Source organism: Bos mutus, chromosome 15 (assembly GCF_027580195.1).
Source record: "Bos mutus isolate GX-2022 chromosome 15, NWIPB_WYAK_1.1, whole genome shotgun sequence".
Taxonomy (NCBI): Eukaryota; Metazoa; Chordata; class Mammalia; order Artiodactyla; family Bovidae; genus Bos; species Bos mutus.
This window is the reverse complement of record NC_091631.1, coordinates 32,665,477-32,735,332: the sequence shown is the minus strand read 5'-3', so window position 1 is coordinate 32,735,332 and position 69,856 is coordinate 32,665,477. Positions and strand designations below refer to the sequence as shown.

Below are 69,856 nucleotides of genomic sequence, written 5' to 3'. Positions count from 1 at the left end.
GTGGCCATCATCAAAAGATCTCCAAACAGTAAGAGGGTATGAAGAAAAGGAAACCCACTTGCACTGCTGGTGGGGATATAAACTGATAAAGTCACTATGGAAGACAGTATAGAGATTTCTTAAAAACTAGGACTAAAATTACCATGCATGCCTGTGTGCATGCTGTTACTTCAGTCGTGTCTGACTCTTTGTGACCCAATGGACTCTAGCCCACCAGGCTAGAATCCCACCATGGGATTCTCCAGGCAAGAACACTGGAGTGGGTTGCCATGCCCTCTCCAGGGATCTTCTTGACCCAGGGATCATTTCTGTGTCTCTTATTTCTCCTTCATTGGCAGGTGGGTTCTTTACCATTAGTGATATCTGGGAAACCCATAAAATTAACCCATAAAACCCATAAAATTAACATATGACCCAACAAACCCACTATTGGGCATATATCTTGAGGAAACCACAATTGAAAAAGACACATGAGAACACTTTCTAACACCATACACAAAAATAAACTCAAAATGGATTAAAGATCTAAACATAAGACCAGAAACTATAAAACTCTTAGAGGAGACCATAGGCAAAACACTCTCTGACATACATCACAGCAGGATCCTCTATGACCCACATCCCAGAATATTGGAAATAAAAGCAAAAATAAACAAATGGGATCTAATTAAAATTAAAAGCTTCTGCATAACAAAAGAAACTATAAGCAAGGTGAAAAGACAACCCTCAGAATGGGAGAAAATAATAGCAAATGAAGCAACTGACAAACAACTAATCTCAAAATATACAAGCAACTCCTGCAGCTCAATTCCAGAAAAATAAATGACCCAACCAAAAAATGGGCCAAAGAACTAAATAGACATTTCTCCAAAGAAGACATACAGATGGCTAACAAACACATGAAAAGATGCCCAACATCACTCATTATCAGAGAAATGCAAATCAAAACCACAATGAGGTACCATTTCACGCCAGTCAGAATGGCTGTGATCCAAAAGTCTACAAGCAATAAATGCTGAAGAGAAATGATGTGGAGAAAAGGGAACCTTCTTACACTGTTGGTGGGAATGCAAACTAGTACAGCCACTATGGAGAACAGTGTGGAGATTCCTTAAAAAACTGGAAATAGAACTGCCTTATGATCCAGCAATCCCACTGCTGGGCATACACACCGAGGAAACCAGAATTGAAAGAGACACGTGTACCCCAATGTTCATCGCAGCACTGTTTATAATAGCCAGGGCATGGAAGCAACCTAGATGTCCATCAGCAGATGAATGGATAAGAAAGCCGTGGTACATATACACAATGAAGTATTACTGAGCCGTTAAAAAAATACATTTGAATCAGTTCTAATGAGGTGGATGAAACTGGAGCCTATTATACAGAGCGAAGTAATCCAGAAAGAAAAACACCAATACAGTATACTAACGCATATATATGGAATTTAGAAAGATGGTAACAACAACCCTGTATGCGAGACAGCAAAAGACACAGATGTACAGAACAGTCTTTTGGACTCTGTGGGAGAGGGAGAGGGTGGGATGATTTGGGAGAATGGCATTGAAACATGTATATATCATATAAGAAACAAATCGCCAGTCCAGGTTCGATGCAGGATACAAGAAGCTTGGGGCTGCTGCACTGGGATGACCCAGAGGGATGGTATGGGGGGGATGTGGGAGGGGGTTCAGGATGAGGAACATGTGTACACCCGTGGTGGATGCATGTTGATGTATGCAAAAACCAATACAATGTTGTAAATTAAAAAAATTTTTTTAAATAATTAATCTAAAAAATTAATAATACTGGATTCCTCAGTGTGTATGCCCAGTAGTGGGATTGCTGGGTCATAAACAGTTCTATTTCCAGTTTTTTAGGAATCTCCACACTGTTCTCCATAGTGGCTGTACTAGTTTGCATTCCCACTAACAATGTAAGGTTCCTTTTCTCCACACCCTTTCCAGCATTTATTGCTTGTAGACTTTTGGATCGCAGCCATTCTGACTGGCGTGAAATGGTACCTCATTGTGGTTTTGATTTGCATTTCTCTGATAATGAGTGATGTTGAGCCTCTTTTCATGTGTTTGTTAGCCATCTGTATGTCTTCTTTGGAGAAATGTCTGTTTAGTTCTTTGGCCCCTTTTTTGATTGGGTCACTTATTTTTCTGGAATTGATCTACAGGAGTTGCTTGTATATTTTGAGATTAGTTGTTTGTCAGTTACTTCATTTGTTATTTTTTTATCCCATTCTGAAGGCTGTCTTTTCACCTTTTGTTACAATTAAATAGAACATTGCATGCGTATCTCATCAGAATGAACTCAGAGACCTGGAACTTTGAGCGTTTGGAGTCTCTAAGATCCTGAAACTTCTTTCACCAAAAGGAAAAATATTCAAAATTATTATTATTAATAATTCCTCTGACAGTGTTTGAAAATTAGCAACCTACATTCACCATATTGTAGGTGATAGTGGTGAGTAGTCATTGTATTAATATTTTCTTATTCTCACTACCATATTAGCACATATTGGATATTTCTAATGAAACAGGAACTCTTATACCATATTATGTGCTAATTTAGTTAATCTAAACTAAAATTTCTTAGTTTTAGCATACCATTTCACATTTTCCCCATATTCTTCTAACCAGGAAGTAAAACATTAGAGAAAATCAGGAGCTTGGTCACTATCTTCAGCTGGAAATGATGGAAAGTGGACAAGATGAAAGCCCTGATATCACAATTTGGACTCTTGAATTTTGTTTTTATAAAGTGTTGGATTCTTATAAACAACATATGGAATGAGTGTAGATATTTTTATCTATCAGATTAATTAGGGAACAGATTAGAATATATGATATTGTTTGAAAATAACTGTTTTCAAGGACTTCAGATTCTGATAAATAAATATGAGTGTTTTTTAATTTTAATTGAAATGTTTGAGGTAATTTTGTATACATAGGTTTAGTGAGGAATCTTTTGTCAAAAATTGCTAATGACCTGTCCAAAACCAAGTAATAAAGAGAGAGCGATGTTATTTCTCAACATTCAGAAAACTAAGATCACGGCATTTGGTCCCATCACTTCATGGGAAATATATGGGAAAACAGTGGAAACAGTGTCAGACTTTATTTTCTGGGGCTCCAAAATCACTGCAGATGGTGACTGCAGCCATGAAATTAAAAGATGCTTACTCCTTGGAAGGAAAGTTATGACCAACCTAGATTGCATATTCAAAAGCAGAGACATTACTTTGCCAACAAAAGTCCATCTAGTCAAGGCTATGGTTTTACCAGTAGTCATGTATGATGTGAGAGTTGGACTGCGAAGAAAGCTGAGTGCCAAGATTGATGCTTTTGAACTGTGATGTTGGAGGACTCTTGAGAGTCCCTTGTACTGCAAGGAGATCCAACCAGTCCATCCTAAAGGAGATCACTCCTGGGTGTTCATTGGAAGGACTGACTCTGAAGCTGAAACTCCAATACATTGGCCACCTGATGAGAAGAGCTGACTCATTTGAAAAGACCCTAATGCTGGAAAAGATTGAGGGCAGGAGGAGAAGCGGACGACAGAGGATGAGATAGTTGGATGGCATCACCGACTCAACGGACATGGGTTTGGGTGAACTGAAGGAGCTGGTAATGGGGCAGGGAGGCCTGGTGTGCTGTGGTTCATGGGGTCGCAGAGTCGCATACACAACTGAGCGACTGAACTGAACTGAGACAGGGAAGCCTTGAGCTTCCCAGGTGGCATTAGTGGTAAAGGACCCAGCTGCCAATACATGAGGCACAAGAGACACAGTTCCATCCCTGGGTCAGGAAAATCCCCTGGAAAAGGAGATGGCAACCCACTCCAGTATTCTAGCCTGGAGAATCTCATGAACAGAGGAGCCTGGTGGGCTACGGTCCATAGGGTCAAAAAGTTGGACAGAACTGAAATGACTTAGTACCCACTGCAAGCAAACTGTAGCTGACTAGGTTCCTCTGTGCATGGGATTTCAGGCAAGAATGCTAGACTGGGTTGCTGTTTCCTTCTCTAGGGATCTTCCCCACCCATGTCTCCTGCATTGGCAGGAGGATTCTTTCCCACTGAAACACCAAGGAAATCCAAGAGAGTAGTTAAGTGTTTAAAATACTGTATGAGTCAGAGTTATAAAGTTGTTACTTATTTTTTTACCTACATCCTGTTTTATCTTTATGTATTCACAATGAAAGAGGACAGTTTAGATACTGCAAGAAACAACTTTTTGGAAGTAGCTAGGCAACATAATATGAACTACTTAATAAGAGCCTCTTCAAAGACCTTTCTTGTGCTATAACAAATTCTTGGACTCATAAAGGAGCAGGTAGAAATGAAATCAAGCAAAACTTTGCAGGCAATCAGGGATTTTTCAAATAGCGAAAAGACCAATAGTTATAAGACCAATGATCTTACAACTGAATCATGGTTAAAGTTCTGTTAAATCAGTTTCTTTTTTGTTTTTCTTTCTTTCTTTTTAAAATTTTTTTCTGTTGTTGTTAGATATTTCTTATTCAAAATCTCCAATAGTTTTAGCTTTGTGGTTCTTCAGTTTTCTATTCTATTTTGTACCCTCCCACCTCCACTCCAGCTTCAAGCATTACCTGCTTTAGCAATATCAACTTTGTCTGAGAGAGGACAAGGAACCATCCTTTGAATCTTTGTCTGCCTGCCAATGTAGGAGATATCAGGGACATGGGTTGATCCCTGTGGTCAGGAGGAACCCCTGGAATAGTAAATGAAAACCCACTCTAGTATTCTTGCCTGGAAAATTCCAAGGACAGATGAGCCTGACAGGCTACAGTCTGTGGGGTCACAAGGAATCAGACATGACTGAGTACTGAACACACAAACACACAAATGAGGAGGACTTTGTAGGTAAGGAATATGTTTGCCTATGGATCTATATCTCTTTCTATTTTAACATCATGATATTATAAAACACATTGATAACTTGAATCCCACAGAATTTAACAAAAAATTATTATTTGTGCATAATATTTTTATATTTGCATTTTTTATTAAGACATAATGCATATATTTGATATCAATAAATTTTTTAGAGTTAATGAACAGGTTACTAAATAAATTATTCACATTTTATGACTTTAAGAATTATTATTCTGTATTTTAATTGCTGCCTTTTCAAAAGTATAAAAGGAACCATCAGGAAAAATAGAACTATAATATCTCTTTCAAATCAACAGAAAAATTTAAATTCTCAAAGCAATTCCCTAATATAAAGTATATATAATAAAAACACTTTCAAAAATGCAAGGAAAATATGCAGCAGCAATCAAAACAAATTGTTTAGGTTTGAAAATAAATTTCAATCAGTAAAACAATACTGCTAGTTGGAGTTATTTCACCCTGATTATTTGCAAATGCTTACACAATAAAATACATATCAGTAAGTAACTATATATATAAATGACAAAAAGAGTGTAAACTAAAAATACACAAAGTTTTTTGGAAATAAAAATTATATAAACTAAACACATACTCCCCCAAAGGGAGGAAATAGACACACAAACAAAATAGACACTCAAACAAGTAAATGTTGGGTAAGATCACCTTGGTAAAGCAATAGATGATATGTTTACACACAGCAGTTAATCCTCAGTATATCACATTGTTCAATTTCCATGTTCATATGATTGTCCACAAGCAAAATAATAAAATATATTGAAATTATCTAGTTTATTAGTATGTGGAATAAATTTCAAAATTGTGGAATTCACTTAAAGCAGCCAAAATTTATTAACTAATCCTCAAATTCCTGTTTAATAACACTGGTGTGGACTCTAACAATGGCATTGTGGAAGCTAACAATGGCAAGGCTAACAGAAGCCTTGCAATTTGTGTTTTTGACAAATAATATGAGTTTACAATATACTAAGAATGTGTTTCTTACAAACCAAAACTGTCATCAGGTTTCTTTCTTTTCAGACTTGTAAATTTTTCTGATGTTTACATGCCATTACACTTTTTACATTTCTTTTAAATTTTCAGTAAGAGACAAAACTGTAGCAATTCATATATGTGCGTAGGTATATTTGCACACATATATAATGATTACTGTTGAATAAGAAAGAATTTGAAGTGTATTATTGACTAGTGTAGACAGATTTTCAAAGTTGTTGAAAAACTAGGATCTTACTTGTTTCTTCCTCTCAATACCTTTGAACTGTCAACTCTTATCTCTTTGTCCATGAAATACAGGTAGAGAAAGCCAGCCTTGGAATTCTCCAGACAAGAATACTGGAGTGAGTAGCCATTCCCTTCTCCAGGGGATCTTCTGAACCCAGGGATTGAACCCTGGTCTCCTGTATTGTAGGTGGATTCTTTACTGTCTGAGCCACCAGGAAGCCCAGAAAAAGCACTGATTTAAAAAAAAAAATCACTGAGAATAGCAAATATATCTCTGCGGTCATTTGTGCTCTATTTCTAAGGATACAGTTCCTAAAGATGAGATAAATATCCTATTTATGTCCTTCTTGTTTCCTTTTAAAAGTTCTAGTGTCGATTATTAAAGCTGGTTTTCTTGTTACATGAGAAATCTACGTTCATTTGGAATACATTTACAATACTCTAAGTTAACAAGCCAAGCTTAAACCAAATATTGTAGTACTGATCATAATTACATAGTCATAAGTTGCTCAGTCGTGTCCAACTCTTTGCGACCCCATGGACTGTAGCCTACCAGGCTTCTCCGTCCATGGGATTTTCCAGGCCAGAATACTGGACTGGGTTGCCATTTCCTTCTCAGGAGATCTTCACAACCCAGGGATTGAACCGGGGTCTCCCACATTATAGGCAGACGCTTTACCATCTGAGCCACCAGGGAAGTCCATTAATTACATAAGACTTTCCAAAACAAATTTAAAATGATTGCAATACATTATAACTTAAGTTTTCTGCAAGGAAAATGGGCTCATGTTGTTCTGTGGGAGACAAGTGTGTTGAAGTTATGACATTAACACAAGAACATGGTCACTTATTTATAAGTACAATTATTGTACCACCTGTTGCCTCTTCCTGTTTCTAAAATCCTTAGAAATGTTTGTTTCCTCACTAATCAGTTCTCAATTTTACATTCCATGTTCTTTTTCTAATATGGTTGTTTATTCCTCCTCCCAGTAGATTTTCCTACATAAATTTAATAAAATTCAGTCACAAATAAGTATCTCTAAAAATAAACTATGTAAATTAGATTCTTAATCTGAGATCAGTCGGAGGGTAGGTAAATTACAAGAGTCCTGTGACTATGATCAAGAGCTATTCTCTTGCTGTTTTCCCATTCTTCATTAAACGGCTGTGCTTCTTTCTTGATATTACCACAACAGAGCCAAAAAAGATTACCATTTGCTTAGAAAAATAACTAGATATTCATAATAAACATGGAAAAATGTACTGTATTGTAATCTGAGAAGAGAAGTAAATATTTTCCCATGAAAATCCAGTCTTTCTGAACATTTCAGCCTTCAAATTGGTAGATGGAATCGTACCTGAAGTTGTGTGGATATAATAATCAGTTATTATAAATCCCAAAACTCCTCACACTTTTTACTGCCTCCTGCTGCTGCTGCTAAGTCGCTTAATCGTGTCCAACTCTGTGCAACCCCATAGACAGCAGCTCACCAGGCTCTGGTGTCCCTGGAATTCTCCAGGCAAGAACGCTGGAGTGGGTTGCCAGTTCCTTCTCCAATAGGGAATTTTAAAAGTTTCTGCCTCTACTCCCACCATTGTAAGTCCTTTAGTACCTTAGTTTCTGGAAAGCCAAACAGTGAGTTGAATGCAATCTGCTCCAGGTGTTCAGGATATTGGTTTAAAAAAAATCAAGAATGTACAATATATATACATTCAAGTCCTCAACTACTAAATCTTTTGACATTTGCACTATAGGACTGAATATTTTTAAGATGTGTTATGTATCCTAGGGAATATTGTAAAACACTTGAGATACAGGTACTGATTTGGGAATTAAGCTAACCCCTATTGAAAAGGAGCAGTGGAAGTTTCTATTCTCACTGCCTAGAAGATAACACATGGAGAATAAATTAATCTGTATGTATCTACTCCAGTACTCTTGCCTGGAAAATACCATGGACGGGCAGCCTGGTAGGCTGCAGTCCATGGGGTCCCTAAGAGTCGGACATGACTGAGTGATTTCACTTTCACTTTTGCTTTCATGCATTGGAGAAGGAAATGGCAACCCACTCCAGTGTTCTTGCCTTGAGAATCCCAGGAACGGGGGAGCCTGATTTCTATGGGGTAGCACAGAGTTGGACACGACTGAGGTGACTTAGCAGCAGCAGCAGCAGCAGCAGCAGCAGGGATTTTAATGTTTATTCAAGAATTCTCTTCCTTCCCTTGTAAGGATGTTCAGAGGTTTTAATCTCACACACATTCCTATTTCTTTTTACATTCACTTTTTTTCTTGCATGTGAGGATGATCATGAATATTATGGAAATGTATAACTCCATCAATAGTTCAGGCTTATTATGTTAGTAATATTTTGATGCCTAAGTTTTGAGATAATAATGATGTTGTTGATAACATAAAAAATAATAAAACACAAAGGATTCTAGTTACGTATGCATTAATTAGACATTGAAAGCAACACTTGTATTTTTTACTATTTGGAAAAATCATTTTAGAAGTAGATAAATCAGATACTTTAAATTTTATAATGTAGAATTAACTGTTGGCACATTTTTAAATATATATTTTCTATGTGTATGTTAGTCAGTCGCATCTGACTGTGACCCCATAGATTGTAGCCTGCCAGTGTCCTCTGCCCATGGAATTCTCCAGGCAAGAACACTGGAGTGGGTTGCCATGGCTTCCTCCAGAGGATCTTCCTGACATAGTGATTGAATTCGGATCTCCTACATTGCAGGCAGATTCTTTACCATCTGAACTCCCAGGGAAGCCCATATATTTGCTATATATGTATATATTGGAAAAGAAAAATGGCAACCCATTCCAGTATTCTTTCCCAGTGAATCCATGGACAGAGGAGCCTGGCAGGCTACTATCCATGAGGTTGCAAGAATCAGACACACCTTAACAACTAAAGAGAAAGAGAGAGATGTATATACATGGGCTTCTATATTGACAAAAGTTCTGGTAATAACTACTAAAAAATAAATTGTACCATTTTAAATTGATGTTAAATGATAAGTAAATTATTTTAACCATTTTCCATATATAGAGAGACATATATGCATACATAGAGAGAGACATATATACATACATAGGGAGAGACACAGAGAGAACAGTCATTTTTCTTTTTTTGCATTTTATCATTTTTTTATTGAAGTGAAATTCACATGCCACATAAAATAGCACTCAAAAATGCACAACTGAGTACCTTTTGGTACATTCAAAGTGCTGCACAACCGTCAGCACAATACTATTTCAAAACATTTCCATTACCACAAAAGAAATATCTGTAGCATTAATCAGTAACTGCTTATTAATTTGTCACTTCTCTTCTTACCAAGGACTATTTTTTTGTTGTTGTTGTTCAATGGATTCCCTTTTCTGGAGATTTGATGTAATTGAAAGCATGCAACTTGTAGCCTTTAGTGTCTGTCTTTTTATTTAGCATGCTTTTTTTCAAATTTTATTTACACAAGAACATGTATCAGAACTTCATCCTTTTATGGATGAATAATAATTCCTGAAATGGATATGCTTAATATTGTTTATCTATTAAACAACTGATATTCAACAGCATTTGACTTCTTTCAACTTTTTGATTAACAATGATACTATGAATGTTTCTACATAAAATTTTTGCTGCAGCTGTGTTAAGTTGTCTGATTATATGCTTAGGAGTTAAATTTCTGAGTCATATGGTGACTACTTTTAAATTGAGTAATTACTAAACATTTTTCCACAGTGCCTGTGTGATTTTTACATAGTCTCCATCAATGTATAATAATGCCATGTTTCAAAATATTGCCAATATCTGCTAAATTTAAAACAAAATAGTAATCATTTAGGTATACATTAATTATCCTAAACTTATTGTGATTATTGTTGTTTTGATTTTAATTTAATGATGTTGAAATCTTTTCATATATTTGCTGGCACCTCATATCTTCTTTAGAGAAGTGTCTCCTCAAGTTCTTTGATCATTTAAAAATGGTAAAACACCTCAGAAAGAGACACAAATATCTGGAGCAGTTGTTGTTGCTCAGTTGCTAAATCATGTCTGGCTCTTTGAGACCCTTGAACTGCAGATGCCAGGCTTCCCGGTACTTCACTGTATCCCAGAGTTTGCCTAGACCCCTGTCTATTGAGTCAGGGATGCCATTTAATCATTCTTCCTCTGTCATCCCCTTCTCCTCCAGTGCTCATTCTTTCCCAGCATCAGGGTCTTTTAGAATTAGTCAGCTGTAGGCAACAAAGATCATGGCATCCGGTCCCATAACTTCATGGGAAATAGATGGGGAAACAGTGGAAACAGTGTCAGACTTTATTTTTTGGGCTCCAAAATCACTGCAGATGGTGATTGCAGCCATGAAATTAAAAGACGCTCACTCCTTGGAAGGAAGTTATGACCAATCTAGATAGAATATTCAAAAGCAGAGACATTACTTTTCCAATAAAGGTCCGTCTAGTCAAGGCTATGGTTTTTCCTGTGGTCATGTATGGATGTGAGAGTTGGACTCTGAAGAAAGCAGAGCTGAAGAATTGATGCTTTTGAACTGTGGTGTTGGAGAAGACTCCTGAGAGTCCCTTGGACCGCAAAGAGATCCAACCAGTCCATTCTAAAGGAGATGAGCCCTAGGATTTCTTTGGAAGGAATGATTCTAAAGCTGAAACTCCAGTACTTTGGCCACCTCATGCGAAGAGTTGATTCATTGGAAAAGACTCTGATGCTGGGAGGGATTGGGTGCAGGAGGAGAAGGGGATGACAGAGGATGAGATGGCTGGATGGCATCACTTACTCAATGGACGTGAGTCTGGGTGAACTCCGGGAGTTGGTGATGGACAGGGAGGCCTGGCATGCTGCGATTCATGGGGCGCAAAGAGTTGGACACGATTGGGTGACTGAACTGAACTGAGGCAGCAGGTGGCCAAAGGATGGGAACTTCAGCTTTAGCACCAGCCTTCTTTACGGTCCAACTCTCTTGTCCATAAGTGACTACCAGAGAAACCATGACTTTGACTCTAAGCGCCTTTGTCATCAAAGTGATGTCTTTGTTTTTAATATGCTGTCTAGTTTTGTCATGGAGCAGTTATATGCTATCAGTAATTAAATAAAATACATATGGATTAAATACTTTAATTAAAAAAAAAAGAAAATGGCAGATATCTCTTTTAACCATCTCTATTAAACATTGTTTGGAAGTTCTATTTAGAGAAACTGGAGACAAAATGGAATATATATATTCCTGAATATATATCTGTTGTTTTTGTGGATTCCTTGAGACAATCAACATCATTGCGTTACTCATTTGATGAAGACATTTATTGAAAAGCAAGATTATTTCATTCTCATTTTGAAGGTTTCATTAATTTCCACTTATTCCATAAAGTAACTGAAAAATGTTAGTGTTTCTTAGTTCTTCTTTGAAGAATATAATGAATATATACATAGGGAAATTACAAAGTTGAGCATCCTCCCCAAGTTAACTACCTTTTAAGTCCAGCTTAAGGAGCTTACACAAGCCCTGTCTGAGCTCCTTGTTCTTGAGTGCATAGACCATAGGATTGAGGGCAGGAGGAATGACGTTGTGGAGTACATTGAGTAGAACTGGGATGAGGGGAAACATCATTGTTGCACTATGGGTGATAGAAATGACAATAATTACTGTGTAGGAAAACAGGATTAGGATGAGGTGGGAAGTGCAGGTACTCAGGGCCTTGGATATAGCTTCCATTGAGTTCAGTTTCAGTACAGAGTGAAGTATCAAAGCATAGGATACAAGAATAAAACCCAAATCACCCCCCATGAATATCCAGGCCAAAAGTAGCTGGTAAACACTGTTGATCGTTCTGTCATCACAGGATAGACTAGTGACACCAAGATTAGAGCACAGACAGTGCTCAATTTGGTTTTTTGAGCAATAGTGTCTCTGAGCCGCCAACACAGGAATTGGGATGGTAGTCAGGCTGTTTCTGAGTGCCATGAGCACAGTAGCTTTGACCACAAAAGATTTGGTGATGATTGATGAATAATACAGTGGTTGACAAATTGCCACATATCTATCTATAGCCATGCAGACAAAAATGCCTGATTCCATTCCTACAAAGCTATGTATGGCATACATCTGTACAAAGCACTCAGGGAGACCAATGGTCTTTGCATTGAACCACAAGATGGTCAAAATCTTGGGCATGATGGTGGTAGCAAGGCTCATGTCAACCACAGCCAGGATGCCCAGGAAATAATACATAGGCTGGTGCAGTGTTGCCTCTTGATTGATGATGATCAAGATAAGTATGTTTGCACTGAGAGCTAAGAGGTAGAGCAGAACCAGGGGCAGGGATAGCCAGTGCTGCCAGCTGTGAATGCCTGGGAATCCCAAAAGAATGAACTCAGAGACCTGAAACTTTGAGCTGTTGAAATTTCCGAGATCCTGGAACATAATTCACTAAGAAGAAAAACATTCAAGGTTACTATTCTTACTAATCTCTCTGACAGTGTTTGAAGAAGTTGCATTCATGGTTTTATAGGTGTTGTAGGGGAATCCTCTTTTTAAACTCTAATTCCAGCACTAACGTTCCTTGAAAGGGAAAGGTTTTTGAGAGTGTTAGTCACTCAGTCATGTCCAACTCTTTGCGACCTCATGGACTGCAGCCCACCAGGCTCCTCTGTCCATAGAATTCTCCAGGCAAGAATACTGGAGTGGGTAGCCATTCGCTTCTCCAGGGAATTTTCATGACTGGAGGATTAAACCCAGGGTTCTTGCTTTGCAGGCAGATTAGAAGTATCCAACATTCTTTGGGTATTTCTAATTAAACAGGAGCTATTTTAACACATTGAGTGTTAAATTATTTATCAAAACACAAACTTCATACCATAAGTCAGTTTGTATTTTTTTCATCTTCTCGTAACTGAGGAACAGAACTTTAGAGAAAATCATGACTCTGGACATTATCTTCAGCCTACAAGTCATGAATACTGGAGAAGATGTAGCCTTCTGATATCACAGCCTGCACTCTTGAATTTGTTTTGCTGAATTATTAGAAACTTAATATATGCAAGGAGTATAGAAATTTCTGTGCTTGGAGATATTTAAGTAATAGACCAGAATATATGATACTGAAAATAACTCTTATTTCAAGGATTTGAGATTTTGTTAAATAATACTGTGTCCCATTTAATTTTAATTGAAATGTATGAAATAATTTAGTGCACATTTTAAGTGAGGAAGCTTTTATCAAAATTTGCTAATGACTTGCCCAAAACTGTAATAATAAAAGAGAAATGTGATTTAGGAATATCATTGTTATTCAAAACCAATTAATTCTGGTTTTCAGTAACTTTCTCCTACTTGATGTAGTTTTGATTCTTGGAGCACTCCAGATAGCCAAAGTATAAAGAATAAAGCAGGCATTAAAATATTAGTTTGAGTTTAAAAATAAAATAAAATTAAAAAAATATTAGTTTGAGGTAAAGATTTTGAAAATCAAATTACTTGAATCACGTTAGTGCTTATCTGTCAAAATTTATTAATCACATACATTTTAATGCAAAAGGGGAAACATATTTCATGATCTGTTTCTCCTAAATGTCTATTATATATTTATTTATATGCTTTCAATAAATTAAATATTAGGGATGTATTATCAGGACATAAAATTTTGAAAAATGTGGTTCAAAACAATAGTATGTACAGAACAATAGTATGAATATAGTCCTGGAAAATATATTCATTCTAATCCAAGTGATACCATTCCATTATACTTATAATAAGATAATGAAGAAGGTAGATTTAAAAAGATATATATTTAGACAAAAATAAGAATTCTTTTATATATATTATTTTTTATTGACCTCTAATTTTAATAGTCTATTTTTATAGCTTGTATTGTTTTTAATCTTAATATTGGAACTATTTTTCAAATGTCATATGTTCTTTTTTTAATATCATTAATGTATTTTATTTTATTATTTTATTTTTTTACTTTAAAATATTGTATTGGTTTTGCCATACATCAACATGAATCCACCATGGGTATACATGTGTTCACCATCTTGAACACCTCTCCACCTCCCTCCTGTACCATACCTCTGGATCATCCCAGTGCACCAGCCCTAAGCATCCTATATCCTGCATTGAACCTGGACTGGCGATTCATTTCTTATATGATATTATCATGTTTCAATGCCATTCTCCCAAATCATACCACCCTCTCCCTCTCCCACAGAATCCAAAAGACTGTTCTGTACATCTGTATCTCTTTTGCTGTCTCGCATACAGGGTTATCGTTACCATCTTTCTAAATTCCATATATATGCATTAGTATACTGTATTGGTGCTTTTCTTTCTGGCTTACTTCACTCTGTATAATAGGCTCCAGTTTCATCCACCTCATTAGAACTGATTCAAATGTATTCTTTTTAATGGCTGAGTAATACTCCATTGTGTATATGTACCACTGCTTTCTTATCCATTCATCTGCTGATGGACATCTAGGTTGTTTCCATATCCTGGCTATTATAAACAGTGCTGCAATGAACGTTGGGGTACATATGTCTCTTTCAATTCTGGTTTCCTCGGTGTGTATGCCCAGCAGTGGGATTGTTGGGTCATAAGGCAGTTCTATTTCCAGTTTTTAAGGAATCTCCACACTGTTCTCCATAGTGGCTGTACTAGTTTGCATTCCCACCAACAGTGTAAGAGGGTTCCCTTTTCTCCACACCCTCTCAGCATTTATTGCTTGTAGATGTTTGGATCACAGCTATTCTGACTGGTGTGAAATGGTACCTTATTGTGGTTTTGATTTGCATTTCTCTGATAATGAGTGATGTTGAGCATCTTTTCTTGTGTTTGTTAGCCACCTGTATGTCTTCTTTGGAGAAATATCTATTTAGTTCTTTGGCTCCTTGTTTGATTGGGTCATTTATTTTTCTGGAATTGAGCTTCAGGAGTTGCTTGTATATTTTTGAGATTAGTTGTTTGTCAGTTATTTCATTTGCTATTATTTTCTCCCATTCCGAAGGCTGTCTTTTCACCTTACTTATAGTTTCCATTGCTGTGCAGAAGCTTTTAAGTTTAATTAGGTCCCATTTGTTTATTTTTGCTTTTATTTCCAATATTCTGGGAGGTGGGTCATAGAGGATCCTGCTGTGATTTATGTCGGAGACTGTTTTGCCTATGTTCTCCTCTAGGAGTTTTATAGTTTCTGGTCTTACATTTAGATCTTTAATCCATTTTGAGTTTATTTTTGTGTATGGTGTTAGAAAGTGTTCTAGTTTCATTCTTTTTACAAGTGGTTGACCAGTTTTCCCAGCACCACTTGTTAAAGAGATTTCTTTAATCCATTGTACATTCTTGCCTCCTTTGTCAAAGATAAGGTGTCCATAGGTGTGTGGATTTATCTCTGGACTTTCTATTTTGTTCCACTGATCTATATTTCTTTCTTTGTGCCAGTACCATACTGTCTTGATGACTGTGGCTTTGTAGTATAGCCTGAAGTCAGGCAGGTTGATTCCTCCAGTTCCATTCTTCTTTATCAAGATTGCTTTGCCTATTCGAGTTTTTTTGTATTTCCATTCAAATTGTGAAATTATTTGTTCTAGCTCTATGAAAAATACCGTTGGTAGCTTGATAGGGATTCTATTGAATTTATAGATTGCTTTGGGTAGTATATTCATTTTCACTATATTGATTCTTCCAATCCATGAACATGGTATATTTCTCCATCTATTAGTGTCCTCTTTGATTCCTTTCACCAGTGTTTTATAGTTTTCTATATATAGATCTTTAGTTTCTTTAGGCAGATATATTCCTAAGTATTTTATTCTTTTTGTTGTAATGGTGAATGGAATTGTTCCCTTAATTTCTCTATTTTCTCATTATTAGTATTCTTTGATGATTAATTCACAAGAAGTCCTTAGTAAGCTGATTTGAAACTCCAGGTGATGAGTAGTCTCATTAATTGGTTGGATTTATTTTGTGTGCTCCTGTAAGGTCTCCTTTGTAGCACTGTTGACATTCTTATTTCCCAGTGGCTTTTTTCCCTGAGGGATTTGCATTTTCCCAGAAAATAATCGACCAATATGCATCCTAGAGAAATATGTGATTGGCTTCTAGTGTTCTTGATATTGACTAGTAGAGGGACACAATCTCACAGTTAAATATAAAAATTAGATTCACCTTGTCAATTTTAATGATGCCTCGTCCTTGGACTTTATCACATCTGATATATTTGCATCCATAGTATATGTTAAATTTTTTCCCTATGTTAAATTAATTAAACCTATACTATGTTAAATAACATAACATAAATTAATTTAACATAGTATATGTTAAATTAAACTTTGTCCATCATTTTACTATATATACTTATAGTACAATCCAACGATACACTAAGAGTATAGTTAGCATTATTTAAAATAGTGGATGAATCAGGGATATAAAGTTGTTACTTGTTAATTTTTCTACGTACAACCCTGTTTTATCTTTATATATTCACAACAAAAAGAGGACAGTTTAGATATTGCAAAAAAGCAACTTTTTTGGAAATAGTAAAGTAACATGGTATGAACTGCTTAATAAGAGTGCCCTTCAAAGACCTTTCTTGTGCTATAATAAATTCTTGAGTCATATACGAGTAGGTAGAAATGAAACTAAGCAAAATTTTGGAGGATATCTGGAGAATTTAAAGAGGAAAATGAAAATGGTCTTAGAGCAGACTAGAACAGTTTCTTTCATCTGTTACTGTGCTCTGCTTTCTTCTCAAGTTCACTGCTATTTTTTGCTTTGTTAATTGCAATTTTCTATCTTATTTTGTACCCTCCTACAACCACTGCAACTTCAAGCACCACTTTATTTTGGAATATCAACTTTATCTCGGAAGGGCAGGGAGTCATCCATTAAACTACTTAACATGATGTAAATAAAAAGAGGCAGACATCATAGGTTAGGAATATATTTGTCAATGGATCAATATCTCTTTCTATTTTAGCATCATAGTAATATAAAAAGAACTCACAACTTGGATCCACCAGAATTTAAGCAAAATCTTAATATTTGAACTTATTGTATTTATATTTTTATTTGCATAGTGTGGGGACTTCCCTGGTGGCTCAGACAGTAAAGAATCTGCCTGCAGTGCAAGAGACCCAGGTTTGATTCCTGGGTGGGGAAGATCTCCTGGAGAAGGGTATGGCAACCCACTCCAGTATTCTTGCCTGGAGAATCCCATGGACAGAGGATCCTGTCAGGCTACAGTCTATGGGGTCACAAAGAGTCAGACATGACTGAGTGACTAACTCACTTGCATTGTATAGCAACACATTACACTTTAAATATCAATAAATTTTGAGTGAATGAATAGATTCCTGAACTAATGATTCAAATTTCTTAAAACTTTAAGAACTATTTCACTCCACTCTAAATATTTATTTATTTGAACTTAAAATTATACTTTTATTAATCAATGTTTTAGAATTCAATTAAAAAAACTAGTTACCAAATGATTAATCAGTAATTAATTTAAATTATCTCAGGGTTTTAAGGATTTTTAATTATATTTAAACTTACATAGTAGAAAACATAATTACTTTTTTTTCTATTTTTTACTTTTTAACATTTATTTATTTATTTTTTTTTGGAGGCTAATTACTTTACAATATTGTATTGGTTTTGCCATACATTGACATGAATCCACCATGGGTGTACATGTGTTCCCCATACTGAACCCCTCTCCACCTCCCTCCCCATCCCATCCTTCTGGGTCATCCCAGCACACGAGCCCCAGAGCACCCTGTATCATGCATAGAATCTGGACTGGGGATCCATTTCACATATGATAATACACATGTTTCAAGGACATTCTAAGTATTTAAACATGTATTTAAATATTATTTTTTCAAAGTATAAAAGGAAGAAACAGAAGTATAAATTCTACTTCATAAGACAAGAGAACACTTAAATCTAAAAACATTCTTCATTACAAAATAGATAACAAAAGAATTTCAAAAAGAAGGTAACAAATAAGGCACCAGTCAAAACAGATATTTGGATTTAGAAATAAAGTTCCGTTGGTAAAACAGTACTACAAATTGGTGGCACTTTACATTGCATGCATACAAGCCAAGTTGCTTCAGTCATGTCAACTCTGCGACCCTGTGAACTGTGCTTCCTCTGTCCATGGGATTCTCCATGTAGGAATACTGGAGTGTGTTGCCGAGCCCTTTTCTCCAGATCTTTCTGACTCAGGGATCAGAACTGCATCTCAGGTCTCCTGCAGTGGCAGGCAGGTTCTTTACCACTAGTGCCACCTGGGAAGCCCTTGGTTATATGAAAATATTTATGCAATAAAATGTATATGTATATATGAATCATAAGGAGAGTGCAAAGAAAATAATAAACTGAAAATGCACAAAATTTTTGGAAACAAAATTTATACTAATTAAACAAAAATTACACAAATACACTAAAAACATACCCACAAGTTAAGGAAGAAATATTACAAAACACAAAATAGAAATGCAAACTAGTATTGAGTTGGCCAAAGAATTCATTTGGTTTTCAGTAAAAATAAAAGACACATTTTTCATTTTCATCCAGAGCTGTATTGAATAATATATTCACTACCTGAACCAACTTTTTGGCCAACTCAATAAATAGTGGACCAAGATCACCTTCATGAAACAATAGATGAGATACTTTACATGTAGCAGTTTAACCTCATTGTATCAAGTTGCTAAATTTCTCTGTTTCATATTGCTGTCCACAAACAAAATAAAAGAATAAATTGAAATTATCTTGTTCACTTTATTAGTACATGGTAGAAAATTTAAAGGTGGCAAGTGAGTTAAGGTGTTAGTCTCTCAGTCGTGTCTGACTCTTTGTGACCCCACGGACTGTAGCCGGACAGACTCCTCTGTCCATGGGATTCTCAGGCAAGAATACTGGAGTAGGTTGCCATGCCCTTCTCAGGGGGATCTTCCCCACCCAGAAATCAAACCTGGGTCTCCTGCACTGCAAGCAGATTCTTTACTGTCTGAGCCACCAGGAAGTCCCCATACAATGCAAATATTAAAGGTGGGGAACTCACTTAATGCAATCATAACATTAATTGAACCTCATTCCTATTTGGAGAAGGAAATGGCAGCCCACTCCAGGGTTCTTGCCTGGAGAATCCTGTGGACCGAGGAGCCTGGTGGGGTGCTGTCCGTAGGGTTGCACAGAGTCGGACACGACTGAAGCGACTTAGCATGCATGCATGCCTTGGAGAAGGAAATGCCAACCCACTCCAGTATTCTTGCCTAGAGAATCCAGTGGACAAAGGAGCCTGGTGGGCTGCTGTCCGTAGGGTCGCACAGAGTCAGACACGACTGAAGCGACTTAGCAGCAGCAGCAGCATTCCTATCTAGCAACACTGATTTTGACTGAAACTAATAATCTCGAAGCAACAAAGGCCTTGCAATTAGCATTTTTGACAAAGAATCATATGAGTGTATAAGAATGGGTTTCCTTACATAACAAAATTGTTATCAGATTTATTTCTTGTCAGGTTTGTAAATTTGCTCCTAATGTTTGTATACAATTATATTTTCCACATTTCTTTGAAAATTGTCATTAACGAACAAAACTGTAACAATTCATATATATATATATATATATACACATGCAGTTACACATATATTTTCACACATTATAACTGATTATTATCGAATAGAATAGACTGAAATGTATTATTGATACCTATTTGACTAGTGTATACAGATTTTAATAGTTGTTGAAAAAATAGTATTGTTACTCATTTCTTCCTCTCAATATATTTGAATAGTCAACTCTTTTCCTTTAATTGGAGGAAAATTGCTTTACAATATTGTTAATAGTCAACTCTTAACTATGTATGTCCAAGCAAAAGAAGTAAGTAGCGAAATCATAGATACCCACAAAGCAAGAATAGTAAACATAACTGAGTTCATTCTGCTCTACTCCTAGGGATATAGCTCCTAATATGAGCTAAATATCTATCTTTTCATCCATATTTCCTTTTGATAGTTCTAGTGTTGATTATTGACACTGGATTATTGTTACAAGAGAAGTATAGGTCCCATTTGCAAAAACACTCAGTTAAAGATCCCAACTTACACCAAATATTGTAGTACTGACCATAATTATGTTAGGTTTTTTCCCAAAACAAATATAAAATGATTTCAATACATTATAGCTTAATTTTTCTACAAGGAAAATGGGCTCATACTATTCTGTTAGAGTGTATTGAAATTTTTACATCAACACAAGAACATGGCTACTTATTTATAAGTACAATTATTGTCACCTGTTGACTATTCCCATTTCTAAATTCCACAGAAAATGTTTGCTTCCTCACTAATCAGTCCTCAGTTTTACATCCCATGTTCTTTTTCGATCATGAAGTTTATTCCTCTAAGTAGGTTTCCCTGTCTAAAACGGATTAAATGCAGTCACAAATATGTATCTCTAGAAATAAAGTAAGTGAGCGAGATTCTTTTCTGGGGAGCAATGGGAGGTAGGTGAATGGCAAGCGTTGTGATCATGCTCAAGAGCTATTCTCCTGCTGTAGTCCCATTGCTCTGGTCATGAGGGTGATTCCGGCTGATATTTACAACTACAGATGTGGATTCCTATTTACTTTGAAAAATAATCATGGAAAATTACACTATATTGCAATCTGTGAATTGGAGAAATAAACATTTTCCATTTAAATCCAATCTTTACTTCTGCCTTCTAATAGGTAGATGGAATAAAACCTTCAGTCAGTGAAGTTAATAATCAATTAATGTACATCCAAAAATTGTCTCCATGTGTTTTCTTCCTACATATTAAACAAAACCCTGTTTCTATTCCTGCTTTTGCATGTGCTTTGATACCTTAGTTTCTGAAGCAAAACAGTGAGCTGAATGCAATCTGGTCCAGGTGTTCAGGATATAAGTAAAAAAACGTCATGATTCTACACTATATGTACTTTCACAGTCCTCAGCTACTAAATCTCTTGATATTTGTACCTTTGAACTAAATATATCTTAAAATGTATTATGTATCCCAATGGAATACATGCACTTGTGATACAGGTGCTGGCATTGGATTTAAGCTAACACCTATTGGAGAAGGAAAAGAAGTGAAAGCTTTCCATTCTTACTGTTTATAAAGTGACACACAAATTAGAGAATAAATTTATCTGTATGTATTTATATCTACGTGCTGGCATACGAGCCTTATATATGGGGAGTGAGAATGAACACAATTTAGCTTTAATGAATATTAGATACTTTAATATTTATTGAAGTGGTTTTTTTTTTGTAAGGATGTGTAGGACAGAAGTTAAAAGCACTAATGATGTTTCAGAAGGTTTTATTGACACTCATTCACAGTCAAATTATATAACATACAGGCAACTTCTGATATATTTCTTTTTAATTTTTTTAACATCAAAAACATTTTGTTTTGGGGTATAGGTGATTAACAATGTTGTGGTAGTTTCAGGTGGACAGTGAAGGAACTCAGTTATACATGTATACCTATATTCATTCTCTCCTCATTTCTTAATATGCATTTACTATATAGGTTGAGACAATGTTTGGATAAAATGATATTGAAACATAAAGTCTTCTATTTTAATTTACAAATATGATAATTAATTTAAATAATGATTATTCAGTAATTTTATGATTAAATAAAAGTGCATCATATGTATTTACACAATTTAATTAACAATTTAATTGTGTGTATATATAGAGAGACAGAAACAAGAGAAAAATTTCAACACAGATTTTGTTACACTTTATCATTTTTTATTGAAGTGGAATACACAAGCCATAAATGGCTATCATTTAAACCTCTGAAATGTAATATTAAGTGACTTTTAGTACCTTTTTTTTTGTTTTTGCATTTTATTTATTTATTTTTTTAATTTAATTTTATTTTTAAAATTTACAATATTGTATTAGTTTTGCCAAATATCGAAATGAACCCACCACAGGTATAACCACATTCCCCATCCTGAACCCTCTTCCCACCTCCCTCCCCTACCCTCCCTCTGGGTCGTCCCAGTGCACCAGCCCCAAGCATCCAGTATCGTGCATCAAACCTGGACTGGTGACTCGTTTCATACATGATATTATACATGTTTCAATGCTATTCTCCCAAATCTCCCCACCCTCTCCCTCTCCCACAGAGTCCATAAGACTGATCTGTACATCAGTGTCTCTTTTTGCTATCTCTTACACAGGGGTTATTGTTACCATCTTTCTAAATTCCATATATATGCGTTAGTATACTGTATTGGTGTTTTTCTTTCTGGCTTACTTCACTCTGTATAATAGGTTCCAATTTCATCCATCTCATTAGAACTGATTCAAATGTATTCTTTTTAATGGCTGAGTAATACTCCATTGTGTATATGTACCATAGCTTTCTTATCCATTCATCTGCTGATGGGCATCTAGGTTGCTTCCATATCCTGGCTATTATAAACAGTGCTTCGATGAACATTGGGGTACACGTGTCTCTTTCCCTTCTGGTTTCCTCAGTGTGTATGCCCAGCAGTGGGATTGCTGGCTCATAAGGCAGTTCTATTTCCAGTTTTTTAAGGAATCTCCACACTGTTCTCCATAGTGGCTGTACTAGTTTGCATTCCCACCAACAGTGTAAGAGGGTTCCCTTTTCTCCACACCCTTTCCAGCATTTATTGCTTGTAGACTTTGGATCACAGCCATTCTGACTGGTGTGAAATGGTACCTCATAGTGGTTTTGATTTGCATTTCTCTGATAATGAGTGATGTTGAGCATCTTTTCATGTGTTTGTTAGCCATCTGTATGTCTTCTTTGGAGAAATGTCTATTTAGTTCTTTGGCCCATTTTTTGATTGGATCATTTATTTTTCTGGAGTTGAGCTGTAGGAGTTGCTTGTATATTTTTGAGATTAGTTGTTTGTCAGTTGCTTCATTTGCTATTATTTTCTCCCATTCTGAAGGCTGTCTTTTCACCTTGCTAATAGTTTCCTTTGTTGTGCAGAAGCTTTTAAGTTTAATTAGGTCCCATTTGTTTATTTTTGCTTTTATTTCCAATATTCTGGGAGGTGGGTCATAGAGGATCCTGCTGTGATGTATGTCGGAGAGTGTTTTGCCTATGTTCTCCTCTAGGAGTTTTATAGTTTCTGGTCTTACGTTGAGATCTTTAATCCATTTTGAGTTTATTTTTGTGTAAGGTGTTAGAAAGTGTTCTAGTTTCATTCTTTTTACAAGTGGTTGACCAGTTTTCCCAGCACCACTTGTTAAAGAGATTGTCTTTAATCCATTGTATATTCTTGCCTCCTTTGTCAAAGATAAGGTGTCCATATGTGCGTGGATTTATCTCTGGGCTTTCTATTTTGTTCCGTTGATTAATATTTCTGTCTTTGTGCCAGTACCATACTGTCTTGATAACTGTGGCTTTGTAGTAGAGCCTGAAGTCAGGTAGGCTGATTCCTCCAGTTCCATTCTTCCTTCTCAAGATCGCTTTGGCTATTCGAGGTTTTTTGTATTTCCATACAAATTGTGAAATTATTTGTTCTAGCTCTGTAAAGAATACCGTTGGTAGCTTGATAGGGATTGCATTGAATCTATAAATTGCTTTGGGTAGTATACTCATTTTCACTATATTGATTCTTCCAATCCATGAACATGGTATATTTTGCCATCTGTTAGTGTCCTCTTTGATTTCTTTCACCAGTGTTTTATAGTTTTCTATATATAGGTCTTTAGTTTCTTTAGGTAGATATATTCCTAAGTATTTTATTCTTTCCGTTGCAATGGTGAATGGAATTGTTTCCTTAATTTCTCTTTCAGTTTTCTCATTATTAGTGTATAGGAATGCAAGGGATTTCTGTGTGTTGATTTTATATCCTGCAACTTTACTATAATCATTGATTAGTTCTAGTAATTTTCTGGTGGAGTCTTTAGGGTTCTCTATGTAGAGGATCCTGTCATCTGCAAACAGTGAGAGTTTTACTTCTTCTTTTCCAATTTGGATTCCTTTTATTTCTTTTTCTGCTCTGATTGCTGTGGCCAAAACTTCCAAAAGTATGTTGAATAGTAATGGTGAAAGTGGGCACCCTTTTCTTGTTCCTGACTTTAGAGGAAATGCTTTCAATTTTTCACCATTGAGGATAATGTTTGCTTTGTCATATATAGCTTTTATTATGTTGAGGTATGTTCCTTCTATTCCTGCTTTCTGGAGAGTTCTTATCATAAATGCATGTTGAATTTTGTCAAAGGCTTTCTCTGCATCTATTGAGATAATCATATGGTTTTTGTTTTCAATTTGTTAATGTGGTGTATAACATTGATTGATTTGTGGATATTTAAGAATCCTTGCATCCCTGGGATAAAGCCCACTTGGTCATGGTGTATGATCTTTTAATGTATTGTTGGATTCTGATTGCTAGAATTTTGTTAAGGATTTTTGCATCTATGTTCATCAGTGATATTGGCCTGTAGTTTTCTTTTTTGTGTGTGTGGCATCTTTGTCAGGTTTTGGTATGAGGGTGATGGTGGCCTCATAGAATGAGTTTGGAAGTTTACCTTCCTCTGCAATTTTCTGGAAGAGTTTGAGCAGGATAGGTGTTAGCTCTTCTCTAAATTTTTGGTAGAATTCAGCTGTGAAGCCGTCTGGACCGGGGCTTTTGTTTGCTGGAAGATTTTTGATTACAGTTTCAATTTCCGTGCTTGTGATGGGTCTGTTAAGATTTTCTATTTCTTCCTGGTCGAGTTTTGGAAAGTTGTACTTTTCTAAGAATTTGTCCATTTCTTCCACTTCGTCCATTTTATTGGCATATAATTGTTGATAGTAGTCTCGTATGATCCTTTGTATTTTTGTGTTGTCTGTTGTGATCTCCCATTTTCATTTCTAATTTTGTTGATTTGATTTTTCTCCCTTTGTGTCTTGATGAGTCTGGCTAATGGTTTGTCAATTTTATTTATCCTTTCAAAGAACCAGCTTTTGGATTTGTTGATTTTTGCTATGGTCTCTTTTGTTTCTTTTGCATTTATTTCTGCCCTAATTTTTAAGATTTCTTTCCTTCTACTAACCCTGGGGCTCTTCATTTCTTCCTTTTCTAGTTGCTTTAGGTGTAGAGTTAGGTTATTTATTGGACTTTTTCTTGTTTCTTTAGGTATGCCTGTATTGCTATGAACTTTCCCCTTAGGACTGCTTAGGACCCCTTAGGACTGTCCCACAGGTTTTGAGTTGTTGTGTTTTCATTTTCATTAGTTTCTATGCAAATTTTGATTTCTTTGATTTCTTTTTGATTTCTTCTGTGATTCGTTGGTTATTCAGCAGCGTGTTGTTCAGCCTCCATATGTTGGAATTTTTAATAGTTTTTCTCCTGTAATTGAGATCTAATCTTACTGCATTGTGGTCAGAAAAGATGCTTGGAATGATTTCTATTTTTTGAATTTACCAAGGCTAGCTTTATGGCCCAGGATGTGATCTATCCTGGAGAAGGTTCCATGTGCGCTTGAGAAAAAGGTGAAATTCATTGTTTTGGGATGAAATGTCCTGCAGATATCAATTAGGTCTAACTGGTCTATTGTATCGTTTAACGTTTGTGTTTCCTTGTTAATTTTCTGTTTAGTTGATCTATCCATAGGTGTGAGTGGGGTATTAAAGTCTCCCACTATTATTGTGTTATTGTTAATTTCTCCTTTCATATTTGTTAGCATTTGTCTTACATATTGTGGCACTCCCGTGTTGGGTGCATATATATTTATAATTGTTATATCTTCTTCTTGGACTGATCCTTTGATCATTAGGTAGTGACCATCTTTGTCTCTTTTCACAGCCTTTGTTTTAAAGTCTATTTTATCTGATATAAGTATTGCTACTCCTGCTTTCTTTTGGTCCCTATTTGCATGGAAAATCTTTTTCCAGCCCTTCACTTTCAGTCTGTATGTGTCCCCTGTTTTGAGGTGGGTCTCTTGTAGACAACATATGTAGGGGTCTTGTTTTTGTATCCATTCAGCCAGTCTTTGTCTTTTTGTTTGGGGCATTCAACCCATTTACATTTAAGGTAATTACTGATAAGTATGATCCCGTTGCCATTTACTTTATTGTTTTGGGTTCGAGCTTATACACTGTTTTTGTGTTTCCTGTCTAGAGAAAATCCTTTAGTATTTCTTGGAGAGCTGGTTTGGTGGTGCTGAATTCTCTCAGCTTTTGCTTGTCTGAGAAGCTTTTGATTTCTCCTTCATATTTGAATGAGATCCTTGCTGGGTACAATAATCTGGGCTGTAGGTTATTTTCTTTCATCACTTTAAGTATGTCTTGCCATTCCTCCTGGCTTGAAGAATTTCTATTGAAAGATCAGCTGTTATCCTAATGGGAATTCCTGTGTGTGTTATTTGTTGTTTTTCCCTTGCTGCTTTTAATATTTGTTCTTTGTGTTTGATCTTTGTTAATTTGATTAATATGTGTCTTGGGGTGTTTCTCCTTGGGTTTATCCTGTTTGGGACTCTCTGGGTTTCTTGGACTTGGGTGATTATTTCCTTCCCCATTTTAGGGAAGTTTTCAACTATTATCTCCTCAAGTATTTTCTCATGGTCTTCTCTTTTGTCTTCTTCTTCTGGAACCCCTATGATTCAATGTTGTAGCGTTTAATATTGTCCTGGAGATCTCTGAGATTGTCCTCATTTCTTTTAATTCGTTTTTCTTTTATCCTCTCTGATTCATTTATTTCTACCATTCTATCTTCTAATTCACTAATCCTATCTTCTGCCTCTGTTATTCTTCTACTATTTGTTGCCTCCAGAGTGTTTTTAATTTCATTTATTGCATTATTCATTTTATATTGACTCTCTTTTTATTTCTTCTAGGTCCTTGTTAAACCTTTCTTGCATCTTCTCAATCTTTGTCTCAAGCTATTTATCTGTGATTCCATTTTGATTTCAAGATTTTGGATCAATTTCACTATCATTATTCAGAATTCTTTATCAGGTAGATTCCCTATCTCTTCCTCTTTTGTTTGGTTTGGTGGGCTTTTATCCTGTTCCTTTGTCTGCTGGGTATTCCTCTGTCTCTTCATCTTGTTTAAATTGCTGAGTTTGGGGTGTCCTTTCTGTATTCTTTCAGTTTGTGGAGTTCTCTTTATTGTATGCGTTTCCTCGCTGTGTGTGGGTTTGTACAGGTGGCTTGTCAAGGTTTCTTGGTTAGGGAAGCGTGTGTCGGTGTTCTGGTGAGTGGAGCTGTATTTCTTCTCTCTGGAGTGCAATGAAATGTCCAGTAATGACTTATGGGATGTCTATGGTTTTGGGGTTACTTTGGGCTGCCTGTATCTTGGAGCTCAGGGCTGTGTTCCTTGCTGCTGGAGAATTTGCTTGGTATGTCTTGCCCTGAAACTTGTTTCACCCAGAGAGGTTTACAGCATTATATGAAGAAGAGAAGAGTGAGGAGGGAGTTAGAGGTGACCCGAATGAGATGAGGTGGAGTCAATAGAGGAGAGAGTGGGCTATTCAGTAATCTCTTCCTTATGTGCACTCCACAACTGGACCGCTCAGAGTTGTTCACAGAGTTATACAGAGAAGAGAAGAAGGAAGAAGGTGGCAGAGGTGGCCAGGAGGATAAATGGGGGAATGAAAAGGAGGGAGACAGATCCAGCCAGTAATCAGTTCCCTAAGTGTTCTCCACCGTCTGGAACACACAGAAATTCACAGAGTTGGGTAGAGTAGAGAGGGGTTAGGGAGGAGACACAAGCGACCTAGTGGAGAAAAAGGAGAGTCAAAGGGAGAGGGAGCAGTTAAGCCGGTAATCTCGCTCCCTAGTGAAAAATGGGTCCTGAAGATTGGGTTCTTAAAGGTACAAAATTGGTAACAAATACATAAAAGCAAAATTTAAAATCTAGAGTAGAGTTTGGAATTTCAAAAATACGATGTTAAAGAAAAGAAGAAGGAAAAGAAAGAGAAAAAACGAACAAACAAAAACAAACAAGGTCACAAAATTATACAGAAAATATAGGTACAAAATTGATAACTAATACCAAAAAGCAAAAGTTAAAAATCTAGAGTAGAGTTTGGAATTTCAAAATACAATGTTAAAAAGAAGAAGAAAAGAAAAAGAGAGAGAAAAAAAACAAACAAGAACAAGGTCACATATATTATATATATAAAAAAAATACAGGTACAAAAGTGATAACAAATACCAAAAAGCATAAATTAAAAATCTAGAATAGTTTGGAATTTCAGATATACAATGTTATTTAAAAGAAGAAGAGAAAGAAACAGAGAAAAAGAAAAAGAAAAAAATAAAAAGGGTCACAGAAATTATATAAAAACAAAACCAAAAAAAAAAAAAAACTATAGGTACAAAATTGATAACAAATACTAAAAAGCTAAAATTAAAAATCTAGAGTAGAGTTTGGAATTTCAAAAATACAATGTTAAAGAAAAGAAGGAAAAAAAAAAAGTCAAAAAATTATTTAAAAAATATATATGAAATTTGCTTTTAAAAAAAAATAGGGTTTTTTTTTTTTTTTTTTTTTCAAAGTGGTTATAAAAGTGCAAATTAAAGGAATAATAGAGGACTTAAATTTTTTTTTTTTTTATAGGCTCACTTGTTCAGTTGCACTGAGGGGAGGTAGGGAGGGATGCTGCAAACAAATAACACTGGCGTGTGCTCGCAGTGCCTCAGCCACACTGGGTCTGCCCCCAGTTCACGGGCGTGTAGCCTCTCTGCCCACGCTGCTCAGGCTCTAGGTTGCTCCGCCACGAACCATCCGCGGCCCGCCCTGGGCTGCCTGTACTTCCCAGGTCCAAGCTGCTCAGGTTCAGGCACTCGGGTAGTCCTCAGAGGCGCAGACTCTCAGTTGGGCCTGCGTTTTGTGCCCTTCCCAGATCCGAGCAGCTCAGGTGATGAGGTGTTTTGCGCGCGCGATTGCTGCGACTTATTGCCTCCCCGCCGCTCGGTTATCTAGTTGTGCACCGGCACACCTTCTCAGGCAGATGTTGACCGTCCAGACCCCCAAGAAGTTTTAGTTAGCAAAGAAGCCTGCTTACAGTTTTATAGATAATGTCTCTCTGGGGCTGCGATTGTCCCCTTCCGGCTCTGGCTGCCTATCACCGGAGGGGGATGGTCTGCCGCCGGCTATCTCTGTTCAGTCCTTTATTCCGTGCGAGGGCCTGGTGGTGTCATAGGTTAGGCTGGCTTTTCACGTGGTAGATATCCCACAGTCTGGTTTGCTAGCCCAAATTATTTCACTCAGATAGTGCTCGGGGTATTCAGGCCAGATTCTTGCGATGCAGCCCAGCGCCGCACCTCCTGCCCAGCCCCGCTTGCTAATGGCGGATGCAGGCATCTGCGCTGCATCTCCGCTGGGGAGTTACCATAGGGCCTGCAAATGTACGGGTTTTAATTATTTATTTTTCCTCCCTGTTATGTTGCCCCCTGTGCGTCCAAAGCTCGGCACAGATTCGCAGTGAGAAGGTTTCCTGGTGTTTGGAAACTTCTCTCTTTTTAGACTCCTTCCAGGGACAGAACTCCATCCCTCCCTCTTTTGTCCCTTTTTTGTCTTTATATTTTTCCCTACCTCCTTTCAAGACTTGGGTTGCTTTTCTGGGTGCCTGATGTCCTCTGCCGGCTTTCAGAAGTTGTTTTGTGGAATTTACTTGGTGTTTAAATGTTCTTTTGATGAATTTGTGGGGAGAAAGTGTTCTCCCCCTGTCCCACTCCTCCACCATCTTAGCTCCTCCTCCCACTTTTAGTACTTTTAAAATGTTGTGCAACCATCACCAATATCTGATTTCAGGACATTTCAATTGCATCAAAAGAAAACTCCATAACCATTAATCAGTCACTACCTATTGATCTATTCCTCCGATCCTTCCAACATCTAGTATGTTTTTTGATTCACTGGATTATCTATGCCAGTAATTGATTTGATGGAACTGAAATCATATTGCAGTGGTCTTTAGTGTTTGCTTTTTTAAAATTAGCATAGTGTTTGCAAAGTTCATCTGTGAAAGGGCATACATCTGTACTTCATCCTTTCATGAATGAATAATAATCCTTATTATGGGTATGCTTCACTTTGTTTATCCATTAAAGAAATGATGGATATTTGAATTCTTTCCAATTTTTCACTAATAATGATGCTATGAACATTTGTGTATAAATGTTGTTGCTACTCTTGTATTAAGTTATTCTGCTTATATACTTAGGAGTTTAATTTCTGTCATATGGTAATTGTGTTTCAAACTTTGTGTTATTGTCTAACAGTTTCTCACACCTCAATGTGATTTTTACATACCCTCTAGTATATATAAGAAGTTTAATGTTTCCAGAAAATTGCCAATCTCTGTTAAATTAAAAAATACAGCCATTTTATTGTATATAGTGGTATCTTGTGGTTTTGATTTGAATTCAGTGATGCTCAGCATCTTTTCATATGTGTGTTGGATGTTGCACATCTTTATAGAAACGTCTATTGAGTCTGTTTTCCATTTAAAGAATAGAAGACACATTAGAAAGCAAAGATGCAAATATCTAGAATAAGTTGTACTCTATTAGTAATTGCATGAAATGTACATGCGTTCAGTTCAGTTCAGTTCAGTCGCTCTGTCGTGTCCGACTCTTTGCGACCCCCATGAATCGCAGCATGCCAGGCCTCCCTGTCCATGAGTTAGACACTCTCATTAAAAAGAAAAACATTGTCAGATATCTACCCTAACCATCCCTATACAACATTGTCCAGAATTTCTAGCCAGGGCAGCGAGATACAAAAATGAAATGTATATTCCATTTGTCTCACCCTGGCTTCCTTGATTCAGTCTGCATAATTGTGCTATTGTTCTTTTTTTTTTCTTTTGGATGAAGGTCTTTCTTGACAAACATGATAAAGTATTAGTTTCACCCCTTTTTTTTGAAATTTCATTAATTGCGTGTGATTCCTTATATTAATTAAAAATGGTTTGTATTCCTCAGAACTTCTGTCATCTGCAGTCCTTAAGAATGTAATGAACACAGATGTAGGAAAATTTGAAAGATGTGCATCCTCTCCAAGTTAGTTGTCTTTGAAGTCCAGTTTAAGAAGTTTATATAAGCCCTGTCTGAGCTCCTGTTCTTGAGTGCATAGACCATGGGATTGAGGGCAGGAGGAATAACATTATGGAGTACATTGAGTAGAACTGGGATGAGGGGAACTGTCATTGCTGCACTGTGGGTGATAGAAATGACAATAATGACTGTGTAGAAGAAAAGAATTAGGATGAGGTGGGAAGTGCAGGTACTTAAGGCCTTGGATGCAGCTTCTGCTGAGTTCAACTTCAAAACAGATTGAAGTATCAAGGCATATGATAAAATAATCAAACCCAAATCACTTCCCATGAGTGTCCATGCCAGAAGTAGCAGGTAGATACTCTTGACTGTCTTGTCATCATCACAAGATAGGCTAGTGACTCCAAGATTTGAGCAAAGACAGTGCTCAATCTGGTTCTTTGAGCAGTACTGTCTCTGAGCTGCAAACACAGGAATTGGGATAGTAGTCAGGCTATTTCTGAGCACCATGAACAGAGTTGCTTTGACCACAAAGGAGCCAGTAATTATCGATGGATAGCATAGTGGTCGACAAATGGCTACATATCTATCTATAGCCATGCAAACAAAGATGCCTGATTCCATGGCCACAAAACAGTGTATAGCATACATCTGTATAAAGCACTGAGGGAAACTGATGGCTTTTTGGTTAAACCACAAGATTGCCAAAATCTTGGGCATGATGGTGGTAGCCAGACCCATGTCTACTACAGCCAGGATGCCCAGGACATAATACCTAGGCTGGTGCAATGTTGCCTCCTTATTGATAATGATCAAGATAAGGATGTTGGCGCTGAGAGCTAAGAGGTAGAGCAGAGCCAGGGGCAGGGATAGCCAGTGTTGCCAGCTGTGATTGCCTGGGAATCCCAAAAGAATGAACTCAGAGACCTGGAACTTTGGGCTGTTGGAGTTGCTGAGATCCTGAGACTTCACTAAGTGAAGAAGTAGAGAGTTATTTTCTTAATAATTTCTCTGACTGACAATATTTGAAAAGGCATTATCCAGGTTCATAATATCAAAGATATCATAATATCAAAGAACATCAAAGGAGAATTTATTATCTTTATTATTCTCATTGTAGCACTAACATTTCTTGGACAAACAGGAACTGTGGTAACACATTCTTTATTGTCAACTTGGCTAATGATCAGAAAAATGATATATATAGGCAAGTCATATTTTTCCACCTCTCATAGCAGAGGAGTAGAACATTAAAGGAAATCAGGACCTTGTCATGATCTTCAGTCTTGTAAGTCATGGAAGTTGGACAAGATGAAAGTCCTCTGAAATTAGTCTATTTCTTGACTGACTTTGCTAATGGGTTGTTTTCTGTAGAGACCAAATAAATAGTCTCAGAGTAGTGGATTTTATGCATGTAGTCATTTAAGATAAAATATTAGTCTATATTTAATAAATTAAAAAACCTACTTTTCAAGGATTAGAGAATGAATACCTTTGCATCAGTTCTAATGAGGTGGGTGAAACTGGAGCCTATTATACAGAGTGAATTAAGCCAGAAAGAAAAACACCAATACAGTATATTAACACATATTTATGGAATTTAGAAAGATGGTAGTGATAACCCTGTATGCGAGACAGCAAAAGAGACACAGATGTATAGAACAGTCTTTTGGACTTTGTGGGAGAGGGAGAGGGTGGGATGATTTGGGAGAATGGCATTGAAACATTTATAATATCATATAAGAAATGAATCGCCAGTCCAGGTTCAATGCTGGATACAGGATGCTTGGGGCTGGTGCACTGGGACAACCCAGAGGGATGGTATGGGGAGGGAGGAGGAGGGGGGGGTTCAAGATGGGGAACACGTGTACACCCATGGTGGATTCATGTTGATGTATGGCAAAACCAATACAATATTGTAAAGTAATTAGCCTCCAATTAAAATAAATAAATTTATATAAAAATAAAATAAATAAATAAAATGATTTTTCTACTCTAAAAAAATAAAGTACTCAGAAATGTCATTAATTTGAATTAAAATATATGAGTTCACGTAGCATATCTGTTTTATAGCAAGAAAAAATGATGTCTAAAATGTTAACAATCTGTGTAAAACCAAGCAACAATGAAAGAGAGAAAAATGGCTTGGAAATCTCAGTATGTTTAAGCCCAGTTGTCTCTTCTTTTGAGTAATTTTTCCCTATTCCAACATCTATTTGCTTCTTAGAGTACTGTAGACATTCACATTATAACTATTAAAGCAGATAAAAAAACATAAAAGAAACTAACCAAACTGGTGAGTTTGAGGTAAATATTTTTCAGAAGTTCTGCTAAAATCAAGTAACTCTATATCTAATACCCTTCCTACATATGGTATTTGTTAGTGTTTTTTATTGTAAAATGGAAACGATACTGTTTATATGTATTTATACCAGATGTGTTAATTATTATTTACTTTCCTTTCAGAATTTCATATATTAAAGATATAAGTACAGAATATTTTTAAAATTTTGTTGAGAGTTATAGTTTAAACAGAGGAACAGTATTGATGTAAACTTTGTGGGTATATTTAGCTTAACCCAAATAATAGCATTCTATTCTATTCAAAACATAACAGACTCTGGAAATTAATGAAGAAGATGGAACTATAAATTTTTATCTTAATGAAATACAGCAAACAGTATTTTGCCAAATATTCTAAAACATCAAATTAAAAATATTTGAGTTTGAAATGAAGGGATAAATTTAATACATCTTTCTAAAACTGTCAAGATCCCATAGTAATCTAGAGAGATACTCTATAGGCAATTGTTACAGTGACTTCAATCCGCATTTTAACACCCAAATCTGAACAGAAAAATGATCTTAAGCATGATATATGGGTTCTTAATAGTGAGATTGCTTCACCAACTTAGAGCAACGAATAGCTTTTACTTTACTAAAATGAGCAATTAGAAAGCCCGTTTTATTGTCTAAAGAAGGAAAAAAAGACGTGTTAAAGCCTAGATCATTAAGTTAGTATATATATCTCCTGAAGAAACCAAGGCATGATGTATTTGCCATTTATATTACTGGTTTATTCTGAGAGACTGGCACTGAACAGGCACTCAGTATATATTAGTTATGTTAATAAATATTGAAGGAGGGTTATACAGGTTACATGTTCATGATTTTTTGTATTATTGATGAGGAGGTTAGAGCCATTGACAGATGAGTATGTTAAATATGTAAAGGAACAATAGTAGGGTGGGGGGGCAGAAATAATCATGTCAAACAATAAAGGGTTAGAAGAAATAATACTATTTTATCAGAGCCAAATGAAGTAAAAATGAAACCATGAATATTAGAAAAAAACATGAAAAAGACAACTCACACATATCTCTAAACACAATAATTGCTGTGGAGTATGCTTGTTGATTAAAATAGGCTTTCTGAGGTTAAATTTTAAAAAGTTATTTAGCATTTATTTTAAAAATCACTTAAAATACAAAGTTTGAAAACAAATATATAGAATGAAAAAATTCTTACTTAAATAAAACTAAATAAAACTTAAATAAAACTTAAATAAACTTAAATAAAACTAGTGATATCAACATTGGATACTTTAGAGAAAATAATTTTCAGTTAAAATGATAATTACACAATGATGAGAGGAATGGTTCAACAAAACAATATAGTATTTGTGCCTTGCCTGAATCTAAACACATAACTTTAACCTGAAAGAAATACAAGTAGAGAATTAAAAAGTCAAAATTAAGGTAAAAATTTAAAAATACTATTTCTTAAAATGAATGGGTAATCCTAAAATGGCAATGATATAGATTTGACAGCACTAACAGCAATTTTGTACTAAAAAATTTATGTATAAACCTACACAAAAATATGAGATTACAGAGCATTTTAAGCATAAAAGTAAGCCATGCTCTGATTATAAGTGAGAAGTAAAAAGAATGAATTATATATTTACAAGACAGACCGACTCAAAGATCTTGAAATCAAGCTTTATAGGTATTAAAGGGAAAAGGAGAAGGCAATGGCACCCCACCCAGTACTCTTGCCTGGAAAATCAAATGGACGGAGAAGCCTGGTGGGCTGCAGTCCATGGGGTCGCTAAGAGTCGGACATGACTGAAGCGACTTAGCAGCAAAGGAGGAATGTGGGGGAAGGATAAATGGAGAGATTGGAATTAAAATACACATATTATTATATATAAAGGGCTTCCCTGGTGGCTCAGCTGGTAAAGAATCTGCCTGCAATGCAGGAGACCCTGGTTCAATTCCTTGGTCAGGAAGATATCCCAGAGAAAGGATATACCCACTCCAGTATTTTTGGGCTTCCCTGGTGGCTCAGATGGTAAAAATCTTCCTGCAATGTGGGAGACCAGGGTTCGATCCCTGGGTTGCGAGGATCCTCTGGAAGAGGACACGGTAACCCACTCCAGTATTCTTGCCTGTAGATTCCGCACACACTTGGGAGCCTGGTGGGCTACAGTCCATAGCGTCGCAGAGTTGGACATGACTGAACGACTAAGCACAGTACTGCACTATATATAAAACAGACAACTAACAAGTACCTATTTATAGCACAGAGAACTCTACTCAATAATCTCTAATAACCTATATGGGAAAAAAATCTGAAAAAGAATATATATATATATATATATAGAATTGTCCCATGTGGGGCTAATGGTAAAGAACCCACCTGACAATGCAGGAGACTCAGGAAAGATGTAGTTTTGATACCTGGGTTGGGAAGATCGCCTGGAGGAGGAATGGCAAACTACTCCAGTATTCTTGCCTGTAAAATTCCATGCACAGAGGAGCCTGGTAGGCCCCAATCCATGGGGTCTCAAAGAGTCAGACGCCACTGTGCGCCAACACTTTTATATATATGTAACTGATTCAGTTTGCTGTACACCTGAAGCTAACAGACATTGTAAATCAACTATACTTCAATAAAAATATGAAAAACCATCTGATTTGAAAAAACAAGAATTAACATAATAAAGATCACAAATCAAAACTTAAAAAAAACATCGATATCAAAGAGACAAAATATTATAAATGCATATATATGAAAAAGCTTTAGTAACAATATGAAATAATAAATGGATCAAATGTAAATAATAATGAAAATCACAAAAGGTAATGAATAGTAAAACGATGAGAAACAAAACTTGAGAGATATAGTTAAATTGATATCTCATGCATCTATAACCTAAAAGAGTATATTACAAACAAAAATGTTTATGCTTTAGAATAATTACTTCATACAGGAATTCAAATAACTATCTTCAGTATGGGCTTCCTTGGTGGCTCTGTGGTAAAGAATCGCCTACCAATACAGGAGATGCGGGTTTCATCCCGAATCAGGAAGATTCCCCTGAAAATTATATGGCAACTCACTCCAAAATTCTTGCCTGGGATATCCCATAGATATAGGAGCCTGGCGGGCTACAGTCCATGGAGTCACAAAAGAGTCAGACACGACTTGGTGACTAAACAATAGCAACAAACTTAAATATAAAGAGAGAAAACAGAATAAAAATAAAATGATAAACTACTGGAATTTTTAAAAATTTAACAAGAAATCTAAAGAATGAAAGATTTTATTAAAGAGAGTCATAAAATACTAAGAAAGTATTCAATTGAAAACAAAGATAAAAAATTGGGACATGGCATGTAAAAATTATTTTATAATGCTGTACAATGAAATGAATCATTTTATGACTCAAGATTGAACATTTAGGTTTGTAAAATATTTTAAAGTTGTAATATTTTAAAAACTTATTTTATAACTAACAAAAATATTTTATTAGTTGTAATTCATTACATTAAAAAAATTTAGGGAAAATGTATGTAGGGTGTAAAAGGTATATTGGATATTTTTATGTCTTCCACTCATTTTTTGGGGGAGGGGGTAAAATAAACACAGACGTGAAAGTGTTAGTTGATCAGTCATGTCCTACTCTTGAGTCCGACCCTTTGCAACCCCTGGGACTGCAGCTCCTTTGTCCATGGGTTTCCCAGGCAAGAAAACTGGAGTGAGTAGACATTCCCTTCTCAGGGCATTTTCCAGGGGTTGCATTGCAGGCAGAATCTTTACCATCTGAGCCACCAGAGCAGCCCCAAATAGGCATAAAACAAGATTTATTATCTTAACTATTTTTAAGGGTACAGTTCAGTGCCGATAGACATATTTCCCTTCTATAACCATTACCATCATTCATCTCCTGACTCTTTCCATCTTGTAAAACTGAAATCCTGTACTATCAAATAATAACTCTACATTCTCTCCTCCTCAAATCCCCTAGAAACTATCATTACATTTTTTTATCTTTATGATTTTGACCCTTCAAAATATCAGAATGGAATCACAGAGCATTTGTCTTTTTCTTACTGGTATTATATCCTCAAGTTTTATCCTTTGTGTAGCACATTACAGAATTCCCTCCCTTTTTAAAGATAAATAACATTCCATCGTGTGTGTGTGTGTGTGTGTGTTTTATTTTGTGTGTAACACATTTCTATTATCCATTTATTGATTGCTGGACAGGGCATTCTTCCATGCTTTAGCTATTGTGAATAATGCTGCTATAAACACAGGTGTACAAATATGTATTCAAGACCTTGTTTTCAATTATTTTGGATATATAGTCAAAGGTGGAATTGCTGGATTATATGGTAAATTTATTTTAAAATTTTTGAGAAACTGCTTTCTGCTAAATTTTTCTGTGAACTAAATTTCTCTAAAATATAAAGTATATTAAAAAACTTTTTAAATTTTAAAGGAAAAATCAATATGGCAAGATATATCAGTGAGATGTTTGATTTTATCTATTTATTCTTAAAAATTAAATTTAAACCAGGCAAAAAGGGAACTTTTGTAATATTCATTATACAGCAAAATTTAAAATTACCTATTTAAGGAACAAGGCCTCCTGATAACTCATTTGGTCAAGAATCTGCCTGTAATGCAAGAGATTCTGGTTCAATTCCTGGATCAAGAAGATCTGCTGGAGATGGATAGGCAACTCACTCCAAGTATTCTTGGGCTTCCCTTGTGGCTCAGCTGGTAAGAAATCCACCTGCAATGCAGGGGACCTTGGTTCGATCCTTGGATTGGGAAGGTCCCTGGAGAAGACTACCCATTCCAGTATTCTGGCCTGGAGAATTCCATGGGGTGCCCATCATCTCAATTCCTATTCAATATAATTGAGATCTAAAAGTAATGGATTTGTAAGAACATACGCACACACTCCCAGCTTGCAGCTTAGAAAATGTAATGACCTAGAAAAATACCAAAAAATTTTAGGACAAAGCTTTTTATTTATTTATTTATTTTTAAATTTTATTTTATTTTTAAACTTTACATAATTGTATTAGTTTTGCCAAATATCAAAATGAATCCGCCACAGGTATACATGTGTTCCTCATCCTGAACCCTCCTCCCTCCTCCCTCCCCATACCATCCCTCTGGGTCATCCCATTGCACTAGCCCCAAGCATCCAGTATCGTGCATCGAACCTGGACTGGCAACTCGTTTCTTACATGATATTTTACATGTTTCAATGCCATGTATAGAACAGTCTTACGGACTCTGTTGGAGAGGGAGAGGACAAAGCTTTTTAAACATGAAAAATGGTTTGGAAAACTGGATTATGTTTATTTATCCACTGATATGTGTTAAATATTAATATTCCATCTTGCCTGGAGAGTAGGAGAAATTATGTCCTTTCAATTATACACTTGAATGTGTTATTCTTTCAGTTCAGCAAAAATTCAAATATTTTGGATGAAAATGTAGCTCTATGTGGTCCTATGAATGGAAAATTTGATTAAGCCTCTAGGATCCTCTGTTCTAATCTATAAAATAATATTCATTTCTAGCTACAGGGGTTGGGAGAAGAATTAAATTATATTAAAATCCTTAGTTACAGTACTTGTAAGGCAGAATAACAATGAAATATTTATATAGTCAGTTTAAATGGGGTCCTAAATATCTGTTTCTTCAGTCAAGACAGTACCCATAAGGTCTGATACCATGATATTTCATAGAAGTCAAAAAGGTAAGAAAAAAAAAGTGCGTGATTATCCACAGAAACTCAGTGGACTTGGAGCATGATGACTTCAGATATAGCCAGCTAAAATGTGGGCTTGGAAAATTTCATGAAAAATTTTACAGATAAAAAGTAATAAAATTAAGAAAACAGCGGATATGACTCTAAAGAATATTGGTATTAATATACTTTACCATAATTTTTTTATATATCAGGACATAGTGATTATGGAAAATTCTAATATTTTGATATGTCAAGGTCAATAACATATTTCAACATTTAGGTTAATTTCACACAGAGTGCACTTCATAATTTCTATAGCGACACTGAAGGATTATTACACAGATACTCCCATCACAAATGAATCCTTCTACAAGACAACCCCAAATTGCTGCAAAAGATGAAAAGACTGGCTCTGGCCCCAACAATGTGCTTACAGTGGGGGTACTGTACTTGACTCATCTTAAGTAGGAAGTATTGTACTCAACTTGTATCAGGTATAGTCAAATTTCAGTATACTAGCAACTGGCTTACAACTAATGCAGATGGATTCTAGATTTTAAGACAGATGGGTTCAGGATGGGGAACACATGTATACCTGTGATGGATTCATTTTGATATTTGGCAAAACTAATACAATTATGTAAAGTTTAAAAATAAAATAAAATTAAAAAAAAAAAAAAAAAAGCAAAAAAAAAAAAAAAGACAGATGGAGATAAACTCAAGGGGCCTACTGTAATGGAAAGAAAACCAATTCCTGGAGTTGTAAACGCTAAGTCAGACTGACATAGTCAAATCCAGGTGAATGTGGTAATTAGGGATAAGTATTAATGTCTTGCCATTTAGCTAACTTCCTAATTTGAGTTTGATGCACTTTTATTAAAACAAGCACAAATGTGTTGAAATATCTATGTTTTAGAATAGCTTTGTCTTTATAGAAAGCCTTTTGGAAAAAAAAATTTTGAAGGAAAAGTGGAATGTGATATCTCTTCCTCCTTGCATATGTACTTTAAGTTTTATATATACAGAAATTGCAGAGGATTCTCTCTCAATTTGTCTCTCTAGAACTGGTCCAATTTTAAATGGAAGAAGAGCATCCAAAAGTAATTGGCTTGGTGAGCTCTCAGTATAAGTAAATGAGAAACTACCTGAAAACAGACTTGACATTCTTGCACCATGTTGCACGAACTCAGATTGTCTGATCTCCATTGAGTAATGAGAAAAAGAGTGTACCCTAACTCTCTGATAGGCTGCAGAGTAGCTTGTTTCTCTCTGGGTAACTCTAGGAATAGTCTTCAAGAAGAGTTCAATCATTCACCTCAGTCCTACCCCAACCAGCCCTACACAAACATACACAAATCAGCAAAGCCTGACGTCACTCAGTATGTGGTAGAACTGAACTTGGAATTCATGTGCTTATCATTTTCCATTCATCTTATCTCTACAAAGGACAATGCCAAGACTAGATCAGAATCACTATTAATCAAACATAATCCTATTTTGAGGCCTATTCCAAATTCCTACATAAACTGACCCAGTAGTTACTCTGAACAAGAAGGAAACATTTTCTGCTCTGAGGAACACTCATTACATTTTGCTCACACTTTGTCCGAGCAAAGAGTCAGACATGTCTGACTCTTGCTACCCCATGGACTGTAGCCCACCAGGCTCCTCCATCCATGGTATTTCCCAAGCAAGAATTCTGGAATGGATTGCCATTTTCTTCTTCAGGTGATCTTCCCGATCCAGGAATTAAACCCAGGGCTCCTACGTTGCAAGTGGCCTCCTACACTACAGGCAGATTCTTTTACCAACTGAGTCACCAGGGAAGCCCTACATGTTAGTTGGAGAGAAAAACATATAATTAAAAATGCTTAAAGAAATAATGATTTTAATGATATAGTAATTGGAGAAACTTTTACAGAATTTAGAACTTAGACTTGAAAGATTCAAATTAAAAAAAGCCATGAATAACATGATTAGCAAGTATAAACAGTGAACAGATATGAAATCCCACAGCAAGCAAAGAGAAAACATACATCTATTAACAAGATCGGAAGATGTGTCATAAATGTGTAATTTACAAGTAAATGTATTCGGGTTCCAAATAATGTCTGAATCCTCAAAAAACCTTCCCAATAAAATATATTATCTAACTATAATAAAGGTGAAACTTAATAACAAAAGAAGAATTACAGGAGAGTCTAAAATATAATGCAACTAACTTTTGAGAAAAAAATTTATAAAAATTACTAATATTTAAAGAACTTCATGATAAAATATCATGTCTAAAGCATATATCCAAAGAAGTTTTTTCTATTTTTACCTTTATAACCTCTATCAAAAGAGAAGACAAATTAGTGATATAAAGAAAATATTTGATCCAAAAGTCCAGACAAAGAGCAAGTGAGTAAACTCAAAACAAGACAATAAACAAGAGCAGAAATTCATGCAATTAAAATAAGAAAAACTATGAAATATACATTAAGAAAAACAAAAATTACTTAAAATATTCAAATAGATATATTTCTTGTAAAAAATCTATCAAGGGAAATTAGAAATGAAATACAATTAAACCAAATTCAGACCTTCAAAGATTATTAGAAATGAGTAGCATGCACTCAACCTAAAATAATGTTTACATTACAAATACTATATGCTAATGAATTTGAAAACAAAAAATAACACAAAAGGATTAAAACATAAGCAAGGAAAACTTATTAAAGAAATCAACCTCCTATTCAAATCTCTCCAATCCACTGCATTCCCCTAACAAGCAAGTATGCTGTCAAAAACAATGGATCTATATTGTTTCTCTGTACTGAAGAACAAGTTTCTTTATTCTTGAATTATACAAAGTATGACCAGATATATTAAAATAGGAAAGACATACAATTTATTTGCAAGGCACTTTATAAGGTCAAAAGTGCAGACTGTACAAGTAACATATATCAATAGAAACAAGTTATAGATGTAGTTTCTTCATAAATTTATATTAAAATTTATAAATAAAAGTTAACCAGTAACAGTGCTCTAAAACCAAATAAATAATCAAAGAATGTTTATTCCAATGATACACTTTTGATTTAATTTAGCAAAGTTAAATATTTCTTTACAGTATTAAAAAGGATCAAAAATCATATAATTATCCAATATTTGTAGAAATTATGGAAAATCATTTTATAAATTTTGATGTCAATTTATAATAAAAACAAATTTAAAGAGAGGAAAACTTTTTGATTAAATAAAAGTTATGTACTGAAAAGCCCAAGTTGTATCATACTTAACAAGGAGTTTCAGACTTCAGCTTATTAACATCAAAAGCAAGGCAAAGAGGGACTTCCTGACAGCCAGTGGTTAAGACTTTACCTTCCAACATGGAGGGGGTGGGGGCGGTTTAGATTCGATCCCTAATCAGGAAGCTATGATTACACATACATTGGAGCCAAGAAAAAAAAAAAAAAAAATAATAAAAGATAAATAGTGTAACACATTCAATGAAGACTTTAAAATGGTCCACATTAAAAAAACAAACAAACAAACAAAACCCATAAAAAAAAAAAGAGCAAGGCCAAAATATCCATAGCCACTCCATATACTGGTGATTGTGAAAGTTGAAGAAAACAATAAATTTGTAATGTATCTGAAGTAAAAAAATGTATTTGTAGGCATCAGGAATGAATGAATTATGTTCAATATTTCTGAGAGGTAATATTGGATGAGAATGGAGAATAACCTATTCAATTGAAGCTGGAAGGCAATGGTGAAGTCACTAAAGTAATTCCAGGTGATGGGTAGGAAAGAAGATACCTAAGCTGGCTTTGTTTTGAAAGAGGAAAAAGTGAATGTTGACAATTCATTACAGAAGTCTTATTCTTGAAAGTGGAAAAGATTCTATTTTAAGACTTGGGGTGGTGTTTTGGTATAATTTTAAAATGGAAGTAGCAGGGGAAAACTGGGCAAAATTAAATAAAATGTAATGAGTTCACATAAATTGAATCAAAGGAAGAAATGTGTTTTCTTGTTAGTTGGTTAGAAAGAGATCAGAGTAAAATTGAATTTCTCTTTATTCTATTTAATTTATATTACTTCTGTAATATTAATGTAAATTACTATTTTATTTTGTCTCTCCTCTAATTATTAATTTGTGAAAAATTTAAAGTGAATGTAGACTTCATTCTCAGATGGAAATAAGACTGTAAATAAGTACTTTTCCCCTCTTTTATCCTGTGCTTATAAAATAACATTTATCATTGCTGCTGCTGCTGCTGCTAAGTCTCTTCAGTCGTATCTGACTCTGTGCCACCCCATAGACGGCAGCCCACCAGGCTCCCCCGTCCCTGGGATTCTCAAGGCAAGAACACTGGAGTGGGCTGCCATTTCCTTCTCAATGCATGAAAGTGAAAAGTTAAAGTGAAGTCGCTCAGTCGTGTCCGACTCATAGCAACCCCATGGACTGCAGCCTACCAGACTCCTCCGTCCATAGGATTTTCCAGGCAAGAGTACTGGAGTGGGGTGTCATTGCCTTCTCTGACATTTATCATTATGTTTCTTAATTTGCTTAACAGATTATATTGTCTCTCCAGACTATGTAGTTTTGAAGGCCATCTTGAATAAACCTGCAGATCCCACCAGTCTGTGTGGGAAGCAGTTTTATCTGAGATCCACAGAACAGTCTTATGGACTCTGTGGAGAGGGAGAGGGTGGGAAGATGTGGGAGAATGACATTGAAACATGTAAAATATCATGTGGAAACGAGTTGCCAGTCCAGGTTCGATGCACAATACTGGATGCTTGGGGCTAGTGCAATGGGACGACCCAGAGGGATGGTATGGGGAGGGAGGAGGAGGAGGGTTCAGGATGGGGAACACAGTATACCTGTGGCGGATTCATTTTTATATTTGGCAAAACTAATACAATTATGTAAAGTTTAAAAATAAAATAAAAATTAAAAAAATCTTCTCCAACACCACAGTTCAAAAGCAAACAAAAAAAAAAAAAAAAGAATGCTGTCAGGTGAATAATGTATTTCTAAATTAGAAATCCAGAGACTTTGAACTCATTAAATTAATGACCTCATGTATACTTCCTAGTTCTTCCATCAGAAAGACAACTTTGAAAATAGAGGAATTTTGATAATGATGAGCAAAATACAGAATTTATTTTCCAGAGGAAAATAATAATAATAGCCTTCAAACTGGAAATTCCAGTCCCTATTTGGATATAGGATAAAGTGGCTTCTGGCTGCAGATGATCTCTTTCCATCAGACAATCACTGAAGCTGATTTTCTTTCCCTCAATTGTCTCAACATTCTTTGGTGTTTTTGTTCATGGAGATATTGGTTAATGATGAGACGAGCCCTTCCCAGGGTGAGGAGATGAAAACACTTAGAAAGTATGGTGGCCATGCCCGTAATGTTGAGATTCTGGAGACACTGGGAATGCAGTAGTCAACACTCTTCTTCTATGTCATGGCCAAAATGGTGCTCTCAGGAAGGGATTATTAGACCCTGACTATATTGCCAACAGAAGTATCCCTTTCCTTCTATCTTCTCCCCTGGATTCTCTTCCCTCTCCTCCTCCTTTCTCTTTTTTCCCTTGCTCCTCTTTCCCTTCATTTTTCTTCCCTTAGCTGATATATATAGCCCTTTCATATGCTGTGGGATTTAGTATCCTTAGAACCTAAAAGGATCCTTATGACACAGTCTCGTATCTGCTTGGTTTTCACTCCATAGACGATAGGGTTCATAGTGGGAGGCAAGAGCAAATAAATATTGGCCACAATGATGTGGCATGATGGAGAAATCCTGTGACCCCAAAGCGGTGAGAAAAGAAACAAAAGAAGGCTGGGCTGTAGGAGAAAACTATAGCACAGATGTGGGCAGTGCAGGTACTGAAGGCCTTCCACTGAGCTTCTGCTGAGGAGAGGCTGACCACCGCCCAGAGGATCATTGTGTAGGAGACTGAGATGCACAAGATGTCAAAACCCCAATCAGGAGGGCAACCATCAGACCATAGATGACATTGATCTTGATATTTCCACAAGATAACTTGGCTACAGCCATGTGGTCACAGTAGGTATGGTGTATTATATTGCCTCTGCAATAGGGTAGTCTTTTGATGATGAAAGTCAAGGGAATGACAAGCAACACACCTCTCAGGAAAGTGATGAGCCCTGCCTTTGCAATAATAGGATTGGTGAGGATAGTTGAGTAACGCAGAGGGTAGCAGATGGCCACATAGCGGTCTAAGGCCATAAGCATAAGCACCCCAGACTCCATCCCTGTGAAGGCATAGATGAAGAACATCTGGACCAGGCGTTCATCAAAGCTGATTTCCTTCAGGTGGAACCAGAAGATGCAGAGGGCTTTAGGAATTGTAGTAGTGCACATGACAAGGTCAGTTAGAGAAAGCATGGCCAAAAAGTAATACATGGACCTGTGCAAGGAATCCTCATATCGAATGAGGTAGAGGAGTCCACAATTACCAACCACAGCCACAACATACATTGTGCAGAATGGCAAAGAAATCCAGAAATGCCTGTCCTCCAGTCCTGGGATTCCAGTAAGAATGAATGAAGCTGGTGTCAAGTCTGTTTGGTTCAGAATTATCATGATCAAGTTGGTATAATCATTAAACAGCTAGTAGGATTTTCGTGGGTTTCTTTGTTTTCTGTTTTCCATCCTTCAGGGTTAGAGGTGGAAAAGGAGAAAAAATCTTAGTTGTACTCTCTCTTTCACTCTTGACTTCTTTCAGTGAAATGTGCATTTTAATATCAAATGATCAAATCCTTAAATGCAATAGAATACTTAAATAAGTTAAAACCAAGTATGTGTTCTATGTTAGTTCAGTTTATCAATTCATCCAACAAACAGTTATTTAGAAGTCACTATGTCCCCAGTTCTGTCACATATATTGTTTCCACATTATTTTGAAACAAAAAATGGCATAGATTAAATCCTCAAAAGTTTATAATTAAAGGCAAATGGTTTGAGATCTTTCTAATGAGGTTTTGTTAGAATATCTTATTTAAATGTTAATTGTGATACACATATTCTGATGAGTGTTTTCTTAAGGCAAACTTTGCTGATCGCATGACCTGACACAAGATAAGGTTGTTTTTATTGTTATTGATTCTAAAGGGTTATATTTCTGCTGTACTAAACTTTACAAATAGTAACTCATTAATCCTCACTAGTCCAGGAAGTATTTTTAAATTAATCTGCACTTTATAATTGATTAAATGGAGGCACTATGTAGATGAGACTCCTACATGTCTGAGTTGCTGTATGTTCAATTCCAAAACTGAGCCCTCTCTGACCTCTTTTTTTTATGATTTATTTCTTCTAAATTTTGACAGAAAAAGTGTGTTAGAAAAAATAGTGCCATATAATAATGAAAATAATATTCAGCTCCATCATTTTGATTGCTGAAGTTCACTTTCCTATATTTCAAATCTCCACAGAATTGACCTTTGCATTTCTAAATAGTTTGTTCAGCTTGCTTTTTCTTCCTTTTTCCTTTATGATTGTTGCTGTTGAAATTATTCATTTTTATAGGATTATTGTTAATTAAGTCTTCTCATAATTATATTTTCTTCCTCTGTTCAGTATTTTTCCTTTTGATGACAATTTTCTTTATTGGGCTTAGTATTTGGTATAGATATCTCAGACATTTTAACTCATTTTTAGAACCGTAGAACATTTTTTACTGTTATTGTTGACAATTAAACACAATCTATCAGAGATAATCCTTTATAATTTGTCTATTTCTAGAAAGTCTCTGTACTTCTGCTTTTCTGAAATACAGCCTTTGCTAGTTTTGACACATGATTCTCATCCAGAAATCCCCTTCATCTCCTGTTTGTGTCATATCATTATTTGTGGACCTCATTATTCTTATTTCTATATTTCTGACTGCATGGAAAACATGTTTCTGAGAATATCCATGTCTTAATATAGCTTGTTATATTTATAATTTTGCTGGATTAAAAATTCTAGCTTTATTTTCCTTCAAGACATTTCTCTATTGTCTCCTAGCTTGCAATGTTGATTTTAAAGGAACATTCTGATTCTTGATCCTTTATATGTTAATTATTTTTCCTTTGTATTTCTTCATATGTTTTTTGGCCCTACATTAATTGAAAACATTTTACATTTTTTGAGCTTTGTAGCTTAATGGTGATAATAAAGGTGTAAGTGTGTGTGTGTATGTCTTATGGCAAAGGCAATTAATGAGTTTTTGAGACTAGAACTCTATGACCTATTCTTTTGGAAATTTTTTTTCACTGAATTTTATTAATTTCTTCTTATTTTTTCTTTGTATCTTTTTACAACTTCTGTTAGTCAGATATTGGTTCTTCTTAATTTATTCTCACTTTTTGCTACTTAATTTTTTTTTTTTAGTTCTATGTATTTGCTACAGTTTCCAGAAAAGCTCCTTCATTATATCTTCCAAATATCTTCACATATTTTGTTGTCTAATATTATGAATTTCTATGATCTTACTTTTTATCTCCTTATTGTGAATATACTATACATATGTATTTATATTTATGTGTGTGTGTGTGTGTGTGTCACGTGCGCTCAGTCGCTCAGTCATGTCTGACTCTTTGCAGCCCCATAGACTGTAGCCCACCAGGCTTCTCTGTTTGGGGATTTTCCAGGCAAGAATACTGGAGTGCGTTGCCGTTTTCTCCTCCAGGGGTCTTCTTAACCCAGAGATCAAACTCATGCCCCTTGTGTCCTCGCGTTGCCACAACTGGTAGGCAGATTCTTTAGCATAAGCACTACGCATTTATGATTTGTATTTATATGCCTGCATGCTAAGTCACTTCAGTCATGTCCGACTCATAGATACATATACATCCCTGGGTCGGGAAGATCCCTGGAGAAGGAAATGGCAACCCACTCCAGTACTCTTGCCTAGAAAATTCTACAGATGGAGGAGCCTGGTGGGCTACAGTCCATGGGGTCACGAAGAGTCGGCAGGACTGAGCGACTTCACTTTCTATATATGGGCTTCCTGATAATTCGGTAAAGAATCTGCCTGCAATGCAGCAGACCCCAGTTCAAGTCCTAGGGTGGGAAAATCGACTGGGAAGGGATAGACTACCTACTACAGTACTCTTGGGCTTCCCCTGTGGTTCAGCTGGTAAAGAATCTGCCCACAATGGGAGGAAACATGAGTTCAATCCTGGGTTGGGAAGGTACTATATTGCTCCCTGAATGTTATTTCAAACTTCACAGTTTTAATGATTTATTTTTATAGCTTGCTTTGTTTTTTTTTTTTTATCTTTTATTTTGGAAATGTTTCTTAATCGTCAATTTTAACTACCAATTCACATTTAATAAAGAATCTTTAGAAAGGTGATTTGAAACTCCAGGTTATGAGTGAATCTCATCAATTGATAGCACTTACTGAGTATTCTTCTAGGGACCTCTTCATTGCATCCTTAGTTATCAGTGTTTACCATATCTCAGCTTATTATTTGATTCTTCATCTCCCAGGTATCATCACTGGTGTTGACATAAGCTAATAACTGCAAAGCTAACAGACACCTTGTAATCTGCATTATAGACAAAAGAAAATGTATGTTGATAATAAAAGAATATGTTTCCTTGATTACCAATATAGTCATCAAGTTTTTTTTTTCTGTCAGGTGTGTGAAATTCTACTTTGTGTACATTATATTTTTTCAGATAACTTTTACAGGCATTATTAAAAGTGACAAAACTAACAATTCACATATACATGTACATACACATTTATATGCATAAAACACATGCCCACAAACACCATAGATATATGCATGTTTGTATGAGTGGAAAAAAATTTAGACTTTGAAATACATTTTTTGAAAAATATTTAGCCAGCAAAAATGAAATTGTCATAAGTGATGAAAAACAAGATTGCTGCTCATTTGTCCCTTTCAATATATTCGATCAACCAACTCAATTCTAGGAATTCATATAATATTGATAGAAGTAGAAAAGCTAGGAAAACATAGATACACAGAAATTGAGGATATAAATACTCAAAATTACCTGTGCCCTATTTTTAAGAATATAATTCTTAAATATGAGATGGAATATCCTATTTATGTCTCTTGTGTTTTCCTTTTTATGGTTCTAGTGTCCATTAATGAAACTAACTTTATTGTTACGTGAGAATATCTTATTTTCTATAAATTTATCAAACTCTTAAAGATGGAAACTTATATCAAGTAATAAAATATTAACCACAAATTAGACCTTTTCCGGGATGGGGAGCCTGGTGGGCTGCTGTCTCTGGGGTCGCACAGAGTTGGACATGACTGAAGTGACTTAGCAGCAGACCTTTGCCAAATTAAATTCACATTGATTTGAATGTAAGCTAAATTGTTCTCAAGGAAAATGGATTCATACTGTGCTGTCAGTGGGCAAGTATAATCAATATACAAGAATTAATAAATAGTAACATCAATACATGAATACCAGAATTTATCAAATATAATATTTTATAGTCTGTCAGTTATTTCACTCTCAATTTCCATAGATAATCAGTTTATTTACTTACTAGACTGTCCTCAATTTTATAACTGTTTGTTCTCTCAATATGACAGTGGATTCCTCCAACTAAATTTGCCATTTAAAATAGATTAAAAAAAAACAGTCACAAATAGCGTCTCTAGAATGTAAATCAGATTCTCATTTGAGAAGAATAGGAGGGCAGTTAAAAGAGTTTTGTGACCATGATGAAGAATGTGACCACTGTGTAGCTATTCTCCCATTCTTCTTGTTATGGGAGTGATTTAGACTTGACTTTCACTACAACAGAACCAAAGATGCCTATTTGTTTAGGAAAATAACTAGATATTCATAGTCATGATGGAAAGTTACACTGGATTGCAGTCTGTGAGGAAATAAACATTTCCAGGAAAGTTCAGTCTTTTTCAACACTTCTGCCTTCAACTGGGTAGATGGAATCAAACCCCAAGTTGTGAGAATCTAACAGTCAATTCATATACATCCCCAAACTCTCCACTTCTTTATACTGCCTACTAAGTAAAAAGAATCCTGTCTGCACTCTCACTTTTATATGCCCTTTAATACCTTGTTTTCTGGTGAGGAAACAATAAGCTGAATGCAATCTGTTTCAGATGGTCAGGAGTCTGGTCAAAAAACATCGCAATTCTACAAATATACATACACATGTATGCACACAATTCTCAACTTTTTAATCCTTTGTTATCTGTACTACGGAAATGAGCATTTAAGAAAAAATATGTGTTGCAAATCCCAAGGGAGATTTCAAAATATTGGAGGCACAGGTGCTCTTGTGGGAATCAAGCTTGCTCCTATGGGAAAATTAAAAAGTAATGAAAGTTTTCAGTTCTTACTACCCATACAGTGGTATGTAAATAAGTGAATAGTTCCATGTGTGTGTATTTGTGCATTGTGTGAGAGCATGTATAAATAGAAAGGAATGAAAATAAAGAAAATAAATGCAAAATTTTAAATGAAAAAATTATGACTTTAATATTTATTGCAGAGTACAGTACTTTTGCCTGGAAAATCCCATGGACGGAGAAGCCTGGTAGGCTGCAGTCCATGGGGTCGCTAGAGTCGGACACGACTGAGCAACTTCACTTTCACTTTTCACTTTCCTGCACTGGAGAAGGAAATGGCAACCTACTCCAGTGTTCTTGCCTGGAGAATCCCAGGGACGGTGGAGCCTGGTGGGCTGCCGTCTCTGGGATCGCACAGATCGGACACGACTGAAGCGACTGAAAGGCGCGATTGTTTCTTTCTGTGGAAGACATTATGGGAGACAAACTGAAAGCACTTGAGTTACAGAATGTTTCAATCATTCACACACCCATCTATTTTCCTTTATTTGTTTATTTTTTCATCTCTCTAAATAACATCACTGAGGATTTGGTACTCCCAGAACTTACACGTGTAAGAAGAGGAAAATTGTGAACAAATTTTAAAATATATATTATGAACTTTTTCAATCATAGTAATGCTGAATAATCCTTGTTAGAATGGGTTAATTGCATGTCAATTGAAAATCAATCAAATCACAAAACAATGAGTGTAATATTTATTTATACTATATCTAAGATACAATTAATTTAATCATCTATCAGTATTCTAATTTGAAAACTTAAAGCATAGTTTTTATGATCTGTTTCTACCCAAAGTATGCTATTTGTTATATTTTCTCTAAAATGTGTAGATGGAATCAAAGCTGAAGTTGTGCAAACATAATAATCAATTAATATGCATCCAAAAAACCTCTCCACCTTTTTTTTTTTGCTTAAAGAATAAATAAAAATTCTGCTTCTACTCCTCTTTTTTGTATGTCTTTAGTACCTTAGTTTCTGGATAGCAAAGCAGAGAACTGAATGCAACTGGTTCAGGTGTTTAGGTATTAGTCATAAGATACCACGATTCTGCAATATTTGTACATGCACAATCCTCAATTCCTTAGTCTTTTGTTATTTATCCTATTGAATGTGGGATTTAAAGAAAAACGTGTGCAATTTAGCCCAAGAACATATGCACAGCGTTAAAGATACACAGGCTGTTCATGGGAATTAAACTAACTTCTATCTGAGGAGGAAAATGGAAGGTTTACATTCTTATCACCTATGAAAAGTGAAAGTGAAGTCGCTCAGTCGCGTCCGACTCTCTGCGACCCCATGGACTGTAGCCTATGAGACTCCTCCATCCATGGGATTTTCCAGGCAAGAGCACTAGAGTGGGTTGCCATTTCCTTCTCAGGGGATCTTCCTGACCCAGGATCGAACCCGGTCTCCTGTGTTGTAGGCAGCTGTTTTATCATCTGAGCCACCAGGGAAGTTCTTTTCTTTAAATTCCACATTCAATAGTATAAATAACAAAAGACTAAGGAATTGAAGATTGTGCATGTACATATATTGCCTAATCATGATATCTTTTGAATAATACCTAAACACCTGAACCAGATTGCATTCAGCTCTCTGCTTATCATCTATAAGATGAGACATAAACAAGAGAACAATTTCATATACATGCATCTATATGCATCTGTTTGCTTTGTGAAAAAAAGCATATATAGGGGCTGTAGAATGAACACTGTAGTGTTTAATGAATATTACTAATTTTAACATTTACAGAATTATCTACTTTCTGTGTCAGGACCTTAAGGACACAAGCTGAAGATATTTACAATGTTTTGAAAGCTTTTAATTTACTCTCAAACGCATATATTCTCATGTCCCTTTATTTGTTTATTTTTCTTTCAAGTGACATTGAAGATGAATTTATGACATTGAGGAACTTCATTAGAAGATCAGACTTATTAAACATATATATTAAGTGAGGAATATTTAGATGCCCAAAGTTTGAGATTAATAATCATGATGATATAATGGCAATAACTAATAATAAAACATAACAACTGCTTCTAGTTTTATACCCTTTGCTAAGTCACTTCAGTCGTGTCCGACTCTGTGCGATCCATAGACGGCAGCCCACCAGGTTCCCCGTCCCTGGGATTCTCCAGGCAAGAACACTGGAGTGGGTTGCCATTTCCTTCTCCAGTGCAGGAAAGTGAAAAGTGAAAGTGAAGTCGCCAGTCGTGTCCGACTTAGCGACCCCATGGACTGCAGTCTACCAGGCTTCTCCGTCCATGGGATTTTCCAGGCAAGAGTACTGGAGTGGGGTGCCATTTTAGTTGGATGATAAAATCAATGCCTGCATATTTTTATTAATTGGAAAAATAAAACAAGTTTGGAAAGAGATAATTTCAACACTTAAATTTCAGAAATTACATTTACCAGATAAACTTTTTTTTTTTTTTTTTATTCAAGGATAATTGCTTTACAATGTTGTGGTTGTCTCTGGCATACACCAATGTGAATTAATTATTATTTTATATATATAAAACATTATATTTTAATATATTATTATATTATATAATTATATATTATTTATATATTCATTATTCTTTATATATATTATATATGTATTCTTTATATATATATATATATATATATACACTTCCTCTCAAGCCTCCCTCCTCTCTGTCCATTTCACCCCTGTTGGTTTGTCACAGAGGGCAGGGCTGGGCTCCTTATGTTATACAGCAGTTTCCAGCTAGTTATCTATTTCACACATGATAAGGTATATATGTCAAAATTTTTAATAAACATTTGTTATATGTATTTTTGAAAAAAAGTTTTGACAATGTCATATTAAGACAAAAGTTCTTCAAGTTTAAATGGATATTCACAGCAGGGCTATTCAGCAAAATTATGACTAAATGAAAGTCCATCATACATATTTATACAATTTATTTAATGATTTCCCATTCTTAGATTTATATGTTATTTTGCAGAAATATGATACAAGTTTATATGTAGAAGAAAACTTTTAGCACAGTGTTTTTTTACTTAATAATTTTTTATTGAGGTGAAATTCACATACCATTAAATTAACTATTTTACTCTTTGAAAAGTAAATTCAGGGCTGTGCAAATATCAGCACTATATAGTTCCAAAACATTTTTGTTACCTCATAAGGAAATCAGTCACTCATTGCCCTGGTTTTCTAGCTCCTGTCAATAAATAATTTGCATTTTGATTTAATGAGCTTAGCTATTCTGATTATCTTATATAAAAGAAATCATAGAATTCATAACCGTTTATGTTGCGCTTTTTCACTTAAGATGATGCTTTCAAATTTCATCTCCATAACAGCTTATAATTTTAATTTATTTTGATTGAAGTGTAGTTGATTTATAAAGCTGTATTGATTACTGCTATATGAAAAAGGAATTCAGTTATATGTATGTATACATTTCAAAATATTCATTCCCATTATTATTTATCATAGGATACTTCATGTAATTCTCTGTGCTATACAGCAGGACCTTGTTGCTTATTCATTCCATATATAACAGTTTACATCTGCTAAACCCAGCTAAACCCAATCTCCACTCCATCTTTTCCCCATTTGCTCTCTCCAGAAAACCATACATTTGTATTCTGTATCTATGAATCTATTTCTCTTTTGTAAATAAGTTCATTTTAACCACTTTTTAGATTCCACATGTAAGTGATATTGTATGATTTGTCTTTCTCTGTCTGACTGACTTCACTCAGTATGACCATCTCTGGGTCCACCTGTGTTGCTGTAAGTGATATTGTTTTGTTCTTTTTTATGGCTGAAGAGTACTCCACTATATATATGTACCACATCTCCTTTATCCATACATCTGTTGATGGACATTTAGATTGGTTCTCTTTTGGGTGTTTCCCAGAAGTATGTAAAATAGTCTTGGCTATTGTGAATAGTGCTGCTAAGAACACATTGGTGCCTGTACCTTCTTGGATGTGAGTTTTATGTGGATATATGACCAGGCATTGGATTGCTGGATAATATGGTAATTTTATTTCTAGTTTTCTGAAGAGCATCCATACTGTTTCTCATGATGGCTGTACCAGTTTATATTCCCACCAACAATGCAGGGGAGTTCTCTTTTCCACATCCTCTGCAGCATTTACATAACCATATATATTAGTACTTCATTTTATATGAATGATTAATAACTCCTTGTATACATATATATATATATATATATATAGTTTTAACATTCAATAGATGAAGTGTTCTTTCTAGCTTTTTCTAGTAGTGCTGCTATGAATATGAATGTACAAGTTCTTTTTTTTCATACAAGCTTTCCAATATTTTAGGTAGACACTTCAGTGTTGAATTCTTGAGTTACACAGCAAATGTGTCTTTCTAATTGCCAGAACTGTTTTCCATAGCTCTTGCATGATTTTATATTTCTAATGCAATGTACTAGGATCCCGATACATTAAAATCACCAACACTTGCTAATTTCATTTTACCAAAAACAAAAAAATCCTTTTAGGGAAATAGTGGTCTCTTTTGCAGTTTTGATTTGAATTTGTTTAATGAAAATAACGTTGAGCATCTTTTCATATGCTTGTAGGCCTTGTACATCTTCTTTAGAGAAATACCTACTCAAGTTATTTGTCCACTGAAGAGGATATAAAATGCATTAGGATGCAAATGCACAAATGGCTGAAGTAAATCCTGTGCTATCAGAAGCTATATAAATTGTACCTGGATTCAATTCCCTAATTAAATAGAAAGGATTGTCAGATATTTGATTTAATTGTGTCTATTCATCTTTGTCTGGAAAAATAATGCATATTCCACTTGCACATCTCTTGAATTTCTTGAAGTAATGAGAATCAATGTGTTATTCTGCTTTAAATGAAGATCTTTCTTGACAACTAAGATTACAAGTATTAGCTTTGGTACTTTTTTGAAGTTTCATTTTTCACCACAAATTCCTTATGCTAACTGAAAAACTGCCAGTATCAGTGTCCTTATCTCTTTTGCCATTTCAAAATCTTAGAGAATAGGATGGATATATATTTGGAAAATGAGCACCTTTTCCATATTAATTGCTCTTGTTGTTCAGCTTAAGAAACTTATATAAGCCCTGACTGACCTTGTTCTTGAGTGCATATACTGAACACTTTTCACGTGCTTGTTGGCAATCGTACATCTTCTTGAGAGAAATGTCGTTTTAAGTCCTTGATCTTTTAAAAAATATAATGACACATCATAAATCCAATAGACAAATGGTAGGAGGAAGTGCTACCTTATCAGTAATTATATGAAATGTACATGGTTTTAAGGCTCTAATTAAAAAGAATAGAATGGCAGATATATGATTTAACCACATCGTCTGGAAGTTTTAGCCAGGGCAACTAGGTAAGAAAATAAAATATTTACTCTGCTTCTCTTTCCTTTGGATTTTTGAATCATCATCATTTTGGATAACAAAGAAATTTCTTGAAAAACATGGTTCTGAATATTAGTTTTACTGCTTTTTTGAAGCATCATTAGTTGCAATAGACTACTTAAATCAACCAAAAAATATCAATGTTTCTTAGTTCTTCTTACATCTACAACCCTAGGAGGATATAATGGATATATATGTGGGGATATTACAAAGGTGAGCATCCTCTCAGCTTAAGGAACTTATATAAGCCATGTCTCAGGTCCTTGTTCTTGAGTGCATAGACCATGGGGTTAAGGGCAGGAGGAATGACATTTTCAAGTACACTGAGTAGAACTGGGATGAGGGGAACTGTCTTTGTTGCACTATGGGTGACAGAAAGGACAATGAGAATTGTATAGAAAAAAAAAGGATTAGGATAAGGTGGGAAGTGTGAGTGCTTAAGGCCTTGGATGCAGCTTCTGCTGAGTTCAGTTTCAGCACAGAGTGAAGAATTAGAACACAGGATATAATAATCAAACCCAAGTCACTTCCCATGAATGTCCAGGCCAGAAGTAACTGATAGACACTGTTGATTCTCTTGTCATCACAGGATAGGCTAGCGACTCCAAGAGTAGAACACAGACAGTGCTTGATTTGGTTTTTTGAGCAGTAGTGTCTCTGAGCAGCCAACACAGGCACAGGGATAGAAGACAGACTGTTTCTGAGTGTCATGAACACAGTGGCTTTGACCACAAAAGATTCGTTGATTATTGATGGATAGCGTAGTGGTCGACAAATGGCTACATACCTATCTATAGCCATGCAGACAAAGATGCCTGATTCCGTAAGCATAAGTGTATGTATGACATACATTTGCAGAAAGCACTCAGGAGACTGATAGACTTAGCATTGAACCACAAGATCGCCAAAATCTTAGGCATGATGTTGGTAGCCATGCCCATATCTACCACGGCCAGGATGCCTAGGAAATGGTACATGGGCTGGTGCAGTGTTGCCTCCTTACTGATGATGATCAGGATAAGGATGTTGGAGCTGAGAGCTAAGAGGTAGAGCAGAGCCAGGGGCAGGGATAGCCAGTGTTGCCAGCTGTGAATGCCTGGGAATCCCAACAGAATGAACTCAGAGACCTGGAACTTTGAGCTGTTGGAATCTCTGAGATCCTGGAACATCTTCACTAAGAGGAAAAATATGCAAGGTTACAATTCTTAATAATTTCCTGACAGTGTTTAAAAAGGAGTTACTCAGGTTCATGATATTCTTGGTGGTAGTGGTGGTACAGAGTCATTGTCTTTTCTATTCTCATCCCAGCACTAATATGTATTGGATATTTCTAGTTAAACAGGAACTTTGTAACACTAGTTAATCAAAACACAAACTTCATACCATAAGGCAGTTCATATTGGTTTGTCCTTCTCAAGACTGAGGGGAAAAAATTAGTGAAAATTGGAACTTCGGTCACTATCTTCAGCCTGGAGACTATGGAATTTGGACAAAATGAAAGCCCTCTAATTTCACAGCCTGGCATCTTAAAGTTGGTTTTACTAAAGTGTTGGATTATTAGAGACTTAATATTAATATATAGTATGAGTATAAAGATTTTTGAGTACAGAGATATTTAGGTAACATTACATTATATGATATTGATAATAACTTTTTCTAGGTCATGAGATTTTGTGAAATAATCATGAGTATTATTCACTTTAATTAAAATATATGAAGTAATTTATCATATACTTGTTTTAGTGAGTAAACTGATATCAAAATTGCTAATGACCTATATGAAATCATGTAACAAAAGGAGAGAAAATAATTGAGGTATCTCAGCATAATGTAAAAGCAACTGTTTCTGGTTTTCAGTAATTTTCCTCTACTTGACATAGTTTCGGTTTTTGGAGCACTCCAGATAGTCATACTATAAACAGTAAAACAGATAATTAAAACTTAGCTTCAGAAAAATTGTTTGAAATGAATTACTCGATTAAATTACTTTGTATCTATCAAATATTTTTAGTTTAATCATTTGTTCATTTTAATCTAAAAACTGAGATTTGCATAATCTGTTTCTCCTAAATATTTGCTACTTATTTGTTTCCTTTCAATAGTTTAAATATTTAGCATGTATTATTAGGATATATAATTTTGAAAAACTCTGTGGTTGGTAATTGTAGTATCTACAGAAAAACAATAAGGATACACACACCTGATGAATATACTCATCTCAAAAGAAGTGATGATATTCAATTATACTTATAACAAAATAAAAAATGGTAGACTACAGAAGATACATATTTATGCAAATATATTTATTCTGCTTCATATATGTTATTTTAATAACCTCTAAATTTCAATATTTTATTTTATAGTTTTCATTGTTTTTATTATTAACATTGGAACTATTTATCAAATATCATACATTCTTTGACTATTAATTCACACTTAATAAAGAGTCTTTGGAAAACTGATTTGAAACTGCAGATGATGAGTGGATATCATTACATGGTAGGATCTACTTTGTGTGCTCCTGTACGGTCCTCTTTGCTTCACTGTTGACCTTCCTGGTTCATAGGTCCCCCTCATCCACCCAGGGACTTCCACATTTTTGAGAAAAGAGAGGTACAGATATAAATGGAAATGAAACTAAGTAAAAGTTTGGAAGAGATCCAGAGAATTCTCAAAGAGGAATAGACAAATGATGTTACATCTAATGCATGGTTAGAATTCTGCTAGATCAGTGTCTTTCTTTCTTCTGTAGTCGTTTGCTTTTCTACTCACTTTCACCAATATTTTTAGCTTTGTAATTTTGCAATATTATATTCTATTTTGTGCCCAACCACAACCAAATCCAACTTCAAACATCACATTCCTTAAGAATACTCAGCTGTGAACTTTCATGGTGGCTCAGTGGTAGGGAAACCACCTGCCAATGCAGGGGACACGGGTTCAATCCCTGATCCGGGAAGATCCCACATGCTGTGGAGCAGCTAAGCCTCTGTGCCACACTGCTGAGCCTGTGCTCTAGAGCCCGTGCTCTAAGAAAACAAGAGGCAATGAGAAACCGAGCACTGCATCTAGATAGCAGCCCTGCTCATCGCAACTAGAGAAAAACCCCTGCAGCAATGAAGATCCAGTAGACCCCAAAATAAATAAAAATTAGAAAAAGAATACTCAGCTCTCTGTCAGAGGAGACAGGGAGCCATCCTTTGAATTTTCTTAATATAACTGCAAAAGATGTAGGCATTGTAGGTATGGTGTATATCTGGCAGTAGATTGAAATACATTTCTCATTTCACATCATAATATTATAACTGTATCAATAACATGAATTCACCAGATTTTAGCCAAAATCTGAGTGCTTATACATATGTATTTATGTTAATATTTGCATTGTCTGTGAAGACAATGTGCACATATTTGATATCAATAAATATTTTTGAGTGAATGAAGATGTTAATGAATAAATGATTCAGATTTTTAAGACTTTAAGAACTATTACACTGTATTTTAAACATTATTTTTGGAAGAGGAACATGAGAAGAAAGAACTATACTATTTCATAATTCAACAGAAAACTTAAATTCCTAAAATAAAAAAATATTCCCCACTGCAAAAGTGAAAGTGAAGTCACTCAGTCATGCCCAACTCTTTGCACCCCATGGACAGTAGTCTGCACCAAGCTCCTCTGTCCATGGGATTTTCAAGGCAAGAATACTGGAGTGGGTTGCCATTTCCTTCTCTAGGGAATCTTCCCAACCCAGGGATTGAACCCAGGTCTCTTGCAGTGTAGACAGACTCTTTACCTTCTGAACCACCAGGGAAGTCCCCACTGCAAAGTAGATTAAAAAAAAAAATCAAAGGAGCATGGAACAAAATAAGTCAACAGTCAAAACAAGTATGTTAGATTTGGAAATTAAGTTCAGTCAGTTAGACAATGCTACATGTTGACCATATTTTACATTGATTATATGCAAGTGTTTATGTAATAAAATATTTATATATAAATATATATATATATATGTATATGTATGAACCTCCATGATTAGCCCCGTGACTCAGTGATAAAGGGCCTGCCTGCTAATGCAGGAGATGTGGATTCCATTCCTGAGTTGGGAAAAAAACCTGGAGAAGGAAATGACAACCACTTCAGTATTCTGGGAGATCCTATGGACAGAGGAGCCTGGAAGGCTAGGTCCATGAGGTCACCAAGAAGTTGGACATGACTTATGCAATAAAATATATAAATATGAATCACCAAAAGAGACTGCAAAGAAAAAACAGTAAATGAAAATGCACAAAATATTTGGAAGGAAAAGTTATACTAATACACCAAATGCATACTCCCAAATAAGGAAGATATAAAAGCCAAATTAGAAACTCAAACAAGTATATGGATTAAGATCACCTTCATAAAAGGAAATGGCAACCCATTGCAGTATCCTTGTCTGGAAAATTCCATGGACAGAGGAGCTTGGCAGGCTACAGTCCATGGAATCACAAGAGTCAGACATGACTGAGTGACTAACACTTTAACTTTCATAAAATAATAGATGACACATTTTACACACAGTAATTAAATCTTAGTGCACAAAATTGTTTCATTCCCATGTTCCTTGTGATTGGCCACAGGCAAAATAATAGAATATACTGAAATTATCATGTTCACTCGATCAATGTAAAAGTTGGGAATTTAAAGCAATCACAAATTATTAACTGATCGTCAATATCCTGTTTAACAGCACTCTTTTGGACTTAAGCTAACAGTTGCAAGGCTAACAAGTCTTGGAACTTTCATTTTTGACAAAGATTAACATGAGTTTACCGTATAAGAATGTGTTTCCATACACACCAAAATTGTCATCAGGTTTCTTTCTCATAAGGCTTGTAAATCTGTTCCTAATTTTGTATACCATTATACTTTCCACATTTCTTTTAAATTTTTCAATAAGAAACAAAACTAATAACTCATATGTGTATAATTATATATATTTAACTAATTATAACAAGATAAACTTTGAAATGTAGTCTTATAAATAATTCACTTGTGTATACAGATTTTCAAAATTGCTGAAAAAATAGGATCTTTATGCATTTCTTCCTCTCAAAACATTTAAAAGATTACTGTTAACTCTATGTGTAAGTGTAACAAAAGCAGGTTGAGAAATTAGCATAGAAACTGATAAATTGAGAATAGCAACTATATCTCTGAGGTTGCTTATGATCTATTCTTAAGGATATAGGTTCTAAATATGAAATAAGTATCCTATTTATATCCTTCATGGCTTTTTGTTAGGTCTAAGGTTGATTACTAAAACTGGTTTTATTTTACGTTAAAGTTTAGGTACCATTTGCAATATATTTGTAAAACTCCTAGTTAATGATCCAAGCTCACATCAAATATTGTACATCAAATATTGTAATATCAACCATACTTATATTAGATGTTTTCCAAACAAAATTTGAATTATTTCCATACATTATAGCTTAATTTTCTGCAAGTAAAATGGGCTTATATTATTCTATGGGAGACTAGTGTATCAAAGTTGTTACATTAACACAAGAATATGACTACTTATTTATACGCACAATTATCATAGTCCCCGTGCATGCTAAGTCACTTCAGTGGTGTCCAACTCCTTGCAGCCCCATTATAGCCTGCCAGTCTCCTTTGTCTATGGGATTCTCCAAGAATGCTGAAGTGGGTTGCCAGGCCCTCCTCCAGGGATCCTCCCACCGAGGATCCCCACCCACTTCAGGGTCTCCTGTGGCTCCTGAATTGAAGGTGGATTCTTTACCACTGAGCCACCCAGGAAGCTCAATTATCATAGCACATGTTGAGAATTCCCATTTCTAAACTCCATAGAAAATGTTTGTTTCTTCACTGCTGCTGCTGCTGCTGCTGCTTCTGCTGCTGCTAAGTTGCTTCAGTCGTGTTCGACTCTGTGCGACCCCATAGACAGCAGCCCAACAGACTCCCCGTCCCTGGGATTCTTCAGGCAAGAACACTGGAATGGGTTGCCATTTCCTTCTCAATGAATGAAAGTGAAAAGTGAAAGTGAAGTCGCTCTGTTGTGTTCGACTCTTTGACCCCCATGGGCTGTAGCCTACTAGGCTCCTCAGTCCATGGAATTTTTCAGGCAAGAGTACTGGAGTGGGGTGCCATTTCTTTCTCCAGGGATATTCCCAACCCAAGGATCGAACCCTGGTCTCCTGCATTGCAGGCAGACGCTTTACTGTCTGAGCCACCAGGAAAGTGGATTGCCAGTTCCTTCTCCCCGGGGATCTTCCTGACCCAGGGATCAAACTCATGTCTCTTGTTGTACTGTAGTCAGATTCTTTACCTACTGAGCTTTGGGGGAAGCCCCAGTCTGGACGAAATGCAGTCACAAATAAATGTCTCTAGAAATAAAGAAAATAAATCAGATACTTACTCTGAGAGCAGAGGGGGATAGGTGAAGAGCAGATATGTTGTGACCATGATCAAGAACTATTCTCTTGCTATTTCCCTATCTCTTCTAGTCATGTGGATGATTAATATCTAACATCCACCACAATCGAATCAAAGGATACTATTTGCTTAGAATAAGTATTCATAATAATCATGGAAAGTTACACTGTATTGCAACCTGAGAATTGGAGAAATAAATATTTTGCCATGAAAATCCAGCATTTCATAATATTCTTCTCTTCAAATGAGTAGATGGAATCACACCTGAAGTTATGTAGATATGATAATCAATTCGTATACATTCAAAAGCTCTTTCCACATTTTTCACTGCCTCTGTGTGTGTGTGTGTGTGTGTGTGTGTGTGTGTGTGTGTGTGTGTGTGTGTGCTCTGTGTGTGTGTGTGTGTGCTCAGTCATGTCTGACTCGTGGCAACCTGATGGACTGTAGCCCTCCAGGCTCCTCTGTCCATGGAATTTTCCAAGCAAGAAATACTGGAGTGGGTTGCCATTTCCTTCTCAGGGGATCTTCCGTGCCCAGGAGTCCAAGCTGCAACTCTTGAGTCTCCTGCATTAGCAGGCAGATTCTTTACCACTTGTACCACCTGGGAAGACACTTTCACTACCTGCACAGTTTAAAAAAAAAAAAATCTGTCTCCACTCTCACTTTTCCATGTCCTTTATTACCTTAGCTTCTGGATAGCAAAACGATGAGCTGAATGCAATCTGGTCCAAGTGTTCAGGATTCTGCACCCCCACCAAAAGAAATCATGGATCTACCATATATGTACATTCACAGTCCTCAAATTCTAAATCCCGTGATATTTGTACTGTTGAACTGAATATATTTAGAATGTGATATATATCCCAAGAGGGTATTGCAAAGCACTTGAAATACAGGTGCTGGTATGGGAATTCTATTGGAGAAGGAAGAGTGGGAGTTTCCACCCACAGTCTATGAGATAACGCATGAAGAACAAATTTATCTGAACATGTCTAATCCGTGTGCTTGAATGTGAGGAATGTATACAGGAGAATGAGAATGAATGTAACCTAATTTTAATAAATATTAGAGATTTACTATTTATTAAAGAGTTCTGCTTGTTTCCTTGTGTGAATGTTCAGAAGGTTTTAATCACACACATACTCCTATGTCCTTTTATCCTTTCAGTTTTCTTTCAAGTGAGGAAGATGATGAATATTGAAGAACTTCAATCAATAGTTCAGACTAATTATACTAGTAATATTTTGATGCCCACGTTTTGGGATAATAATGATGATGGTGATACTATAAAAAATAATAATGATACACAACTGATTCTAGTTGTTTTCATTAATTAGATATTAAAATTGATTCTTATATTTCTTATTAATTGGAAAAAATGATTTTAGAAGTAGATAAATCAAACCCTTTAATTTCTATAATCTAGAGGTAACTGTTGATAGATTGTCTAATATACATTTTATATATACATATTTAATTAAAAATTTGAATAATACCATACTGAAACATAAATTCTACAATTTTAAATTGCTGCTATGTGATAAATAATTTAAATGATTTTAACTATATATATATAGATATATATATAGAGAGAGATATTTAGAGAGAAAGACAGAGATGGAGTAATGCTTTTATACTAAAATATAAAAATGTTAAATCATTTTTGATTGAAGTGAAATTCACATGCTATAAAATAACTACTTAAATCACTTAAAAATATGCAATTGATTGCCTTTTAGTACATTCAAAATGTTGATCAAACATCAGTACTATATAATTTCAGAACATTTCCATTGTTACAAAGGAACAATGTATATCTGTAGCCATTTATCAGTCACTTCTTGGCCTGTCCATCTAGTTCTTGCCAAAACAAATTTGCCTTTTGGTTTAATGATTACCTATTTTGGAGATTTCATGTAATTTAAGTCAGACAACATGTAGCCATTTTTGCCTTACTTTTTAAATTTAGCATAGTGTTTTCAAATTTCATATATGTAATAGCATGTACCAGCATTTCATCATTTTATGAATGCATAAAAATGCCTGATACAGATATGCTTAGTTCTGTTTATTCATTCTACTGATATTCATTGATACTTAGCTTCTTTCTACTTTTTAAATTTAATACCGATAGGATAAATGTTTGTGTATAAGTTGTTTTTACATTTGTGTCCAATTGTCTGGTTATAACCTTAAGGGTTGATTTTCTGAATCATATAGTAACTGTGTTCAAAACAAGTAACTGCTAAACTGTTTTCCACAGCTCCTGTGTGATTTTTTACATACCCTGCAGCAATGTACAATAACTCTAATGTTTCCACGCTCCTATGGACGGAGGAGCCTGGTAGGCTGAGGTCCATGGGGTTGCAGGGAATCGGACACGACTGAGCGACTTCTTTCACTTTTTACTTTCATGCATTGGAGAAGGAAATGATAACCCACTCCAGTGTTCTTGTCTGGAGAATCCCAGGGACGGGGGAGCCTGGTGGGTTGCTGTCTATGGGGTCGCACAGAGTCGGACACAACTGAAGCGACTTAGCAGCAGCATCAGCAACCAGTATCTGCACTATTTATGAAAAGAGCTTTTTAGGTTATACATTATTATCTTTGTGGTTTTGATGTGAATTTAGTTATATTGAAATCTTTTCATGTATTTGTTGGCCATCCCACATCTTCTTTAGAGAAATCTCTGTTTGAGGTCTTTTTCTATTTATAAAGATATAAAACACATTATTAAACACACAAAGGCCTGGAATAACATTTTAAGTAACACGTACCTATATATTGAAAAAAACACGTTTTTTGTCAAATACATGAACATTTGTGAAATACTCATGAATATCATTTAATTTTTGTTAAAATATATGAGGTAGGTTAGTATATAATTTTTTTTGTGAGAAAGCTGACTTCTGCAAATACTGATAAGCTATTTAATGCCAAGTGACAGCAGCAGCAGCAACTATGAAAGATACAAATATGGTTGGGAAATTTGTATTTTTGAATCCAGTTGATTCTGGTTTTAAGCAACTTTCCCTTATTTGGACAGAGTTTTTCTTTTGGAGGAGCCCAGAGAGTCACACTATACTCAATAAAGCAGACATCAAAATATAAAACAAGGAAGCCGAGATAAATGTTTTGACAGATGACTTGCTAAAATCACTGACACCATATCAAAGGCATACTTGATTTCATCTTTTATTAATACTTTAACTTAAAAACTGAACAAAGAATATTTTTTATCTTTTTCTAGCTGTTTGTTATCTTTTCTTTGAATTTTTAAAATATTAAATACAAAATAAACTCAAAATGGATTAAAGATCTAAACATAAGACCAGAAACTATAAAACTCCTAGAGGAGAACATAGGCAAAACACTCTCCGACATACATCACAGCAGGATCCTCTATGACCCACCTCCCAGAATATCGGAAATAAAAGCAAAAATAAACAAATGGGACCTAATTAACCTTAAAAGCTTCTGCACATCAAAGGAAACTATCAGCAAAGTGAAAAGACAGCCTTCAGAATGGGAGAAAATAATAGCAAATGAAGCAACTGACAAACAACTAATCTCAAAAATGTACAAGCAACTCCTACAGCTCAACTCCAGAAAAATAAATGACCCAATCAAAAAATGGGCCAAAGAACTAAATAGACATTTCTCCAAAGAAGACATACAGATGGCTAACAAACACATGAAAAGATGCTCAACATCACTCATTATCAGAGAAATGCAAATCAAGACCACTATGAGGTACCATTTCACACCAGTCAGAATGGCTGCGATCCAAAAGTCTACAAATAATAAATGTTGGAGAGGGTGTGGAGAAAAGGGAACCCTCTTACACTGTTGGTGGAATGCAAACTAGTACAGCCACTATGGAGAACAGTGTGAGATTCCTTAAAAAACTGGAAATAGAACTGCCTTATGATCCAGCAATCCCACTTCTGGGCATACACACTGAGGAAACCAGAAGGGAAAGAGACACGTGTACCCCAAATGTTCATCGCAGCACTGTTTATAATAGCCAGGACATGGAAGCAACCTAGATGTCCATCAGCAGATGAATGGATAAGAAAGCAGTGGTACATATACACAATGGAGTATTACTCAGCCATTAAAAAGAATTCATTTGAATCAGTTCTAATGAGGTGGATGAAACTGGAGCCTATTATACAGAGTGAAGTAAGCCAGAAGGAAAAACACCAATACAGTATACTAATGCATATATATGGAATTTAGAAAGATGATAACAATAACCCTGTGTACGAGACAGCAAAAGAGACACTGATGTATGGAACAGTCTTATGGACTCTGTGGGAGAGGGAGAGGGTGGGAAGATTTGGGAGAATGGCATTGAAACATGTAAAAATATCATGTATGAAACGAGATGCCAGTCCAGGTTCAATGCACGATACTGGATGCTTGGGGTTAGTGCGCTGGGACGACCCAGAAAGATGGTATGGGGAGGGAGGAGGAGGAGGAGGGTTCAGGATGGGGAGCACATGTATACCTGTGATGGATTCATTTTGATATTTGGCAAAACTAATACAATTATATAAAGTTTAAAAATAAAATAAAATTAAAAAAATATTAAATACATAATATAAAGGCATGCTATTTTAATACTAGGAGGTTCAAAATTATACTATCTACAAGAAAAAATATTAATATGGACTTGGTGGACTTAATCTTAAACCATGTAATAATATTTCATTTACTTTTAACATAACCAAGAAAGGTAAATAAAAGTTATATATTTATATACATATGTATGTTGCATCATATATTTTTATAACTTCTAAGTTTCAATCATTTATTTTAGTAGCTTGCTTTGTTTTTTAAATTTGGAACTCTTTCTTAAATGTCTTGCAATAGTTTACTATTACCTGACACTAATCAAAAGCCTTTAGAAAGCGGATTTGAAGCTATGTAATTACTGAGACTCATCTACTGGTAGTATTTACTTGGAGTGCTCTTTTCTTTATTGTGGAAATCCTTAGTTAGAAGTGATCTCTTAGGGACTTTCAGTTTTTCCTGAATATAATCCACCAATTTATTCCTGTAAGAATATGTGACTGGTTGTCAGCATTCTTGACAGTGAATGGTAGAAGGACAGTGGAAATCATACCATAATGTAAATGATGGATTAAGCCTTCTCATTTTTATGATGGCTCATATTTGGCATTATATTTACACTCTTTTGTTAAATATTCTTCCAACAGTAAACTTGTAGTCGTCATAAGATTACATTAACATTTAGCATTGTTTAAAATGATGAATAAATCTAAGATTTCAACTGTTCCTTATTGTATTTTCTAACTACATCCCATTTTACCTTTATGTTTTCACATCAAATATATGGACAGAGGAGCATGGCAGGCTACAGTCCACAGGATCTTTCAGAATTGGACACAAGTGAAGCAACTTGGCATGCACACCTTCACATCAAAGGAAGACAGTTTAGATATTGTAAAAAGTGACTTGTTTTGAAAATAGCAAAAAGTAATACATGGCAAACTACTTCATAAGAGTGCTTTTCAAAGACTTATATTGTGTTACTATAAACTCAGAGTAATAAAGAAGTAGTCAGGAAATGGCAACTAAGCAAAATTCTGGAGGAGATTAGGATATTTTACAAAAAGGAAAGATGAATGGTCTTTGACCTAAAGCTTGATTTGTTTGTTGCTGTTGTTTAGTTGCTAAGTTGTGTCTGACTGTTAGAGATCCCATGGACTATACCCGCCAGGCTCCTTCATCCACAGGATTTCCCAGCCAAAATATTGGAGCAGATGCACCTATGGACATCTTATCTTTGACAAAGGAGGCAAGTATATAAAATGGAGAAAAGACAACCTCTTCAATAAGTAGTGCTGGGGAAACTGGATAGCGACATGTAGTAGAATGAAAATAGAACTTTCTAACATCATACAAAAATAAACTCAAAATGCATTAAAGATTTAAACATAAGGCTAGAAACTATAAAGATCTTGGAAGAAAACATAGGCAGTGCACTCTTTAACATAATCACAGCAAGATACTCTATGACCCACATCCTAGAATAATGGAAATAAAAATGAAAATATACAAAAGGGTTTAATTAAACTTAAAAGCTTCTGCATAGCAATGGAAACAATAAACCAGATTAAAAGGCAACCCTCAGAAAGTGAGAAAATAATTGCAAAAGAAACAACAGGCAAATGATTAATCTCCAGAATATATAAGCATTCCATACAGTTCAACATCAGGAAAACAAATAGCCCAATCAAAAATAGGCAGAAGACCTAAACAGACCTTTCTCCAAAGGAGACATAGATGGCTATAAACATATGAAGAGATGCTAAATATCACTCATTATTAGAGAAATGCAAATCAAAACTACAAGAAGGTATCACCTCACAACAGTCAGAATGGCCATCGTAAAAAAATCTACAAATAATAAATGCTGGAGAGGGTTTAGAGAAAAGGGAACTCTCTTGCACTGTTGGTGGGAAAGTAAATTGGTACAGACACTATGGAGAATAGTATGACAATTCCTTAAAAAAAAAAAACTAGGAATAAAACTTTTAGAGCTTAAAACTTAAGACCCTAAAACACTTTAAGACCATAAAACACCTTAAGACCCACAATCCCACTGCTGGGCATATATCTTGAGGAAATGATAATTGAAATAAACACAGGCACTCCGATGTTCAAGGCAGCGCTATTTACAATATCTAGGACATGGAACCCTCCAGTGTTCTTGCCTGGAGAATCCCAGGGACAGGGAGCCTGGTGGGCTGCTGTCTATGGGGTTGCACAGAGTCGGACACAACTGAAGCGACTTAGCAGCAGTAGCAGCAGCAGGACATGGAAGCAACTTAGATGTCCATTGACAGATGAATGGATAAAGTAGTTGTGACACATAGATACAATGGAATATTACTCAACCATAAAAAGAACACGTTTGAGTCAGTTCTAATGAAGTGGATAAACTTAGACCCTATTAAACAGAGTGAAGTAAGTCAGAAAGAGCAAAACAAATATACACTAAAGAATATATATGGAATCTGGAAAGATGGTAATGATGACATTTACTCAGGGCAGCAGGGGAGATGCAGACATAGTGAACAGACTTGTGGACACAGTTGTAGAAGAAGAGTGTGGGATGAACTGGGAGAGTGATATTGAAAAATATATGTTACCATATGTAAAATAGTTAGCCAGTGGGAATTTGATCTGTGATGCAGGGAGCTCAAACCTGATGCTCTGTGACAACCTAGAGAGGTAGGATTGAGTGGACGGTGGGAGGAGGTTCAAGAGGCAGGGGACAT

General features: G+C 35.5%; 2 protein-coding genes and 2 pseudogenes across 2 annotated transcripts; all 4 read right to left on the bottom strand.

Annotated features, from left to right (window-relative positions):
- Positions 1-11,667: 11,667 nt before the first annotated feature.
- Positions 11,668-12,627, bottom strand: LOC102276642 (putative olfactory receptor 56B2). The gene has a single exon (XM_005896271.2). It carries the CDS (start codon positions 12,625-12,627, stop codon positions 11,668-11,670), a length of 960 nt encoding a protein of 319 aa, XP_005896333.2.
- Positions 12,628-31,237: 18,610 nt separating this feature from the next.
- LOC102283954 (putative olfactory receptor 56B2) lies at positions 31,238-40,498 on the bottom strand (annotated as a pseudogene).
- A 4,441-nt stretch (positions 40,499-44,939) lies between these two features.
- Positions 44,940-45,903, bottom strand: LOC138990951 (olfactory receptor 52N4-like; annotated as a pseudogene).
- Positions 45,904-56,306: 10,403 nt separating this feature from the next.
- On the bottom strand, positions 56,307-57,270 carry LOC102283680 (putative olfactory receptor 56B2). Its single transcript, XM_005896289.2, is given in 3 exon segments — positions 56,307-56,504; positions 56,507-56,973; positions 56,976-57,270. Coding segments are annotated over 3 exon segments (960 nt in total).
- Positions 57,271-69,856: the final 12,586 nt, after the last annotated feature.

Coding starts and splice junctions, on each gene's coding strand:
- LOC102276642 (XM_005896271.2), bottom strand. CDS start 12,627: ATGTTCCAGGATCTCGGAAATTTCAACAGCTCAAAGTTTCAGGTCTCT.